This window comes from Manihot esculenta, chromosome 7, assembly GCF_001659605.2.
Source record: "Manihot esculenta cultivar AM560-2 chromosome 7, M.esculenta_v8, whole genome shotgun sequence".
NCBI lineage: Eukaryota > Viridiplantae > Streptophyta > Magnoliopsida > Malpighiales > Euphorbiaceae > Manihot > Manihot esculenta.
Window position 1 is genome coordinate 11,630,684 of NC_035167.2, and position 72,089 is coordinate 11,702,772.

Below are 72,089 nucleotides of genomic sequence, written 5' to 3' on the forward strand. Positions count from 1 at the left end.
CAGAGTGTGATCAGCATTGCTTTGTTGGTAACCAAAGGACATCATGGCTCTGTTAAACTTGTCAAACCAAGTTCTGGGAGATTATTTTGGCCCATACAAAGCCTTTTTTAACTTGCACACTTTTCCCTGTGTCTTCTCATCAGCGAACCTAGGGGGAATTTTCATGAACACTTCTTCCTTTAAATCTCCATGGAGGAAAGCATTTTTCACATCAAACTGTTGCAAGTCCCAGTCCAAGTTGGTTGCGCAAGATAACAGAACTATTATTGAGTTTATTTTTACAACTAGGGCAAATGTCTCTTGGTAATCCACTCTATAGGTTTGGGTGAATCCTTTAGCAATCAATCTGGCCTTAAACTGTTCAATTGTACCATCAGTTTTGTGTTTCACTATGAACACCCACTTACATTCAATGAGTTTCTTCCCAGATGGGAGAGTGACAAGCTCCCAAGTCTCATTTTTAGCCAATGCTTTCATCTCTTCAACCATTGCTTCCTTCCATTTAAGATCTACAAGAGCTTTCTTTCAATATTGTAGAATAGACAGAGGAAATAGACAAGACAAAGGCTCTATAGGAAGGAGACAAGGATTCATAAGAAACAAAGTTAGAAATATGATGTTTAGTACAAGATTTGACCCATTTTCTTTGTGCAATAGGTTTATCTAAGTCATTGGAGTATTCAAGAGTTGTGGGTAACTCACTAGAAGAAGATTCTTAACTAGGTAACTCACCAGAAGAAGATTCTTGACTCTGATTAGACTGCATAATGGCTTCTTCTGCCTTGTCTCTCCTTGATTACCTTTTCAAATCTGGCTTGTTTAAACGACCAATTCTTTCTCCCTGATTGGACATCTCCCCGTTTACTAGAACTCAAACTCTCTAGTTGAACCATATTATCCAGAATCATATAATTCGGGATCACCTCTTCTTACTTATTATTCTCTCTCTGAAGAGGTGAGTAGGTGGTACTAAAGTAGGGTTCAGTTTCTCGGAAGGTAACATCCATACTAACCAAGTATTTTCTAGAGGGAGGGTGATAACACCTATATCCCTTCTGTATCGGAGAGTACCCAACAAACACATATTTAAGGGTCTTAGGGTCTAATTTCCCTGTCGTCCTAGTATGGACAAAATAAACACAACTAAATACTTTTGGTGGAACAACGTATGAATTCTTCCCTTGTAGAACCGCCAAAGGACTCATAAAGTCAAGGGTCTCGAGAGGCATTCTATTTATAAGGTAAGTAGATACAAGGATTGTATCTCCCCAATATGCTTTGGGTAGATTCATGGTGAGCATAAGAGATCGAGCTACCTCCAATAGATGTCTATTTTTCCTCTCAGCAACGCCATTTTGGGCACTAGTATAAGGGCAACTAGTCTGGTGTACTATCCCATTACTCTCCAAATAAGCAGAAAAGCTACTATCCATATATTCTCTTTCATTGGCAGTCCTCAAAATTTTCACCTTAGTATCAAATTGAGTACAAACCATCTTATGAAAGGATTGAAAATAAGAAAAGATATCACTTTTAGCTTTAATTAGATAGACCCAAGTCATTCGAGTGCAACAATCAATAAAGGTGACAAACCATCGATTACCAGATAAAGAGACAGTTTAAGTAGGCCCCCAAACATCAGAATAAATAGTCGCAAAAGGAATTTGACTTTTATTATGACTCAAAGGATAGGATGTTCTAGTGTGTTTAGCATACTCACAAGTATCACAAAATAAAAAGACAAACTGAGTTTTAGTAAACAAATTAGGATAAAGTTTTTCTAAGACAAAAAATGATAGATGCCCTAACCGCTTGTGCCACTTTATTATTTCCCGATTGACATCCTTATTTTCTCCAAAACAGGCTTAAGATATCAAAAAACCTGGATCATCCTCCAACATGTATAAGCCATCATGTAGCCTACCATTGCCAATCCTCTTCCTTGTGCGAAGATCCTGAATAACACAATGATTAGGAAAGAATTCAATTTTACAGTTAAGGGCAATGATGATAGCACTGACAGATAAAAGGTTGATAAGAAAGTGAAGAACATGAAGGATATATGATAATTTAATGTTAGATGTGCAAATAACAGAACCTGTTCCGGATATAGAAGTAAAAGAGCCATCAGCAATTCTGACACTATCTTTAGTTGGAGAAGGAGAATAATTGAGAAAGTCTTTAGAAGAGCCTGTCATATATCTATTCGCACTAGAATCGATAATCTATAGAATATTATTAAAAGAGCAAGCATTACCTGACTTTACAAAGTTAGATGTGGCATCAGAGGATGAAGATGTGTCAATATGAGACAGAAGGCGCTTGAGACTCTAAAGTTCATTAGGGGAAAGGAACTCAGTCATTGTTGTCTCCTTAAAGGGCTCCTCCACAGTTTTTGCTAAATTAGCTTGATTTCTGGAGGTACCTCGTTTTCCTCCACGGCCTCTGGTGGGACGACCATATAAGTTTCAACAAGTCTCTTTGGTATGCCTCGGTTTTCCATAATAGTCATAGTGTAAGTGATCTTTCCCAGAAGTAGGAGGTTGTGGTGTGCTCAAACTAGTAGTTAACCTAGCCTTTTCAACTGGTGCAGTATAGAGCATAGCATATCGACGACTTTCCTCTTATTAAACATGAGCATGGGCCTCTTCTAGAGAAGGAAAATGATTTATTTCCAATACTTGGATCCGAATTGGATCATATTCGTTATTCAACCCTGCAAGAAAATCATAGACCCGCTCTTTTTCAATTATTCTCCGAAATTTGATTGCATCTCCAGTGCAGTCTGCCTAGAAGTCTTGATAGTAATCAAGTTCCTGCCATAAGCCACATAACTCAAAATAAAATTGGAAGATAGTCATTTCTCCTTACTTAGTACCATGAATCTTATTCTGAATATCATAAATTTGGGCATCATTCCCAATTTTGGAATAAGTTAAGGACAAAACCTTCCATATTTTTGCAACAGTATCAATTAACAAATATGATTTAGAGATATGAGGTTGCATAGAGTTAAGTAACCATATCATAACAAGACAATTATTCGAGTCTCATTGAGAAAAATCTGGATCACTCTCATCCAGTTGCTTTTTATTACCAGTGACATAGCCCTGCAGTCCTTTAGCCTTGATAAACAACAAACAAGACCTTAACATCAAGTTTTATGAGACTAATTTGCAAGGAAGGATTATCAAAGTTGGGAATCGAGACCCTTTTATCTTCTGCCATGGTAAATATTTATGAACCGTGAAAGAATAGGAGGTACCCAAGGTTTACATACAAGAGAGCCCAGAGGCTTTTAGATGGGTTAGTACCAAAAAAGGTAGATCTAGAGTTTTGAAACCCTAAAGAGGAAAAATTGAATTTGGATCCAAAAATCAGGAAAAGGCTCTGATACCATGAAGAATTTCGAAAAAATTTTGAGTATTCTTATATTTCACTTTTAATCTTTACAATTGGTCTACATGACTATTTGTACACAAAGAATCATATTTAAATAGGAAACGAATAATCAAATAATAATTATAGAAATAATTAAGGATCCTAATCAGATCAAATCATATCTCTAGAATCAGTTAGGATCAACAAATAAGTCAACAGTTTACTATACTGAGAAAGAGAATTTGTTGGTTTGAAAGAAGAATTCTTGCTATAAACTCTAGGGGAAGGCTTGGATCTTTTAGTATGGTCAATTAATTTCTCTTGAAGGAGGGCTATTTCAAAAGCTTGAGCAAGAGAGTTTGGTTTCATCATCCTCATCAGCAATTTTATTTCATCCTTTAATCCTCCCATGGAAGCTGAGAGAAAGTAAGATTCCTCTACTGATGTAAAAACAACTAACAATACAAAAAATAATGAGCTAGCATTGCTTTACAAGATTGAGATCCAAGAGGTTGAAGGAAGCGCTTCAAGGATTCATGAAGGGATATGTTAAAGTTTTGCAAGTTCATTTTGAAGTTGAAGAATAATCTGGCCATTCCAAGTCAATTAGGCCGAATGTGTCCTTATTGACGATTCAAATTTTGTATTTGCATTTAGAAAGATATTGGTTCTTGACATTGCATCATGAATAAGGTTTGATACTGACTTATATAGTTCTTGTTCTTGCTGCCATTAAAATCAATCAGTTATAAGTGTTTTTAATTGCATGATAATTAAGGATGCTTTAGATTAATGAATTATTTTCTGAACTAAATTCTTGAGTTCCGCATCAATTGGTATCAGAGTTGGCTATCCTTTGTGTCTTTGTATTCAATTTTGTGTTCATTATTGGCTGTATATCACTTTGGTTATTTGGTGTATGTTCTTCAATTTTTTTTCATGATCTTTCCGTTTAGGATATCTGGTAGATATTTATTAGAGTCGAATTCATTATTTAGTTGTTGTTCAAATCAAATTTTACCATAAATTCTTGTTTAGGCCGAATTACTATCTTTAGTGATTTGGTTTGTGATTTCTGTCCTAATTCGTATGCTGCTATTTTAATACTCTTAGAATAGTATTTCTAGTGTTTTACTTCTGTCCATCTATAAAAAAAAAATACTAGAAAGAAAAAAAAAAGAAAAAATTTCCGCAACTTTGAGTCAATTGTTGAAGTTTCGTTCTAATATTGATACCTACTGATATAAATCATATTTTATATACCTTGAACATATATCTGGGTTTGAGATTCAAAATACATGTTTTGGATAGGTTTAGGGCCAATTTGATAGTATTTTCACAAAATGGTTGTACGTAATACTTGCTGTTTTAAGTATCTATTTTGTTTGCTTACTTTGAATTATTTTTGTTGAGTCAATTAACATCAGTTAACTTAGGATTGCATGCTTAGGGACAACTTTGTGTTAAGCACATCCGTCTCGTCAATTTTGATTTTTAGTTTGTCAATTTGATGTATTTCTGTCTATTGGTTTCTTACCCTTAGTTTGACAAATTGTACATTATGGAATATCTAATTACACTTAGTACACGAAATTTTACTTTTGTGTAATAAATCAATCCGTTTGTTCATTTTAGTCAGCTTGCACCTAGTGTTGTTTGCTACTTTTTCTTGTTAGGTCTTTCTTTGATTGTTTTGTTATTTGAATTATACAAGCTTGGCTAATTGAGTTTATATTTTGAAGTGCAATTTTGAGATACCAAGTGAGTGCTTGAAAGTTAAACACGTAATTGAGAGAATTATGAATTTTTATAAAATGTCTGGGTATAATACTGGTGATACTTCTGATCCTACGTCTGATTTTAAAGTTATGTGTAAAGTTTTCATGGATAGCTTTTGAAAGCTAAATTTGAGAATGGATAATCTTGATGACAACCTTAGATCTTCAAAAGATTAGTCCAATCAGGGAATGATGATATACACGATCCATCTTATGAAGAGGAAAATGAGGCACAATCAGCTCCTTTTCAAGCTAGAAGGTTCAATGATCGTGTACCCTATGTGGATAATAATATGAACTCCATAAAGGTGAAGATTCCAAGCTTCAATGGTAAGGCTGATGTTGATGCCAATTTAGAGTGGGAGCGTAAAGTGAATATGAATTTTAACTGTCAAAGCTATTCCGATGATAAAAAGGTAAAACTTGCTGCCCTTGAGTTTTTAGATTATGCACTAATATGGTGGGATGAGCTTGTGAAATCTAGGAGAAGGAATGGAGAGTTGTCCATTGCTACGTGGGAAGAGATGAAGCGAATCATGAGAAAGAAATATGTGCCTATTTATTGCCATAGAGATCTTCATTATCAGTTGCAAAGACTGATCCATGGATCAAAATCGGTTGATGAGTACCATGAGGGGATGGAGTTGCTTCTGATCAAAACAAATATAGTGGAGGAGGAAGACTAGACTATGACTCTTTTTTTAGTGGTCTAAACAAGGAGATTGCTGATGTGGTTGATTTGCAACCATATGTTGATTTAGAAGATTTGGTGAACATTGCCATTAAGGTGGAAAGACAAAGTGGCTGAAGTAGATGGGGGAGTAACAGGCTACTCAAAACTCCAACAATAAATGAGGTTCTAAATTGAACACTAAGGCTGATCCTAAAAGGTTTGATAGGACTTTAACTAAAAAAGGCACGTTAACTTCCAAAGTGTAGAAAGGTAATATTTGTTATCTATTACTATAGAGATTGCAACATATTTATGCATAAGAGACTGTATCTAGAAAGGAAAGGAAATCAAGCTTATGATCATGCAATCTCTAAGATTAAGTAACTAACACATTCATCAATATTTACTTCCTATATTAACATATTTACTTCCTATACCCTATAACACTCCCCTCAAGTTGGAGCATAGATATTAATCATGCCCAACTTGTTACATATATAATCAACTTGAGTCCCATTTAGAGCCTTAGTGAAGATATCTTCTAGTTGTTCTTCAGTTCGAATATGTCCAGATGAGATTATCTTTTGCTGGACCTTCTCACAAACAAAGTGACAATCAATCTCAATGTGTTTTGTCCTCTTATGAAATACTGGATTAAAGGCAATGTGGATAACTGCTTGATTATCACACCACAACTTAGCAGGCAGCGAATTTGTGAATCTAACCTCTTCCAACAGTTGAAGTATCCATAAGATTTCACATATGGCTTGTGCCATGGCTCGATATTCAAATTCAGCACTAGAATGAGAGACCACATTTTGCTTCTTACTTTTCTATAAAACCAGGTTACCTCCTACAAAAACACAATATACAGTAGTTGACCTCTTATTAACCTTCAAGCCTGCTCAATCAGTATTAGAAAAACATTCAATATTTGAGTGCCCACGGTTACCATAGAAGAGGCCTCATCCTGGAGCCCCTTTCAAGTAGCAAAGAATCTATTCCAGAGCATTCCACTGAGCAACAGTAGGAGATGACATAAACTGACTTACCACACTCACTGAATATGCAATATCAGGACGAGTCACCATCAAATAATTCAGCTTGCTAACTAATCTTCTATACATTTCAAGATCTGCAAATGTCTCACTGTCTTCTTTGGTAAGTTGAAGGTTAGACGTCATTGGAGCACTACAAGGCTTAGCACCCACTTTTTCTGTTTCTGCCAACAAATCAAGAATTTCGGATCTGCAAAAATAATCGAGCATCATCCCTCATCCAATCTCTCCTAGTTTCATCAATTTGAGGATCCTTGGTAAGATGACCATCCATTCCAATACTTCGTAAATAAATACAAATAGCCTTACTCCAATTCCAAAAATTAGATCGATTCAATTTGTGTTTCGTGATTTTAGTCATAACATGAATTACATCAGCAACAGTGGTTTTAACTTCAGCCATGAGAACAACTAACCCAAAATGATACCAATAAAAGAAACATAGAATTAGAAAACAGTATCTGGCATGAATAGTACCTGCGTGAACAGTACCAAAAATGCCTCCACTCAACACTCAAATGGCAAACGAACCACAGATCTGACAAGAGAGCTGCAAGACGACTCCGGCGTCCTCCCTAGGTGAGCAGTGAGAAACAAATATTACCCTAGATGGATAACCTAAAAGAATAGGAGTCCTAAGTCTCCAAAAAAGAATTTGAAACTCGACGGGAGAGAAAAAAAAATCTCTACAGGAATGGCTCTGATACCATGTAGAAAGGTAATCTTTGTTATCTATTATAATAGAGATTAAAACATATTTATACATGAGAAATTATATCTAGAAAGGAAAGGAAAGAAAATCAAGTCTATAATCATGTAATCCCTAAAATTAAACAACTAACACATCTATCAATATTTACTTCCTATATTAAGATATTTACTTCCTATAACCTATAACACAAAAAAACATCCAACTCATGGTAAAAATGTACCAACCCCTAAATCTAATAGGACTAGAGATATTCAGTGCTTTAAATATAAAAGGCATGGGCATTATACCAACGAGTGTGTTAATAATCATGTTATAATAGTGAGGGGAGATGAGATAATCTTCGAAACTGATTCTGATTCTGATGAAAAGCCACTTTTAGAAGATTGTTCTGATGTAGAGATAGAAGAGTATCATATTCAGGGAGTGTCCTTAGTGATATTGCGTACTTTAAATATTTCTATTAAAGAAGAAGGACTTGAACAGAGTGAAAACATCTTTCACGCCCGTTGTTTGATAGGTGGTAAAGTCTGTTGCATGATAATAGATTCAGTTAGTCAGGTTAATTGTGCTAGTACTATTTCAGTTGATAAATTAAGACTAGAAACTATTAAATACCTTTATCCTTACAGACTTTAGTGGTTGAATGGTAGTAGTGAGGCAAAGGTAACCAAGTAATGTAAAGTGCTATTTTCCATTGGTAAGTATGTAGATGAGGTTACTTGTGATATTGTACCTATACAGGCTGGATATATTTTGTTAGGTAGACCATGGCAATTTAATAGGCGTGTCATTCATGATGTGTATAATAATAGGTTTTCTTTTACTTTCGTTAGTATAAAACATATATTTGTACTATTATTTCCTATAGATATATATGCAGATTAATTAAAATTATAACAATCTGCTAAATTGCGTAAGGAAGGTGAGACAAGTAAAAAGAATAAAGAAAAAGAGACCAGTAGTAAAAATAAGATTTTGAATGGTCTAAAGGAGAGTGGCTGTACGGATAAGGGTAAAAATGAGGGATGTGCAGGAGAGAAAAAGTTAGTGAGTGTGGAGGTAAAACGAGAGTTGAGTGTGAAGAGTAAAAAATTTAGCAAGTCTTCCTTATATTGTAAAGAGAGAGAGTTGAAGAAAGCATACTTAGGGAAGAGAGTTTTGATTATGTTGCGTTTTAGTTCTAATTTTGTGATTGAGACCAACCCTATTGATGAATTGTCTAGTTCTTTTTTTAAGTTGTTGCTGGATTTTGCGGATGTATTTCTTGAGGAGGTGCCATATGGGTTGCCGCCCATTAGGGGAATAGAACATCAGATCGATTTTGTTTCTGGAGCTCAGATTTTAAACCATCCAGCTTACCAGAGTAATCCTAAGGAGGAGATGAAGGAATTGCAAATGCAAGTTGATGAGTTGATAGTGACATATTAGGGAGAGCCTCAGTCCATACACAGTACTTATTTTGTTGATTCTAAAGAAAGATGGAACAACGTGCATATGTGTTAGTTGTCATGCAATTAACAAAATTACTGTAAAGTATTGCACCCTATTTCTAGATTTGATGATATGCTTGAAGAAGTGTTGTTTTCTTTATCAAAATTGATTTGAAAAATGGTTATCATCAATTTAGGATGAAGTTAGGGCTTTTTGCAAAATAAAGTTAAAAAAAAAAAATATTTCCTAAATCCTAGTTTGCGGAAAAAATTTTCTCAAACCAGGGTAAATCAGGCCTTTACCGCATTTTATAAGTGCGGCAGTCTTTACCGCACTTATAAAATGCGGTAGAGAGTAAAATTATTATTTTTTTTAAATAAAAAATTTCTACCGCACTTTTAAAGTGCGGTAGAATTTTTAAAAATTTTTTAAAAAAATCTACCGCACTTTTAAAAGTGCGGTAGAGCTAGCAGAGAGGGCAGAGACGAGACTCGTCTCTGCCCCGTCAGTGATTAATAAAAAAAATATAATTAATATAATATATATTAAATAATTAATATAATATATATTAAATAAATAAATATAATTAAATAAACTTTACACATTACCGCACTTCAAAAGTGCGGTAATGTGTAAAGTGATTTACGTATTACCGCACTTTTACGTAAATCAAATTCTCATTTTCTATAATTTTAATTATTTATATATTTTTTTAAATTTTTATTATTCTTAAATATTTAAATATTATTTATAAATATAATTTTAATAAAAATAATAAATTCTATGAATAAATAAAATATATGATATTATTTATAAAATAAATATAATTATGATATTATATTTAAATAAATATAATTATAATGTTATATATAATTTTAATTATTAAAATAAATTTATATATGATTATTATTATATTAAATAATATTTAAATAAATATAATTATAATATTATATATATAATTTTAATTATTAAAATAAATTTATATATGATTATTATTATATTAAATTTTAATTATATTAAATAATTAATATTAATATAATTTTTATAATTATCTATAAATTTTATAAATAAAAAAATATAATTAATATAATATATATTAAATAATTAATATAATATATATTAAATAAATAAATATAATTAAATAAACTTTACACATTACCGCACTTCAAAAGTGCGGTAATGTGTAAAGTGATTTACGTATTACCGCACTTTACGTAAATCAAATTCTCCTTTTCTATAATTTTAATTATTTATATATTTTTTAAAATTTTTATTATTCTTAAATATTTAAATATTATTTATAAATATAATTTTAATAAAAATAATAAATTCTATGAATAAATAAAATATATGATATTATTTATAAATTAAATATAATTATGATATTATATTTAAATAAATATAATTATAATGTTATATATATAATTTTAATTATTAAATAAATTTATATATGATTATTATTATATTAAATTTTAATTATATTAAATAATATTTAAATAAATATAATTATAATATTATATATATAATTTTAATTATTAAAATAAATTTATATATGATTATTATTATATTAAATTTTAATTATATTAATTAATATTAATATAATTTTTATAATTATCTATAAATTTTATAAATAAAAAAATATAATTAATATAATATATATTAAATAATTAATATAATATATATTAAATAAATAAATATAATTAAATAAACTTTACACATTACCGCACTTCAAAAGTGCGGTAATGTGTAAAGTGAATACGTAAATCAAATTCCAACCTAATATTTTAATTATTAAAAATAAATTTAAATAAAATTCTACCGCACTTCAAAAGTGCGGTAGAATTTTATTTTTTTTAAAAAAATTATTTTTATATCACTCACCCCTTTACCGCACTTTAAAAGTGCGGTAGATTTTTTTAAAAAATTATTAAAAATTCTACCGCACATTAAAAGTGCGGTAGAAATTTTTTATTTAAAAAAATAATAATTTTACTCTCTACCGCATTTTATAAGTGCGGTAAAGACTACCGCACTTATAAAATGCGGTAAAGCCCTGATTTACCCTGGTTTGGGAAAATTTTTTCCACAAACCAGGATTTAGGAAATATATTTTTTTTTAACTTTATTTGACAAAAAGCCCATGAAGTTAGGTAATGAGTGAAAAACTGCCTTTAATAATAAATATGATTTATATGAATGGTTAGTGATGCCTTTGGGCTTAACTAATGCATTTAGCACATTTATGAGATTAATGAACCATGTTTTGCATGATTACCAAGGTAAGTTGGTGGTTATGTATTTTGATGATATATTGATTTATAGCCTTAACTTGGATGATCATATTAGGCATATTGAACTTGTTCTATAAAAGTAGCATGAATATGAATTGTATACTAATATTAAGAAATGCACATTTTGTACTGATAATTTCATATTTATAGGATTTGTTAATATTAGTTCATGTGAAGTTGAGGTAGATTCTGAAAATGTTAAGACTATCCAAGAATGACCTACACCTAAGAATGCTAATAAGGTGAGATCTTTCATAGATTATCAAGCTTGTATAGGAGGTTTGTTAGGTTTGTTAGAGATTTTAATACTATTGCTACACCTCTAAATGAGATCATTGAAAAGACTGTTGAGTTTAAATGGAGTAAAGAATAGGAATTTGTATGTAACGACCCGAAAATCGGACCGCTACCGGCGCTAGGATCCGGGTCGACTTAAGGCCGCCGGGACCCGTAGCAAGCCTGACATAGAACCTGTAAACCTGTATAATCCCATACATGATCAACAATATGCATAAAAATTTAAAACTTTCCTTTCCTTTGAACATCAACCAAACTCAACCTGTGCATAACATTAACATAACTTTGATCCCTCTGTGGGATCTCATCTGTGCCCTCAATGGGTAACATACATCTGTTGAGTTGGTTTGCATAAACATTAACAAAATCTCTAAGATCATGCATAAAAGGGATACAACAATCTATGGTCAAGCACATACTAACATCCATAAAACTCGTTACATAATTACACTGTACTTTTACATTACAATTTGATCATGTCCATTGCTAGCTATTACATAAGCATGACTTCTTTACTCTATCCGGACTCCCGCACTATATCCTGTACCTGTAAGCCTGGGGGAAAAGGGAGAGGGGTGAGCTAAAAGCCCAGTGAGTAGAGCTAGTAAAACACATTAACACTATGCTCAAATGGAATGCATCATAACACAGACAGTTCACATAAGGGTTGGGTGAACTTGTCACCAAATAGTCCAAGTTAACTCTGTGCCAGGCCGTAGCATGGGGTCCTGGTCTTCCTGTCATACATACATTACTTACCATTTTCCAGGGCCTCCTCTGGGCTCCTGGTCTTCGAGTCCCATAACCGTGCCTTACTCTGTGCCAGGCCTGTAGACTGGGGCCTGGTCTTTCTTACTCTGTGCCAGGCCGTAGCATGGGGTCCTGGTCTTCCTGTCTTGGACTAATTGGGTCATCCAACATTCACCCACATCAACAACAATTTATGCAATGCGGCATATTCGTGAAAACTAATGCAATCATCCTATTGCATAATCATGATGCATGAAACATGATAAAACATTTAGTTTAAAAGATTAAGTTTAGTTCCACTCACCTCTGGCTGACTCTGACAACACCGCAGCTGAACTCACTGCTGGGGTCCTCGGTTCCTCGGGTCCGAACCTACACAGGTGGACTCAAATGAGGGACCAAAAATACCTGAACATAACTATAAACTACTCCCCAAAAACCCCCTAAAACATCTTGAAAACATCACAGAAAATATGCATGAAATGGCTGAACAGGGCACTTTCGGCGGCACCTTCGGCGGCCGAAAGTCCTGGACAGAGACGAAACTCAGGCAGGTTCGGCGGCACCTTCGGCGGCCGAAAGTCCCAGACAGAGACGAAAGTCTCTTTTCGGGGGCAACTTCGGCAGCCGAAAGGCCTGCCTCCCCAGCCATGTTCGGCGGCCGAAAGTACCTTCGGCTGCCGAACCTGGTTTCTGCCAAAGGGCAGAAACTTGGCTCCCTTAGCACATTTCGCCTCCAAACCTTCCAAACATGCATATTTTTCAACCAAAGCATGCATACAAGTTCCTAGGGGCCTCAAACAAACATATACCCCATCTACAACACTTCAAACATACTCAAACAACACACATTGTTCAAAACATCAATATATATACCCATAACTCAACATATACCCTAGCATGCATTTCTACCCTTAGATCTTGCATAAAACTTATTTAGAACACATAATAAGGGTGGATCCGAGCTTACCTCTTGAAGAAATGAGAGGGAAGACGATCCTAGCTTGGAGATGAAGAGATTGAGCTCCTTGAACCTCCAAGCACCCAAAACTTGCTCTTTGCTCACAAATCTTCAAAATAGAAGTTAAAACTCGTGAAAACCATGAAAGATCTAGGGAAAACACTCAAGATTGAGGGAGGAGCGGCGGAGACTCACCTTGGCCGACAATGGGAGAGAAAAAGCTCGCCCGTGCGGACCAAAGGGACCCTTTTATATGTGGCTGGCCAGGCCACGTTCGGGGGCCGAATGTGCCTCCGTATCCATGCAATGTTCGGCGGCCGAACATGAGGTTCGGCGGCCGAACCTGCACTTTCCTCACTCAGGCTTTCGGGGGCCTAACGTGCCTCCAAAACGCATGCATGTTCGGCGGCCGAACTTGACTTTCGGCGGCCGAACCTGGGTTTTCCTCCAAAGCTATTTTCATGTAAAAACTCATTTAATTCACACTTAAAATCATTTAAAACATAAAAACATTTCATAAAAACATGACTCTACCCTTCTAGAGGTCTCCGACATCCGAGATTCCACCGGACGGTAGGAATTCCGATACCGGAGTCTAGCCGGGTATTACATTCTCCCCCCCTTAAGAACATTCGTCCCCGAATGTTCCTCAACTAACACATGCAAGGCATACAACATCTCGTACACATAAAACACGTAGAGACTAACCTTAAAAGAGATGAGGATATTGCCGGAGCATAGACTCCCGTGTCTCCCAAGTACACTCCTCAATATTGTGGTGGTTCCAAAGGACTTTCACCATCGGGATTTCCTTGTTCCTTAGCTTTCTGATCTGGGTGTCTAGGATCCGTACTGGCTGCTCAACATAGGTGAGATCCTCTTGGATCTCCACATCAGGCTCACTAAGAACCTTGCCCGGATCTGACACGAACTTTCTTAACATAGAAACATGGAAAACCGGATGGATTCTCTCCATTGAAGCAGGTAAATCCAGCTTGTACGATACATTCCCAATCTTTTGCAAGACTTCGAAGGGTCCGATGTACCGCGGAGCCAGCTTACCCTTTTTCCCGAACCGAACCACTCCTTTCATTGGAGACACCCTGAGCAATACCAGATCCCCCTCCTGAAACTCTACTAGTCTTCTGCGGATGTCTGCATAACTCTTCTGTCTGCTTGCAGCTGTCTTGATTCTTTCTCTGATCATGGGCACCACCCTGCTGGTGATCTCTACTAGCTCGGGTCCTGCTAAGGACCTCTCTCCTACCTCTTCCCAGCAAACAGGTGATCTGCACTTCCTTCCATATAAAGCTTCATATGGAGCCATCCCGATGCTAGCATGATGGCTGTTATTGTAGGCAAACTCCACCAAAGGTAGATGCTGCCTCCAAGAACCGCCAAAGTCTAGCACACACATTCTTAGCATATCTTCTATGGTCTGGATGGTCCTCTCTGACTGTCCGTCCGTCTGTGGATGGAAGGCAGTGCTGAAATCCAACCTAGTACCCATGGCATCCTGCAGACTCCGCCAAAACCTGGAGGTGAACTGGGGCCCTCTATCTGACACTATAGAAACAGGAACCCCATGCAGTCTGACTATCTCGTCAACGTACACCTGCGCCAACTTGTCCACAGAATAGCCACTCCTGACAGGGATGAAGTGAGCAGATTTGGTGAGTCTGTCCACAATCACCCATATGGAGTCCAATCTGTTGGACGTCGCCGGTAACCCCACTACGAAGTCCATAGCTATATTCTCCCATTTCCACTCTGGAATAGGTAGCGGGTTAAGCATTCCAGCCGGCTTCTGATGTTCCAGCTTCACCCTCTGACATACTTCGCAGGCTGACACAAACTGTGCCACTTCTCTCTTCATAGCTGGCCACCAATAAACTTTCTTCAGATCTTGATACATCTTGGTGGCTCCGGGGTGAATGCTGTATCTTGCATTATGAGCCTCTCTCATAATGTCTCCTTTTAGCCCTATGTCATCTGGTACACACAATCGACTCCCATAGCGGAGGATCCCCTTATTGTCGAATCTGAACTCACTGTCCTTGCCTGACTGAACCGTCCTGGCAATCTTTACTAACTCAGGGTCCTCATGCTGTTTCTGAGCCACCTGCTCCAGAAACACGGGTGTCACTTTCATCTGAGCAACCAAGGCACCTGTACCAGACAACTCCAACTGTAGACCTTCCTCAATGAGCTTGTAAAACTCCTTCACCACCGGTCTCCTCTCTGCCGTGATGTGGGATAGACTGCCTAGTGACTTCCGGCTTAGGGCGTCTGCCACGACATTCGCCTTACCCGGATGGTACTGAATCTTGCAATCATAGTCACTCAGCAACTCTACCCATCTCCTCTGTCTCAAGTTCAAATCTCTTTGACTCAGGATGTACTGCAAGCTTTTATGATCTGTGAAGATCTCACATTTTACCCCATAGAGGTAATGCCTCCACATCTTGAGTGCAAAGATTACTGCTGCCATCTCAAGGTCATGTGTGGGGTAATTCAACTCATGCTTCTTTAGCTGCCTAGAAGCATAAGCAATTACCCTCTCATTTTGCATCAGTACACAACCCAGTCCCACACGGGACGCATCACAAAAGACTGTGAAGTCCTCTCCACTAGATGGCAGAGCTAAAACTGGTGCTGAAGTCAACCTCTTCTTAAGCTCTTCAAAACTCTCTTCGCACTGGTCGGTCCACAGAAACTTCTGATTCTTCCTGGTTAGTCTGGTCAGAGGAGCTGCTATCTTTGAGAAGTCCTGTACGAACCTCCTGTAGTAACCTGCCAAACCCAAGAAACTCCTGATCTCTGTCACTGAAGTGGGTCTAGGCCAGTTAGCCACAGTTTCTGTCTTCTTGGGGTCTACCTCTATTCCATTCTCTGATACTACATGCCCCAAGAATGAAATGCTCCTCAGCCAGAACTCACACTTGGAGAACTTGGCATACAAGCCATGTTCCCTCAAGGTCTGTAGAACCATCCTCAGATGATGGGCATGCTCCTCTGCATTCCTGGAATACACTAAGATATCATCTATGAAGACAATAACAAAGTGATCCAGGTATTGGCTAAACACTCTATTCATGAGGTCCATGAATGCTGCAGGGGCGTTAGTTAACCCGAACGGCATCACAAGGAACTCAAAGTGCCCATATCTGGTCCTGAAAGCTGTCTTTGGCACGTCTTCTTCCCTGATCCTCAACTGATGGTACCCCGATCTCAGATCTATTTTGGAGAAACAACCCGCTCCTGCTAGCTGGTCAAATAGATCGTCGATCCTTGGCAATGGGTACTTGTTCTTGGTAGTGACTTTGTTCAACTGCCTGTAGTCGATACAAAGTCTAAGGGATCCATCCTTCTTTCTCACAAACAAAACTGGAGCGCCCCAAGGTGAGGTACTCGGTCGGATGAAGCCCTTGTCTACCAGTTCCTGTAACTGTTCCTTCAATTCTTTCAATTCTGCTGGCGCCATCCTGTAGGGAGGGATAGAGATCGGTCGGGTTCCAGGCATCAGTTCTATCTCGAACTCTATCTCCCTAGCAGGTGGTAAACCTGGCAGCTCGTCTGGGAACACATCTAAGAACTCTCTAACCACTGGCACCGAGGCGGGCTCTCTAACCTGACTATTTAGCTCTCTCACATGAGCCAAATACCCCTGACATCCCCTCCTGAGCAACCTACGAGCCTGAAGAGCTGAGATCATACCTCTAGGTGTACCCCTCCTGTCTCCTCTGAAGACAACCTCTGATCCATCCTGACCTCTGAACCTGACTACCTTGTCCCTGCAGTCCAAGGTAGCACCATGGGTAGATAACCAGTCCATCCCTAGAATGACGTCAAAGTCTGTCAAATCTAGAACCACAAGGTCGGCGGACATGCATCTCCCCTCAACAAAAACAGGACTACACTGACAGACTGACTCTGCCACTGATGGATCACACTTGGGTCCACTGACCCAGAGAGGACACTCTAACTCAGAGATCATCAACCCCAACCTCTGGACGGCTCTCGGAGCAATAAATGAATGAGATGCACCAGGGTCCATCAAGGCATATACATCTGAACAACCAATAATTAAGTTACCTGCCACCACGGTGTTAGATGCATCTGCCTCTTGCTGTGTCATTGTGAAGATCCGTGCTGGGGCTGATGGACCTTCACCTCTGAAACCCGCTGAAGAAGAGGCTGCTCCTCTCCCTCTGCCTCTGCCACTGGCCTGAGTCATGGCTGGAGCTGCTGGCTGCGCTACACTGCCTGAAGCTGTCTGCTGGGACTGAGCCATCGGGGCCGCTCTTGGACAATCTCGAGCTATATGCCCCTCCTGACCACATCTGAAGCAGGTGTTTGTCCCAAACCGACATACTCCCTTGTGTGGCCTACCACACCTCGCACATACTGCATTATCCGCACCAGAGCTTGAGCCACTCCCAAATCCCAGACTAGATTTGACCTTGTTCCAGAACTTATTCTTCTTACCCTTGGGTTTACTCCATCTCTTACTGCCTGAAGTTGCTGCACTCAAGGTAGAGGGATCTAGCTTTCCCCCACCCGGAGTTTTAGAACCAGAAGCTTGTGCCACTGTCTGCTTAACTGTCCCCTGAATGATGGCACTAGCCTCCATTCTCCTAGCCATGTCTACTATGGCATGAAAACTCTCTCTATCTGCTGACTGTACCAAGGAGGAATACCTGGGATGGAGCTTCATGATATACCTCCTCGACTTCTTCTGGTCTGTGCTAAGGTCTTGCCCTGCAAATGGCAGCAACTCCATAAACCTGTCAGTATATTCGTCTACACTCATGTCATCAGTTTGCCTCAACTGTTCGAATTCTATCATCTTCAATTCCCTTGAACTATCAGGGAAAGCCCATCCTGCAAACTCGTTTGCAAACTCTTCCCAAGTCATGCTGTCCACTCTCGGGTTCACATAATTCTTGAACCACTCCCGTGCCTTCTTGCACTTAAGCGTGAACCCAGCCATCTGAATGGCTCTACTGTCATCCGCCCCTATTTCATCTGTAATTGCCTTGACCCGCTCCAAGTACACGAACGGATCATCACCGGTCTCAAACTGGGGAGCACCCAGCTTCATATAGTCTGTCATCTTAACCTTGCTCCCACTGGCTGAGCTAGGTCTAGGAGGTTGAGTAACTGGGGCTGCTGGTTCTGTAGGTGGTGGAGGTGGTGCAACATTTTCTGAGGTAGGGTTTGCTGGATTTGGATAGTAGGGTGGAGGTGGATACATTGGATACTGAGAGTATGGTGGGTAGTATGGTGGGTATGGCATATGTGAAGGATAAGGGCTAAAACTAGGGTTATCCGATGTACCTCCCATCGAATACCCTGGATGGTGTGAATAGGGTGGGTAATGATGTGGCTGGACATAACTCGAGGCCTGAATGCCTCCTTCTGATTCTCCCATGCCCTCTTCCGGCATGCTCACACCGAGACTGCCATCCCTCCTCTGATCTACTTCCATATCCTCAGACACTCCTCCCTGCACTGTTCCCCTTACTGATCTGCTTCTACCCAGATCCAAAGACCTTCTAGGGTCTCTTACTGCTCTGTCCCTGTTGGACCTGCTTGACATTGCCCTAGGCAATGTAGGAGGACGGGCGCTCATGCCCTCATCCTCGGGTGGTACTCCAGTCAATCTTGCTGATCGACGGGTTCCTCTCATCCTGTTTTCTGAAAAACAGTACACAACACATAAACATTAGCATTATATGGTTCATGTGGGCACACATGAACCCTCATCACATACATCACATATCATAGCATATCATTAATGCACATGCATAAAGTCATGGCATTTCACATCATCATGCAAGACAGGACTCCACATCCTATCCTAGTGGACATGATCTTTTCCTATTGTGCTTGACCTTCTATAACCTCTATGAGCCCGACACTCTAGGTCCGACCATATGAACCTAGGGCTCTGATACCATTCTGTAACGACCCGAAAATCGGACCGCTACCGGCGCTAGGATCCGGGTCGACTTAAGGCCGCCGGGACCCGTAGCAAGCCTGACATAAAACCTGTAAACCTGTATAATCCCATACATGATCAACAATATGCATAAAAATTTAAAACTTTCCTTTCCTTTGAACATCAACCAAACTCAACCTGTGCATAACATTAACATAACTTTGATCCCTCTGTGGGATCTCATCTGTGCCCTCAATGGGTAACATACATCTGTTGAGTTGGTTTGCATAAACATTAACAAAATCTCTAAGATCATGCATAAAAGGGATACAACAATCTATGGTCAAGCACATACTAACATCCATAAAACTCGTTACATAATTACACTGTACTTTTACATTACAATTTGATCATGTCCATTGCTAGCTATTACATAAGCATGACTTCTTTACTCTATCCGGACTCCCGCACTATATCCTGTACCTGTAAGCCTGGGGGAAAAGGGAGAGGGGTGAGCTAAAAGCCCAGTGAGTAGAGCTAGTAAAACACATTAACACTATGCTCAAATGGAATGCATCATAACACAGACAGTTCACATAAGGGTTGGGTGAACTTGTCACCAAATAGTCCAAGTTAACTCTGTGCCAGGCCGTAGCATGGGGTCCTGGTCTTCCTGTCATACATACATTACTTACCATTTTCCAGGGCCTCCTCTGGGCTCCTGGTCTTCGAGTCCCATAACCGTGCCTTACTCTGTGCCAGGCCTGTAGACTGGGGCCTGGTCTTTCTTACTCTGTGCCAGGCCGTAGCATGGGGTCCTGGTCTTCCTGTCTTGGACTAATTGGGTCATCCAACATTCACCCACATCAACAACAATTTATGCAATGCGGCATATTCGTGAAAACTAATGCAATCATCCTATTGCATAATCATGATGCATGAAACATGATAAAACATTTAGTTTAAAAGATTAAGTTTAGTTCCACTCACCTCTGGCTGACTCTGACAACACCGCAGCTGAACTCACTGCTGGGGTCCTCGGTTCCTCGGGTCCGAACCTACACAGGTGGACTCAAATGAGGGACCAAAAATACCTGAACATAACTATAAACTACTCCCCAAAAACCCCCTAAAACATCCTGAAAACATCACAGAAAATATGCATGAAATGGCTGAACAGGGCACTTTCGGCGGCACCTTCGGCGGCCGAAAGTCCTGGACAGAGACGAAACTCAGGCAGGTTCGGCGGCACCTTCGGCGGCCGAAAGTCCCAGACAGAGACGAAAGTCTCTTTTCGGGGGCAACTTCGGCAGCCGAAAGGCCTGCCTCCCCAGCCATGTTCGGCGGCCGAAAGTACCTTCGGCTGCCGAACCTGGTTTCTGCCAAAGGGCAGAAACTTGGCTCCCTTAGCACATTTCGCCTCCAAACCTTCCAAACATGCATATTTTTCAACCAAAGCATGCATACAAGTTCCTAGGGGCCTCAAACAAACATATACCCCATCTACAACACTTCAAACATACTCAAACAACACACATTGTTCAAAACATCAATATATATACCCATAACTCAACATATACCCTAGCATGCATTTCTACCCTTAGATCTTGCATAAAACTTATTTAGAACACATAATAAGGGTGGATCCGAGCTTACCTCTTGAAGAAATGAGAGGGAAGACGATCCTAGCTTGGAGATGAAGAGATTGAGCTCCTTGAACCTCCAAGCACCCAAAACTTGCTCTTTGCTCACAAATCTTCAAAATAGAAGTTAAAACTCGTGAAAACCATGAAAGATCTAGGGAAAACACTCAAGATTGAGGGAGGAGCGGCGAAGACTCACCTTGGCCGACAATGGGAGAGAAAAAGCTCGCCCGTGCGGACCAAAGGGACCCTTTTATATGTGGCTGGCCAGGCCACGTTCGGGGGCCGAATGTGCCTCCGTATCCATGCAATGTTCGGCGGCCGAACATGAGGTTCGGCGGCCGAACCTGCACTTTCCTCACTCAGGCTTTCGGGGGCCTAACGTGCCTCCAAAACGCATGCATGTTCGGCGGCCGAACTTGACTTTCGGCGGCCGAACCTGGGTTTTCCTCCAAAGCTATTTTCATGTAAAAACTCATTTAATTCACACTTAAAATCATTTAAAACATAAAAACATTTCATAAAAACATGACTCTACCCTTCTAGAGGTCTCCGACATCCGAGATTTCCACCGGACGGTAGGAATTCCGATACCGGAGTCTAGCCGGGTATTACATTGTATTTAACACATTAAAAGAAAAACCTACTACTGCTCCTTTTTAAGGTTACCTGATTCTTCTAAAACCTTTGAAATTGAATGTGGTGCTTCTGGGATTGGTACTGGTGCTGTTCTTATACAGGAAGGCTGACACATAGCAAATTTCAGTGAGAAGCTAGGTGAGACACATTTGAATTATTCCACCTATGACAAAGAGTTCTATGCACTGATTAGGACTCTTGAAGTTTGGGAACACTACTTGCTGCCTAATGAGTTCGTAATTCATATTGACTATTAGTCTCTCAAACACTTGAAGGGACAAATAAGTTGCACAAGCGGCATGGTAAGTGAGTTGAATATCTTGAAATCTTTTTTTATGTGATTAAAAACAAGCAAGGTAAGGAGAATATGGTTTCTTATGCATTATCTAAATGTTATGTATTGATTTCCATGCTTAGATCTAAGTTATTAAGGTTTGAGCATTTAAAAGATATATATGAGAATGATACTGATTTTTTTGATGTATTTAAGGCATGTGAACATTGGGCGTTTAATAAGTTTTATTTGCATGATGAGTTTCTTTTTAGGGGAAAATAAATATGCATACCAAATTATTCGATGTGTGAGTTGCTTGTTAGAGAATCGCATTCAAGAGAGTTAATGAGACATTTTGGTATGCAAAAGACTTGACATGTTGAATGAATACTTTTATTGGCCTAATATGCGAAAATATATAGAGAAAATTTATGTTCAATGCTTTGTATATAAATAGGCTAAATCTAAGTCCTTGTCACATAGGTTGTATACTTCTTTGCCTGTACCTACTGAACTTTGGACTTATATATCTATAGATTTTGTGATAGGTTTACTTAGGACAAAAAAGGTAGAGATTTTGTGTTTGTTATTGTAGATCGCTTTAGTAAGATGACACATTTTATTCCATATCATAAAACTGATGATGTAACGAACATAGCTAATTTGTTTTTAGGAAAGTAGTTAGTTTGCATGGTATACCTAGAACTATTGTTTTTTTATAGAGATTCTAAGTTTCTCAATCATTTTTGGCGTATTTTATAGGGGAAATTGGGTACTAAACTTTTATTTCCTACTACTTGTCATCCACAAATGGATGGCCAAACTGAAGTTGTTAATAGGACTTTAGGAACGATGCTTTGTTTTATTGTGGGTAGAAACTTAAAAACTTGGAAAGAATGTTTGCCACATGTTGAATTTGCTTATAATTACGCTATCCATTCTTCTACTGGTTATTTACCTTTGGAGGTTGTGTATGGTTTTTATCCATTAACTGTATTAGATTTAATGCCTTTACCTTTGAATGAGTTGTCTAATTTAGATGGAAAAGCAAAGGGCGAAATGGTTAAATCAATACACATAAAAGCGCGTGAGCATATTGAGAAGCATAATAGGATGTATGAAAAACAGATTAATAAGGGTCACAAGAAAGTTGTATTCAGACTAGGTGAGTGTGTTTGGATCCATATGCGAAAGGAGAGGTTTCCTACTCAAAGAAAATCAAAACTGGATGTACGGGGGGATGAACCATATCAAGTATTGGAATGGATCAATGACAACGCATACATAATTGATCTGCCAGGTAAGTTTGGTGTAAATACTACATTTAACATTTCTAATTTGTCTCTTTTTGATTTTAGTACAGATTCGAGGACGAATTATTTTCAAGAGGGAGGGGATAATGTAAGCACAACCAACAATGCCAAAAATGATGAGCTAATATTACCTCAAGGAAGCATATTAAGAGGTTGAAGGAAGCATATTAAGAATTCATGAAGAAATATGTTGAAGTTTTGCAAGTTCATTTTGAATTAAAGAACAATTTGGCCATTCCAAGTTAATTAGGTCGAATGTGTTCTTATTGACAATTCAAATTTTGTATTTATATTAACAGATTTCTCATCACTAATTCTAGTTAACCAGTAGTGGGTAGTTAACCAGCAGTAGGTAGTGGAATAGATTATGAGTCCCTGTATAGTAGTAGGTAGTGATAAAAATCACGAGTTTTTATTTATTTTCTTTTTTTAATTAGTCTAAACTGCACTAAAATATATAAAGCATCTTTTTTTTTTTTATATTGTGGACAAATTATCAATTATTCAATACAATTGTTTTACCCAAATTCTTCTTTGAGAGTTTTAGAGAGATCTTAATTCTTCACATTGCATCACGAATAATGTTTGATATTAACTTATATAGTCCTTATTCTTATTGTTCTTAAAATCAATAAGTTATAAGTATTTTTAATTGCATGTTAATTAAGTGTGCTTTAAATTGGAAAATTATTTTTGAATTAAGTTTTTTTTATTAGGGTATATGTCGTTTCAATCTCTAAAAGGCTGGAGTTGTTCATCACTTAGGTTAAATATAAGTTTCTAAATTCTGTTTCTAAGGTCCTCAAATTCATCTCGAAGATTCCCCTAGATTAGGCATAAGTTTTTCTATTTTATTTCTAAGCTCCTAAAATTCATCTTGATACTCTATAACTCTCCCTTCTTGTCTCAACTTCAGTAACTCTCTACAACATCCTCTAACCCCTCAACCCCAAATCTACTACACAATTCTCTTTCAAATTCCTCCCATGAATGATTCCCTCCTCTATTCCAATTATGGAACCATGAATCTGCCTTGTCTAATAAAAATAGGCTAGCAATTTCAATTCTCTGATTCATAGAAACTTTACAGATTTCAAAATATTTGACACACTTCCTAATCCACGCTCTAGATTCCTTTCCATCAAATGTTACCAGCTCAATCTTAGGCATATCAGTATTGATAGAGAAAGTACTTGCACTATTTTAATCTCTGCTCAGTGAAGGTGTCGTTAACAACCTTTTTTTCATGTTGATTACTTTGCCCAGATTTCTCACTGCCACTGGTACTAACTTCTTTGCCCTTAACTTCCTTCATCATCGTCTTCATAAATGCCTTTAAATCATCTCTTAAGGATTCATTGTCCCTTGAAAACTGTTCGAGGCATTTCTTCAAAAGCATCAACTCTCCATCTACCTTCTTGGCATTCCTCTTACCATCTCTTGGAAATTTCTTAGTTGTTCTTCTAATTTTGCAATCTTCACCATTTTGGAACTTACTATAACAGATCGAGTCATGCTAGCAGTTTTAACACGGTACAAAGTAACTCAGGTCTTCAATTGTTAGATAAATCCTACCGATAAATGCGAGAAATAAATGAATAGAGAAAGGATGTTTAGAAGAAGAAGAATAAAAAGAATAGATGTAGATCAGAAAAAGAGAGAGATCGAGCGAGAGAATATTATTTCATAAAAGATCTTCAGCGAGAGAATATTATTTCATAAAAGATCTTCCATGCCTTACAATACTGCTCAGTTCATACTATATACACTCAGCCAGTTGATAGTAACACTGCTCAGCTCATATTATATACACTCAGCCAGTTGACAGTAATAGCTGTCACAATAGAGTAACTGCAATAGTTGGCAGTAACAAATTAACTGTTTACTTTCTTTCTCTAATTCCAATTCTAATTCTCTCTATTCTTATATTTCTTCTCCAATACATAATAAATTATTTCATTCCAAATAAAAAAATTAATAAAAAATAAATTAATTGAATCAAATTCTAGCGAAATTTTTTATTCCAAACCGGGGGTTAATTTCTATTATTCTTTGTTCATCCTCAATACGGATAAGCAGTATTCGGTTCAAATCGAAAAAATCGACCGAACCGAAATAATTCGAAAATTCAGTTTGATTTTTTATTTATTTTAGTTCGATTCAGTTTTTAATTTTAAAAATTTCGGTTATTTCAGTTCGGTTCAGTTTTGAGTAGAAAAAAATCGAAAAAACCAAACTGAACTGATTAGTGATAATAATATATTATTTTCAATAATATAGAAAGATTAGATCATATTACGGTTAAAAATATTCTAATTAAATTTTAAAATATTAAAAATAAAGTGTAAAAAATAAAAAAAATTAAAAATTCAAACCGATTAAATCAAACCGAATCAGACCGATTCGATTCGATTTTTATAAATAATAAAATTTTTATTTTTATTTATTCAGTTCAGTTTGATTTTGAACCAAACCAACCAAATGTTCACCCCTGATCTTCAATAGATGTGAGCACTGTGAAATTTCATAGTACTTTTGTTTTTCAAATACATCTTTTTTAAGCTTCTTGCTCTTTTGTACACCTTCTTTTTCAGGCAAACTTGAAGTTGGAACACATAAAGATTACTAAACAAGTGCCTTTATGAGAAAATGCATTATTTGGAAGACAAAATAAAGCAATTACAACCTTCATCTTTAATTAATACTAAATGTTTATCCAACAAATATATTATTTACTTTGAAGTCACATTGGAATATCCCAAATTCTTAATTCATCATTTTCAAACTTAGCATTCACTTCTAAATTGATATCATCATCTCTTATCATACTTGATAATGAAATAAAATTCAATTTATTCTAAAATCTGCTTGCAAATATTGGATTTGAGTATTCTAATGAAGAAAAATGGCAACAATATAAAAAAAAAATAAAACTATATTTATTTCTAAGTGATCTATTAATAAAGAAATTTAACCAAAAAAGAAAAATGGAAATCAATGTATACAAGATTTTTCTATGATTTCATGGTTTTAAGCATACAATATTCACATATGGACTATGTACTTGTTGTTGTTTGGTGTTTAGCTTGTATAAAATTCAACTATAATCTTAATAAAAATCAAGCTCCCGTGGTTTAAACAGCTTAGGCATTTTCAAGGTGGTGTCATCATCAATGACTCCTTTATTAACCATTCCTCTTCTTGTATTTGCAGCAAATTTTGATGCAAGAATTGTAGCTCCAAGATGTTGTGCATTATTTGCACTTTCTGGTGATGATCCTTCACCATCATAATCACCTTCACCTTCACCTTCCATAACTTGAGCATAATACAAGCTCTCTTGCCTTGCCAACTCCATCTGCAACTTCCTTCTCCTGCATCTCCTCCATCCAGCTTGTATATAGCAAGCTCCCCAAGTCCTCCATTGATGAGAATAATATCTAAATGCATGCTGCAGCTTCTTGCTGTGCAAGTGTTTGAATTGTTTAGCGACGAATGTGAGGTCTTCTGCTCGGAGAGCAAAGGCTTCTACTTCGGTTAATGCCTTGACTGTTCTAGTTGATGATGGTAAGTTTAGGCAAGATGTTGGCATTAATGCCCATGTTAATAATTCTTCTCCACAGAAGTCACCAGCCCTTAATATGATTAAGTTGAAAAAACCTGATCTTCCACCGTTGGTGGTGGAGCTCTCTAGCTGTCCTCTGATGATGAAAAGCATCTCGTTCACTGGATCTCCTTCCCTCACAATGTATGTGTCTTTGGTGTTTAGTGAAGAGACTAAACGTTCACATATTGCATCTAATAGTTGATCATCCATTTGTGCAAAGAAAGGTACCTGAACAACAACATTAACAAGAAATTTCATGTCTATTAGTTAATAAACTCTTGACTTTTACATTAGGGAAAATTACGTTTTTGATCAACATAGCATTAGAAAATTTATTAGTTAACCGTTCAATTTTTAAAAAATACTAAAATATTTTTTACAGTTTTTAGATATCTAAAAAAAAAAATAATTAGTCAGCCTGTTAATTTTAAAATATTATTATTATAAAAAAAAATTAAAACACTCTTAATACTAAGAACTAATTATTTAATTATTTATAAAATTGAAATACCAATTAATAATTTTTTTTCAAATTACATGAACTAAATAATAAAATTTTAATACCTAAAATGATGTAACTACTAATTAATAGGTTTTTAAAATATGAGAGATGTCTAATTTTTTTTAAATAAAAAAATTAATTAATGAATTTTATTATAATATTGAGAATAATTATTATTAAACTATATGGATTAAATAGTAAATTTCTTTTTATTATGGAAACTTACACGTCGAACAAGAGCAAGACAGAGATGCCTTTGAATTTGACGTCGCAGGTCCAAAGGCAAGGACTTCAAGATGGATTCTTCATCAACACCTCTTGTGGCTCGCCATTTGTATTGGACAAAACGTCGAACACGTTCTTGCAATTCTGGAGGTAATTGACGGTGACTCATCCACTCTTCTGTATCTTTCCGTCGAATCCTCCACTCTTCCAATCTGGCTGATGTGGATTGCATATAGGTCTTAAAAGACAACAAAAAAAAATTCAATAAAATCAAATTTATTTTTCATTAACAAAACATAACACTGGAAAATTATTAGAAAACAATTAATACCTGCATGTTGCCAATGAGATGTGCAAACAGAACTAGACCCATAATGCATATGCCAATGCTGAATAATAATTCACCTTCGTAAGTACTTGCCATCAAATTTTGGCCGTATGAACTGCGAGTCACAATATTAATATAATTAATTATGCATCAGAATCACAATAGAAATATTGGAATGATCTTCGTAGTGAAGTCTTAATCGTACCTTAGATTTCGTAAACCCCACCAAAGGCAATAGAAATATTTATCAATGAAATTAACGTCAGCAACATTATTGGTGAAGGCTTCAGCAAACAGTCCAAACTGAAAATTTTGATCATGTTTGGCATCACATTCGGTGAGAAGTAGAGTCATTTTAAGCCAAGCATTACGTGCAGGAGTATTCCTTGTAGCACAATCTAGAAAAGAACGATTGCAAGAAGGTGAATGTGTACGGTTTCTCTCTCTAGCACATTGTCTTTCCCAGCACTCTCTTTGCCTTTGGAGAGATGCCCCATACCATGATGCTCCCAAAACCTGCACGAACCATTCAAAACGCACCGTAAATACCTAAACATGAATAATAAAAAGGTTAAATTTAAACCGTGATTAGTTAAGTAGTTCAACTATAAGCTATATGCAACCACTCAATTCTATAGGTTCCAAATTTTGTTTTGGACTTTGGAAACGAATCAAACGAAAAGAAGAAAGAATTGGGGAGTTAATAAGCTCACATGGCTTGCAAGAACATAGAGGAGAAGATTGTAGGCTGCCCCCGACCATGCAGTCTTGGCGACAACACCGGTGCTTTTAACAATCCGGCGATTCAAAGGAAACATCACATAGATTCGAGGAACGTATTGAATGAGAACTGCTAGAGAAACTGAGTGGTTTGCATGGTCAGTTGATCGGTTTTTTGCTCTTGAAATTGTGAACCAAATTATAATCTGCCAAAACAAAAACGCATTTGATATTTCATCACACAATTGATTAATGTCCACCAATACAATCTTATTAAATCAATGGCAAACCTGAGGGAGGGGAAGAGCAGCGGCAAGATCAACAATGAACTCAGTTCTCAAGTATCTCATAGCAATCTCTCTAGGGTCCATAACAAGATCTCCTCTTCCAAAAACACGGGAACTAGGGGCGACGAAGGCTGTCCTGAACTTGATAATAACATGCATGAAAAAGAACATGTCAGTAACCGTGCGAGCCAAGGTGACCCAGATGCCGAGGCCATAGTCGATGGCCATGCAGGCGTCGCCGCCGATAACTGGGAGGAAGAAATATAAAGGGTCTAGAAAGAGGGCGATCATGCAAGTGACGAGGAAAATGTGGTTCCATTTGTTGACAAAGTGGCTTCGCGGGTCAAGGACTTCGTCCCATAAAGGGATGCTTGGCGGGAGAGAAAAGGTTGTCGGAAAGTGGGAGAAACGGGAGGAGCCGTAATATCGGAGATTATTCATTTTTGGTTTGTAGAGAGGAGAGGAAAGTGGAAGGAAGGAAGCATGAGAAACAGAGAGAAAGAAAGAAATTGTGGAGATATGGAGAAAAAAAAAGGGTAATGTTAATGGTTTTGATAGACTTAAGGGAAGCCAACCATGAGATGCGGCAAAGATTGCGAGCTCACATTTTTAATTATTTTTGTTAAGAAAATGCTTTTGGTCTAAATGATTTTTAAATGAAAGAAAATCTTTTGACTATTGTACTACTGACTTTATACAAACAATCTTATTACTACAGCCATGTCATGAAATCTTTTAGTATTAACATTCTTGCTTTGTTTTCAAAAATTAGTATTACAGTTATTTCGAGTTTAAATCTTAACAGAAAATTTACCGGTTAATTCATTAATTTTTAAAAAATATATTAAAATATTTTTAAAATTTAAAAAAACTTATTAGTTGATTATAGTTATTAAATATTTTATTATTTAATTTTTATAATTTAAAAAAACTTATTAGTTGATTCATTAATTTTATAAAAATATTTACTAATTAGGTAATATTTTGTATTTTTTTCAACACATAATTCTTATTGGGTATGCATTTCTTAAAAAAAAAAGAATTGAAACTATTCATAAAAAAAATTCATTTATTTAAAATCAATTTAAATGTAATATAAATCACTTCAAGTCTTTTATATTAGATAAATTTGTAATAAATTTAAATTAATTTAATTTATTCATATTTTTATTATTTTTACACTAAAAATAAATATTTATTTTTATAAATAATAATAATTTTTATCACTTCATTATTAATATTTTTATAACATTTAAAATCTAAATTTTATATATTTTTTACTATTAAAAATATAAAAATTATTATTTTTAAATTAATAAAATAATATAATAAATTTCTTAATATTAATTATAAATATATTAAGTATTAATGGTTAATATTAAATTAAAATAATTTTTGTAAAGAGTAATTATTAATTAAAAATAAAAAATAAATTTAAAATTAAAATAAAAATAAAACAAAAAGAGTTGCCAATAGCTAATTAAATAAATTTGATGCAAGTAGTTTTAAATGAAATCATTACTTGTAAAATTTTAATAATTTTGATAAAATTTATTTTTTAATTTAAATTTTATTCCCACAAGAATTTAAAGGAATTCAATTCTTATACTATTGATTTTGTTAAATATAAAATTTTAAAAAATAAAATTTATTTATTTTGAATTTTTTTAAAAATTAGATATTTCGAACAAAAATTTAACAATTAAAATTAATGAAAAAATTAATTAATATATTTTTAAACTTTTAGAAATATTTAATACATTTTTCAAAATAACTATTAATAAATAAATTTCTATATATCATAAAAATCAAATAATAATTTTTTTTCAAACAATTGCATGAGAGTAAATTTTTTCCAACAAAGTGGAAGGACCGTCCAGATATAACTTCAAATTAATAATTGGGATATGACCAAACTAATTAAATTATCTTGTGTTTTACAAATTAAATTAAAATATTATTATAATTTATGTCCGCATGAAGTACAATCGTTCAATTTAGTCGTTAATTAATATATTAAAATTTTTTAATTTCAGAATTATCTTTCCCTCTTTCATTCTACTTGATTTGGTTAGTTTTATAGTTGAATTCGATTTGCCTTCTTTAAAAATGCATTTTGGTATTTCAATTTGTTTGATTTAATTATTTATTATTTTTATATTTTAAATAAAAATTAGTAAATGAAAAACAATTAAATTTTTCATTTTAAACATAAAAATAATTAATTAAAATTATGTAAAATTATGATGTATGATTTCAAGTAGGAAGTAATCAAATGGCATCAAGCGTCAAATTTAAGCTCCATCCAATGGTTTTGGTAGCACACTTCTCCTTCTGATCCTTGCTTTAAATGCTAATTCAAAGATTATAAGCTCCAACTCTGTGTCCAAGAAAGATTAAAGGATAGAACTTGATAAACATATAAAATATAAGCTCCTCTAAGATCACGACACATCTATAAGGTTTTTAAGGTGTTGGGTTCTCAACTGTCTGATCAATCTTGACCAAACTCTATTCATATACGATCTTCTGTGACCTCAACTTGATATATTCTCGTGGAATAAGTGTCTGACCTATTTTTGATCTCTAATATTTAAATGAGATTGTGACAGTTTTGACACAATATATACATTAAGAGAGTCATAACTTAGCTCATTAAGTATTAATGAGCTAACTCTATGCCATTAATGAGCCGTTTGAAAAGTCAACTAAAACTGTAATTGTCCTTTCAAAATGGACACGCGATAGACATACTATATATCACAATAGATATATATACTCCCATTAGATGAAAATAAGAATCATTGTTTTTGTATCTTTTGAAAATGCCTCTTACTCACCTACAACCTTAGCCTCCCTAAAGATATCACTAATGGACTAAAGATATCACCAAGTTTCATTACTCTCATTTACTACCCTCTTTGCAAAACCCATTTCATTTACTCACTCCGAATCGAGCTGCCCAATCCAGGTGTTACGATCTCCTAGCTCCTTGAATCTCATAATCATTAGAGCTCAATATTAGCATCTATGGCCTTTGAAGGTCACAAACCAGTAGACGTAGTTCAATTTAATTAGAGGCTTCTAAGAAATTCGTCGCAGCACATGTTCCTCTGGAAGGCAGAAGCAAGAGACATGCAAACACTAAGAAGTCATGCAAGAGCTTCCCACCATGTACAAAAAATAAGCAAGAAGATTCAAAATACACGCCTCTCTTCATGAGCTTCTATTTGTATAAAGAAAGAGAGAAAAAAAGAATCTATTAATTTATGATCATCTGAGAAAGACGAGGCTCAACCTAGGACAATAAGCTTATGAACTTGTCTTACTTCACCGTCAAAAAAGTACTAGATGATGTTAAGAGAGTTAGGGATGAGCCTTAGAGAAACTGAACAAAAAGATATTAGAAAAGTCTTCCTAAAAAAAAAATTAAAGAGAGACCTAAATTCCCTAGTGATGAGAAGCTTTGGCCAAGCTCCAGACTTCGCAAACTGATGGCAGCAATGCTACTAATTAGCGAGGATGAGAGCTGCTCAAAGAAGAAGAGAATTGCAGTGCACAAAGGAGACAATGGTGATGAAATTTGTGGAAGGAGGAAACTGAGTTCTCATTATGAGATGAAGTACACAAGCTCAGCATATATAAATACACACACAAGTTGAGCTAAAGAGAGAAAGAAAATAATTTATAATCTGTAATATATGTAAATACGTGAAGAAGGAGTAACACCACTAGTTTTATTGATGGGATTATTTGAATTTTATTGATTATTTTAAAATAATATTTGAAAAAAATGTTTTAATTATAAAAAAGTATCATAATTTTTAACTAATTTTATTATTTAAATACTTAAAAATAAAAAAAAATAAATATAATTATTATACCATCCTTCTTAAATATTCTTGTAATTTTATTAATGAGATTGTTTTAATGGATAATTTTAGTAAAATTATATGGATTAGATTTAATAAAATTAATAATTTATTAGATAGATAATTTAAAATTTTAAAAAAATTAATTTAATTTAATTTAAATTTTATTAATTAAATTAATTGTAGAGTTTATATAAATTTTAAATTTTCAAAAAAAAAAAAACGTAATTCTAACTCGATTAAAACGATAATAGTTTCATGAAGAAAAATCTTAATTTTCTTTTAATTAAGTGAATTTTGTAAAAGTTATTAAAATATTTATAAAAATATTAATAAAAAGTAACGTGATATAATATAGTAAGAAATGGTAAAGTTTTATAATATATTACATTTAAAAAAAATAAAAATTATTTAATCAAATATTAATTAATTGAAATTATTATCTATAATAAATTCATACAGGTTTTTATTATTTTTTAGTTTACATATAACATATACTATATGTCAAAGAGATAGGAGTAGGAAATAATAAAAATGTCTAAAATACTCATATTTTTACGTTTATTATAAACTATCTTTATTTTGAATGATTAAAAAATAATAAATAAATTACTATTATTTAAAATTTTTAATTTAAAATTAATTATAAAATATAATAAAATTTATTAATAGTAATTTTTATAATCTCTATATATTATATTAATTTCATCTTAAAATTAAATAGTTATATTATTATCCTTATATAGATCAGCCTTTATCTTTATATATTTACGTAAATACCACTAAAAAAATGAATTATTTTCAATGAATATATCATAGCAATTTCAGAAACAATGAATTTGGAAAGATAATTTTCACTATCGAAAATAAATTTAGTAAAAAGAAAATGACTATATATTGCCTTAAAAAATTTAAATAAAGATTTTAATTTTGAGATAAATTAAATTCAAATTAAATTATGGACTAATTTAAATAAAACATTTAAAATGCACTAAATTAAAATTTTTCAATAAATACAAGAGTGAAATTAAGTGTTTAGCTAATAGAGAAAACACGAACTTTTTTTTCTTATGATTTATTTTTTTATTTAATTAGGAGAAAAAAAGAAAATGGTAGATTTTTTATTTAATTATTTTTCAAATATAAAATATTGAAATATAATAAACACAATGATTAAAATTTATAAAATAAGTAGTCACAATATTTAGGATATTAGTAGTCACAATATTTAGGACCAATTTATAAAATATAAAATTTATTTTTAATTAAAAATACAAAGGTTTAATTGAGGAGTTTATTAATTAAATAAAATTTGAAAGATTAAATTTAAAAGAATACATTACTAGTAAGATTTTGCAAAATATCAATAAATAATTAGTAATTTACTAGAGACAATCTCTCATTTTTCTTTTGGTTTCTTCCTTAAGGGCTAAGTCTCCCTGTGCTCTACCACGTTAGCTTTCTTTTGCCCTAACCCCTTTTTTGACTGTTTGGACGGTGGTTCTCCTCCCCTACTTTTAGGTGATTTCTTTCTTTTGTCTTCTTCTTTTTTATTTTTCAATAAATTCGATGGAAATTTTGAGTATTTGGCTAGATTTATTATTTTTTTGTTTGCTCTATTTTCTTCTTAGTTTTAACCTTTTGCATTCCAATTATGTCGTTCAAAGATAATCAGACATTTCGAATAATGGTTTGCAGATCAGTGAAGGGGGCTTTTTTAAAGATGAGTATCCCTTAAGGTTTTGTACCAGACTTTTACTCCACTAATGGTTGACTTTTAAAGCTTAAATTTACTGAAGAGCTCTGCTCATCACCCTTTCTCAGCTCTTACTAATATTGCTGGTTTATTCTCTTGGCCGTGATGATCTCTCGTATTTAAATTTCGGCTTTATATATTCAGATGCTTAAACTTAGTGCCTCAGTTCTAAAATGGTTTCCATGTGATGAATTTCTTATGAACTTATTTGATTTATTTACATGTATCAAAAGAGGTATTGAGATATTTTGAATATAGGTTTTTGAGGTTCGCACATTATTGAGGTTTGGAGTTGTTAATGTTTTTTTCCTCTGCTTTCTTTGAACTCTTTGGTTGTTGTTTTAACTGAAATATAGAGATAATTTTGATCTCTTTTTAAAAGATACAGCGGCGGTGATGTAGGTGGCGAGAACCCTTATTTCAACTAACTCTAGGTTTTCTGCGAATGAGCTATGGGGGTTGATGTTAGGAGCTTGAATTTCAAAAGTTTCTTTAAATGTAATTTTACATTTATATGCCTGTGAGTTTGAACTTTTTTTAATAGATATCTTTATTTTTTTTAAAAAATATAATTATGAGATTACCATAAATTTTAAATAGCTTATTTAGCCCATAGATATAGTTGAGGAATATATTTAAATTTATTTCTTTTTTCAATCATATCAATTAGAATTTAAAGCTCAATTAAGAGTAATGGGAGTAGGAATGGAACTTGTAATTTCCATATCGAATGAAATGTTTTTAATGACGTGGCATTTATTTGAATAAAATCATGTATAATGAGCTGCAGATGGTAAATTTGGTCATATATATACTTAACTAATTAAAATAAAAGATTTTTTTATAATCATTCCATTTAAAATTTCTCACTCTAAACCTCCATTGGTTCTGTAAAATATATTTTGCAAGAAAATATTTTCTTTATTTTTTTTACGTTTAGATTACTCATAATAATGGTCAAGAGAAATATTTTCCTAAAATTAAAGAAAAAATTAAATTATTTTTTAAATTAAATGACTCCCTATTTAAAAAAAAGTCATTTTTTATATTAACTTATTACTATTATTTTATATAAATTTATTAATATATTTTATTTTTTAAATTATAATGGAAGAATGAAAAATAAGCTATTTTTCTTTAAAAAGATTTTTTTTTAAAAGAGAGTTGCTTTTACATTTTAAAAATTTTTGTTAATTAATACTACTATATGTAAATTTATTAATAATTTTTTTTTAAAAAGATTATTAATAAATTTACATAATAGGGATTAAAAAGTAAAAGATTATTAATAAATTTACATATAATAGGAATTAAGGTCATAATTTAAAAAAATAAAGATGTTTTATTAGTTAATTATCTTTAGTATTTTTATTTTTTTTAGCTTTATCAAAGATAAAAGTTTTTTTATTAAGATGTTTTACACATTGGACAGCCCCTGCCCAAATTCAAAACCCATAAAATTTTAAATAGCAAGAGGATTCTGGATACTTTCCTCCACTGTCTACGCAGTGCCACCCATCAAAGACCAATCTCAGTAGGCCTTTAGCAGCCGACCAACTCTACCTCAGAGACACAACCAAGGAAATACACATATAGAAGCTCAAAACTCCAGCCGATTGAACCACTAAATCCAAAAGAGAAGGAGAACCTCACCAACAAAGCCCCAAAAGTCTGAAAAACAAACTGAAGACCCAGGGGCTCCCCCCCATAAACACCCCTCCGGATTATTGTCGAAGTGATCGAGCCAAAAAAGACAGAGTAATCAAGTCTTTTCTTCCAACACCATGACCCTCAGTCAAGGAAAGTTGAAAACCAACACCAATTAAAAGAAAAAATACTAATGAGTCACACCCAGGAGAGGGTGGCGGCTAGAGCTCCTATCACTGGTCATTCTTGAGAGTCATTGTTCACAATTACCTTTGATATCAACCCTACGATATAGCCACCGTAAAAACAAAGCATTCTCACAGTAATCCTCTCTCCAATAGAACCACACAGGAGCTAGAGATCCATCACTATACAGCCTAACTTGGAAAAAAAAAAAAAACAGTTAAAACCAAAGAAAACAAATATTTACACCTCCCTCGTGGAGGAAGAGAGAAACAATCCACAAACCAAGCGAGAAGAAGAAGCTATCCTCTATCTCTAGAAGTAGTGAAAGTTGAAGAAAATAAGCTCGTTCGTGCTAGCTGTTACGCCAGCTGTTATGATGATATTTTGTTAATAAACATGGTTTTTGAATTATTCAGTGTTTGTTTCCTTTAACCCGAGTCTTGCGCAATGTGGCTTCAAACTCGGATTAAGTTTTGATTTTCAGTTTTTAATGACGGTTATATTGATTCAAGTATAAATAAGGACAAAAAGCCGATCAATATCATCGGCTTGATCAACTAAGTTTTGAAAAATCTGAGCTAAAAATCTTAACTCAAAAACTTTGCAGAAACTCTAGGTACTCTACTTCACTCGCATTCGAGTTCATTTTTAGAGTCTATACTTGGTATCAGAGCCCGGGACCTCGTTTATACCCAAATACATGTCTCTGCAAGAATCATCATTGAGTGCTGTCCGTAGTGGTAACGGCATCAATGGTGATCAGATGGCAAAAACCGTAAGGAGAGCGCCCATGAGAAAAGGTGGCGTTTCTCTACAGTATCTACTCCTATCAAAGGCAAATTATGCATCTTGGGCAATCAAGATGCAAGTCTACATGCAAGCTTAAGTTGTTTGGGAGGTTGTTGAATCAAAAGGTCTAGTTGATCCTCATTCGGACCGAATTGCATTGGCTGCAATCTTCCAAGGGATCACCGAAGACACCTTACTATAGTTGGGGGCAAAGAAATCAGCTAAAGAGGCATGGGACGCTCTCAAGGTTATGAAACTCGATGTAGAGAGGGTCAAAGAAGTATGGGCACAAGCTCTCAGATGGGAGCTCGAAAGCATGAAGATGGAGGATGGTGAATCTGTAGATGAATTCACCGAAAAGATTTCGACAGTTGTCAACAAGCTCCAAGCTCTTGGTGAACAAGTTGATGAAATTTATGTAGTGAAGAAAATGTTGCATTTAGTGTCCCTTAAGTACCTTCAGATTGCCTCAACCATAGAAGAATTCAAGAACTTGTCTATTAAGACAATTGAAGAAGTAACTGGTTCTCTCAAAGCTCACGAGTAGAGGTTGCGGAGCTACAACTCCAGAGGAGACGAATACGTGCTACTCACTAAAGGAGAGTGGAAAGCACAGGCTGAGTCCTTCAGATCCAATGAGAAGCGTCCACAGGGCGTGAGGAGAGGCCGGGGGCACAGACGTGGACGTGGTAGAGGACACGGTAGAGGAAAAGGAGGAGGATGCGGCAAAGGTCGTGGCCCTCCTGGAACAGGTCAAGAACAAGATGAAGAAGGACAACATCATCAGAAGTTTGATATTAAAAAGGTCAAGTGTTACAATTGCAACAACTATAGCCATTTTCAATCCGATTGCAAAGCTGAAAGGAAGAAACAAAACGAAGCACATTTAGTGGAGCAAGTTGAAGAGGAGTCGACATTGTTGATGCTAGAAACTAGTGAGTTGATCCATATCGACGAAGAGAAGAAAGAGGAGTTAATGTTGAACGAAGAACAGACACATGATTTTGATGGAGGAGAAACGAGAGGAACCATGTGGTACTATGATACGAGGGCAAGCAACCATATGACAAGTAACAAGCTAACCTTAATCAATCTCGATGAAACAATCAAAAGGAATATCATGTTCGGTGATGGTTCAGTCGTCAAGGTAGAAGGCCGAGGCACTTCAGTGTTTCAGTGCAAGAACAGAGATCATTTCAAACTAATGAACGTATACTGCATTCCTCGATTAAGATCCAATATTATAAGCCTTGGTCAACTCGATGAATCAGGAGCAAAAGTGGTGGTGAAAGGAGGAATTCTGAGAGTATATGACGCAAAGGACAGGTTGATAGCCAAGGTGCAGAGAGAAAAAAATCGCCTTTACACGATGAGAATGACACAAGCAAAATCGGAGTGCCACCTGACAAGGCTGTCTGAAAAGTCTTGCTTATGGCACGCACGCTACGGGCACCTCAACTATCAAGCTTTACGCAAGCTCACACAAGAAAGCATGGTGGAAGATTTATTGGAAATAGAAACAGTGAAGCACATCTGTGAACAATGTGTGATCAGTAAGCAGCATCGCACAAGTTTCCCAAAAGCAGGAGAGTATCAAGCAACCAAACCTCTGGAACTCGTGCACGGTGACTTGTGCGGGCTTGTGTAAAGCTTGATAATTGAGGTGCCCATAGCGTGCGTGCCATAAGCAAGAATTTTTAGACAGCCTTATCAGGTTGCACTCCGATTTTGCTTATGTCATTCTCATCGTGTAAAGTCAATTTTTCGCTCTTTGCACCTTGGCTATCAACCTGTCCTTTGCTTCATATACTCTCAGAATCCCTTCTTTCACCACCACTTTTGCTCCTGATTCGTCGAGTTGACCAAAGCTTATAATATTGGATCTTAATCAAGGAATGTAGTATACTTTCTTTAGTTTGAAATGATTTCCGTTCTTGCACTGAAACACCGAAGTGTCTCGGCCTTCTACCTTGATGATTGAACCATCACCGAACCTGACATTCCCTTTGATTGATTCATCGAGATTGGTTAAGGCTAGCTTGTTACCTGTCATATGGTTGCTTGCCCCCGTATCATAGTACCACATGGTTCCTTGCGAGCCGATATCACCTACCACATGTGGCGAAAACAGGTATTTTCTCTTGCTCGTGGATGATTATAGTCGTTATATATGGATTGAGATGCTCAAAATAAAAGATGAGGTTTTTAGTGCTTTCAAGAAAGTGAAAGCTCATATCGAAGTCCAGTCCGAATGTAAGCTCAAAACATTTAGAACAGACAGAGGAGGCGAGTTTACATCAAATAAGTTGCACGGCATCAAACACCAACTCACTGCTCCTTACTCCCCATAGCAAAACAGAGTAGTAGAGCGGAGAAACCAAACCATGGTGGAGATGATGAGGTGCCTCTTGAATATCTCCGGAGTGCCAACTACATATTAAGGAGAAGCTGCACGTACTGCAGTATACATTTTGAACAGATCGTCAATCAAGCTTGGCATGAAAGACTTCCGAGTGTTCATCATATGCGTGTCTTTGGTTGCATTGCATATGCGAAGAACACAGCTCCTCACTTGTGAAAGTTGGATGATAGGAGTACAAAGATGATTCTATTGGGATATGAACCAAGATCCAAAGCTTACCGGTTACTGAATTCAAGTACTAATCGAATTGTGGTGAGTCGGGATGTTGTGTTTCAGGAAGAAGAAAAGTGGGAATGGCGAAACCTGAAGACAACATCAAACTCCTCAACAGGCGGATCACTTGTCATCACATACAAAGAAGCACAAAGAGATGAAGACATACACCTTCGAAGCCAGGAACTGTCACCAGCATCTTTATACCCATAGCCGGGATACTTGACTCCGTGTCAAGTTCAGAACATGTAGAAACAGGAGAAAGTAGCTCCGAGGGACTAAGAAGGTTCAGGACGCTTCAAGAGATTTATGACAACACAGTGGAAGTCGAGGAAGACTACGGTCTTTACTTCATGTCGATTGAAGAACCAACATCTTACAAGAAGCTGCCTACAGTGAACATTGGCGACAAGCAATGGTAGAAGAAATGGAGGCTATTCGAAGAAATGGAACATGAGAACTAGCAGAACTTCCAAAGGACCAAAGAGCCATTGGTCTGAAATGGATCTTCAAGGTTAAGAAGAATCCGAAAGGGGAGATCATCAAACACAAAACGAGGCTCATAGCAAAAGGGTAGGTGCAGAAATAAGGCATAGACTTTAAAGAAGTCCTTGCCCCTGTAGCCAGACTAGAGACAGTGAGAGTGTTGCTTGCTGTAGCCGCACAAGAAGGATGGATAGTGCATCATATGGATGTCAAATCCGCGTTCTTGAATGGTGAGACAGAAGAAGAAGTTTACGTGTCACAATTAGACAGATTAATTGAACAAGGAGAGGAAGGAAAGGTTCTGAAACTATGAAAGGCCCTCTATAGTCTTAAGAAGGCACCTCAGGCATAGAATATAAAGCTAGACAAATGTTTCCGGGAGTTAGGGTTTCAAAGATGTATGATCGAACATGCAGTATACAAGAACATGCAGTATACAAGAAACACAAGGGAGATGAAGTACAAATTGTGAGAGTGTACGTAGATGATCTGATAATCATGGACTCAAAGCCGAGAGGAGTGGAGAATTTCAAAGCCAAAATGAGAAAGATCTTCAAGATGAGTGATCATGGAATGCTAAGCTACTACTTGGGAATAGAAGTCAACCAAAGGTCATATAGCATCACCCTTAACCAGGCAGGGTATGCAGAGAAGATGCTTGAGAAGCTCAGCCTGGCTGAATGCAAGCCATGTCGGGTTCCAATGGATACACGGGTGAAGCTGAGCAAGTCAGATGGAAGTCCTCTAGTAGATACAGTAGTGCAATCAGAAGTCTGAGGTATTTGGTGAACACTCGACCCAATCTTGCATATTCAGTTGGAATTATAAGTGGCTTCATGGAAGCTCCAACAATGAAACATCTAGCATTCGTAAAATAGATATTGCATTATGTGAAAGGCACCTTACATCATGGTTGCAGATACAACAAGGTGGAAGAGGAGGAGTTCAAGCTAGTAGGATACAGCGACAGTGACTTAGCCGGAGATGTGGATGATCGAAAAAGCACGACAGGGGTAATCTACTTCCTCGGCCAAAGCCCTATCACCTGGATTTCTCAAAAGCAGAAAGTCATAGCCTTATCTTCGTGTGAAGCCGAGTACATTACTGCAGCAGCAGGAGGTTGTCAAGGCATATGGATTGGTAGGTTGTTACTTGAATTGATCGGTTGGAAGACAAACAAGTTCATGTCAAGAGTTGACAACAAATCTGCAATCGCTCTCACAAAGAATCCCATTCATCATAACAGAAGTAAGCACATAGACTTTAAGTTTCATTTCATTCGGGAGTGTGTTCAAAGAGGAGAAGTCAAAGTCGAGCATGTCAAGACTGAATCACAACTGGCTGATTTGATGAAGCCACTATCTCGGGACAAGATCGATGAGTTAAGCATGATGATTGGGATTGGAGATCTAAAGAACAAGCTTACGGGAGAGAAATGAAGAAAATAAGCTCGTTCGCACCAACTGTTATGACAATAGTTTGCTAATAAGCACGTACCCACGTCCTTTGCATGGTTTTTGAATTCTTCAGTATTTATTTCCTTCAACTCGAGTCTTGCACAATGTGGCTTCAAGCTCAGATTAAGTTTTGATTTTTCAGTTTTTAATGGCTATTACATTGATTCAAGTATAAATAAGGACAAAAAGCTGATCAATATCATCAGTTAAGTTTTGAAAAATCTGAGCTAAAATCTTAACTCAAAAACTCTGTAGAAACTCCAGGTAATCTGCTTCGCTCGCATTATCAGGAGTTTATTTTTAGAGTCTACAAAAGTGATAAAGTAGTCTAGATTTTATCACAACTAAAGAAGAACGAGAAGAAGACGAAGCATAAGCTGTGCTCCTCATACAAGAAAAGCAAATAAACAACTAGTAGAAAAAAAAAATATCTCTAGGAAAATAAGAAAGAGAATGATTAAATTAGCAACAGAGTTTGATAAAACACAACATCAACATGAATTGTGATGAAAGTGGAGTGAAATTGTGTGATCCTGTATTTCGTATAAAGTTATAAAGTATTAATGTAATCTCACTACATACAATTCTCCCTTATTAGTAAAATAATAATTGATGGAGATTAATGAAGAAGTGGGTGTCCATGAATGATCATCAACACAATCGCACGAGCTCTTTCCTTGGATTCTCTCCTACCTATGCGCTAAGACGCTGTCTGCTCCTCTGACATTATAATTTTAAGAAATTATGGAGATTAAATTACAAATGGATCACTTTGATCAGCATTAGTAAGTTGGGGTGAAAGTGCAAAAGAAGAATCTTCGAGTAATCATAAAAATTACACCAAAAAGTAGCTTTCTATTCTTGTTATATATATATATATATATCTTTTGCTTTCTCTGCAAGTTGACTCAAACAAGGCATAGAAAGTAACTTTAACTAAAAAAAGGAAAAAGAAACAATTCAAATCAGGAAATGAAGTATGAATTTCAAAAAATAAATAAATAAAGTTGTTAACAAAGAAGTTAAGGTCTAGTCCAATCCACCCAGTCTCTCTGCAACTATCTCAAATCTTCAACACTAAGGCACTATAATAATAATATAACTAATTTTTTTCTACAACCATATATCCTAGTTCTATTGGGCTGAAGCTAAATCTTGTACATGTCGAATCGGTTCGCTAAGGATAAAATACTCTGAACGAGTATTTGTTTTATTTATAAAAATCGAATCATCAATCTCACTAAAGAGAAGAGAGCCAAACTCATTCTAATGCTTGTTGGTAAGTAATAAAAGTATTTAGCATATAATTAAGAGAAAATTATTATTTAGTTCATATATATGGTATGAAAACACTCATTAGCTGATTACTCGATCTTGAAAAATATATTAACGTTTCTAACGTCTTAAAAAGTTTAATAATTAGTCCCTCCATTAATTTTAACCGTTAAGTATTTCACTATTTAGTCCCTATAGTTTGAAAAAACTCATTAGCTAATCTTTCAATTTTATAAAAAGTCTACTAATTAGTCTCTTCATACAATAGTATTTTTAAATTTTTTTTTGTAATACTTAATAGTTAAAACTAACAGAAGGACTAATTAGTAGATTTTTCAAAATATTAGGAATTTTTTAATATATTTTTCAAAATTAAGTAACCGACTAATAACTTCTTTCATAATGTAAGAACTAAATAGTAAATTTCTCTATAATTTATCGATACACAACAAAAACCCTAACAAGATTAACTATAACAAGATCAAGCTGCTACTAGGATTGATTATTTGATCAAAATCCTAGCTGGCTAACTTGTGATCAGTCCTCACACCACGTACTATACATATGTATAGAAGTCATCACCTACTGAAACTATTAGTTTTGAAGAGTATGCAAAGTTGTGATTTTCCTAAATGAAAAGAAGAAGAATATCTCTATATCAAGAGGAGCAAAAAAGGTGATAGGAGATTCCTTTGAAGACCATGTAGGAGCTACCCTTCTCTTCATTGGAATTGGTGGACATGATAATCTCTCAGGTATTCTGAATCTTTGGGCCTTTGGTATAGAATAAGAAGAAGAAGAAATAGTCTTATCATTGTCATGATAAGGCAGATCAAATGATGTCCTTTGCTTGTGGAAACAATTTGTTCTTGTTGTTGAAGTAGCTTGATTCTTCTTGTTCTTGGATTGGATGGTGCCATTGTTTTGAGATGCTAGATAACCAATCTTGTCCGAAATTTATCCGAAGAAAAAGAATTTAAAATTTTACAGAATAAGCACTTTTGTTGATGTGGGTAATTTAGAAATGAAAACAACTTTTCGACTTTTTGGTAGAACCGAGTAAGAATAAATTAACTAAAGTTTGAATATCTTCATGGAAGAAGCAACAGGAACATTCCAAGCTAAGCCATTTAATAATTATTTGAAATGTTGAAAAGTTTTTAGCAAGTATTTAGAAATTTTAAAATTATATTACACCAGCCTTTGCAACTGCTACCCGTATAAGAGGAATTTTATTCAAAACTCTACCAAATCCTAACACTGTTAGTCCTTTTTTGGGAGAGAAATAATGCAAATCTTTGTGCAAATTATTTTAGGGTATTCTAACCGTTAATCAACCAAATTCACTGTGGCTTGACTTCACTCATGTTGCTAAATTACCAAAATTTAAGCCTGATTCTTAGGTTTCTTAACGAGTTAAAAACTCAACCTTATAAATATTTAGCTTATTAAGAGTCAAAGACTTGTATCTTTATAGATTCATAAACTCGATCATGGATGTATTAAAAATTATTTTGTCTAATTAATGGCTCTACTCGATGCGAATATAGATTAGTCAAATCAATAGATTTCAGATATCGAATGATTTATACTAAAATAAATTATTTTGTTTAAAATTTATTGTTTTTAAACAAAAATAACGCAGCATAAAAATGTTTAAGAAATAAACTCTAAATAGGTTTAGAGAAAAGTCTATAATTATCAATAGAAAATAAGCTGCCTAACAAAATATCACGTTTACCTTAAGTGAGCATCCATAAAAATCCAAAAAAATTGAAAAATACTGACAAAAAAACTCCAGAAGCAATTTTGAGGCCCTAAACAGCGTTTTTAGGCCTTGTGATGGGTCATTTCGTAATTGAAGGTAAGCAAAAGGTGTAGATCTTTGGATGAACTTTCCAAATTGGGGGTCTTAATAGTGATTCTGACACCTATAGTAAAAGTTATGACCAAACCGCTTTTTGCCGCTCAGTGGTCGCATTTGGACCAAACCACCTGTTCTAAATATTATGGCTCATTTTGTCCGCATCAGTCTCCTCCACTGGAAAATAACTCGTCCTTGAGTGGAGCAAAAGATTTGGATATAAAGGAGCATCAGAGTCATGATACATGGATATGTCCGCTACATTAAATGTCTTGAAAATACCCATAGTGTCTGAGAGATCTATCACATAAGCATTGTCATTGATGCGCCTGAGTACTGAATAGAGTCCATACTTCTTGGGCTGTAGCTTACTCTATGTACCAACTGAGAACCTCTCCTTACGCAAGAGCACTATCACTGCATCTCCAATCTAGAAGACTTTTTATTGCCTATGCTTATCTGCAACTTGCTTGTACTTTGAGTTTTCTTGCTCCAATTTATGCTTGACTTCCTTATGCACATCCATAATCTGCTTGGCCATGTGCTTTGTTGGAACACTAGCATCTGCACCTTTTGACAGCTTGATCAAATCTAAAGTATGTTGTGACACCTTGGTGTAGATAACAAAAAATGATGAACGGCCAATGGCACTATGGATTGCACTGTTGTAAGCAAATTCAGCTTGAATAAGAATAAGATCCCACTGCTTCGGTTTATCCTCACAAAGACTACGAATCAAGTTGTCCAGGGTCCGGTTGACTACTTCCGTTTGCCCATCAGTCTGCGAGTGAGCGGTATTGCTAAACTGTAAGGAAAAATCAAATAGTTTCCACAGTGTCCTCTAGAAATAGCTAAGGAACTTACTATCACAGTTTGAGAAAATAGATTTTGGAATCCCATGAAGACGAACGACCTCTTTGAAGAACAACCTAGCAACAACATCTACATATGAGGTTTTCTTGTAAGGATTAAAGTGTGACATCTTGGAAAACCTATCAACCACAACAAAAACAGAATCAACGCCTCTTTGTGTACGAGGCAGTCCTAACACAAAGTCCATAGACAGATCTTCCCAAATGTTATCTAGAACTGGCAGAGGCAAGTATAACCCAATGTTTTTGGGCTGGCCCTTGAATCTCTGACAAGTGTAATACTTCTCTACAAATCTGCAGACATCCCTTCTTAGGTGTGGCCAGTAAAACCTTTCCTTGACAGCTGCAAGAGTCTTGTCCCTCCCAAGGTGACCTGCTAATCCGCCTCCATGCAAGTCACTAATCACCTTCTCCTTTAAAGATGTCTTCGGAACACAGATGGTTTTCTTGCATCAAGTAACAATCAGATAAATAAAATGAAGAAAATGGGTGATTAGTGGATACCTGGGACCATAGCTCTGCAAAATCATCATCCTGTACATATTTCGCTTTCAACTGCTCAAACCCAATTATATCTTAACTCAAAGTTAGTAGCAGTGTCACTCTCTGACTCAAAGCATCAGCTACCAGATTTTGTATACCCGATTTATGCTTCAAAACAAAAGGAAACTTCTGCAGGTATTGACACCACCATACATGCATATCAATAGTAATTTGTTTCTGACTATTCAAGTACTTTATGGCCTCATGGTCTGAATAAAGCACGAACTCCTTTGCAAACAGGTAATGTTCCCATGTTTTAAGAGCGCGAATTACATAATAGAATTCCTTGTCACAAGTGCTCCATTTGCGCTTTACATCACTGAGCTTCTCATTGAAAAATGCAACTGGCCTCTTCTATTGAGACAAAATAGCTCCTGTTCCCGCTCCACTAGTATCACAATCTACTTCAAACAACTTGTCAACATCTGAAAGTGCAAGTACCGGTGCTGTACATAGCTTCTCTTTAAGGATGACAAAGCTATTGGTTGCCACTTCTCCTCACTGAGACTTCGCTTTCTTCAAACACTCTGTCATTGGGGCAGCAATACTACTGAAATTTCTTATGAATCTCCTATAAAATATAGCTAACTCATGGAAGCTATGTAATTTAAAAACATTTTTAGGCATAGACCCGTCTCTAATTGCTGTAATCTTTAGAATACTACAATTCTTAAGATTAATATACAAAAGATTATCTTTCAACGCAACTAATATAACTCTCAAGTGGGCATGTGTTCCTCTTCACTACTACTATATATGAGAATATCATTAAAATAAACCAAAATAAATTTGCCAATAAATGGTTTAAGTATCTGGTTTATCAGCCTCATGAATGTACCAAGAGCATTTGACAACCCAAAAGGCATAACTAGCCACTCATAAAGTCTCTTTGATTTTGAACATTGTCTTTCATTCATCACCGAGTTTAATTCGAATTTGATAATACCTATTCTTCAAATCCAGCTTCGAAAACTGCTTCAGCCCATGCAATCTATCCAGCATATCATCCAACCTCAGAATTAGAAACTTATAATCCACCGTAATTCAGTTGATTGCCCGACTGTCAACACACATTATCCAGCTTCCATCATTCTTTGATGTCAACAAAACTGGCACCTCCCACGCACTCAAACTCTCTCGAATCAACCCCTTTCGCAGCAATTCTTCTACATTTCCCTTCAGAATGTCACTCTCCTAGGATTCATCCTATAATGAGGTGAATTAATAAGGCTAGCACCAAGAATAAGATCGATTTGGTGCTAAATGTCTCTCACGGGTGGTAACCCATCTGGTGTGTCCTTACCCAGTAATTCTTTGAACTCCTGTAATAGAGGACAAATTAATTCTAGTTGTTCCTCCACTTTCTTTTCAGGTTCATTCATCAAAATCTGATTTACTATCAAAACATATATCTGTCCTATTTCGTTAACTTCAGCATCAAAATTTTCTATCAAAGTCAAGAACATGCTCTTATCTAGGATGTCAGGTTTGCTTTTCAAAGGAAGCAACAAAAACTTCACTCCATCTTTCTCTAGTTTGTGCACATTACTCCTTTTCAGAATGCTATGCATCAACATCATACTGCCAAGGCCTACCAAACAAAAGTTGACACACATCCATATCTATCACATCACAGTATACAATATCTTGGTATTTGCCTATAGAGAAAGGCACTTTACAGCGTTCTCTCATGTTTATTTTCTCAATTTCAAATTTAATCTACCCCAAAGAATAAGGCTCAAGGTGCTTCTCAACAGGCAATTTCAATTTCTTCACAGTCTCCCTCCTGATAATATTCTTACAGCTTTCGTTGTAAACTATAACACCAAACACTCTGTCACCAATTGTGTAACAAGTTTTGAATAACTGATGTTGTTGCGTTTCCTCTACACGCTTAGGGACCAACATTATCCTCCGTACAATATAAGTCTATCTCTCATCTAATTCATATTCCTCCCTTTCGTTAGACTCATCTGATTCACAGTTTATCTTTTCATCTTCTTCCTCTCGATCCAACATGTTAACTATCTTTCAGGTAGGACATTCATTTGATTTATGATCTTATTGATTACACCGAAAACACTTTCCAACATATGGTCTTGCATAGGGATTATCTACCTTCGCTTCTTTATGTCGACCCATATTTAAAGGTTGCTTGCTTGCTTGCTGCCTTATTGTGCACAAGTTGTCTGTTAAAGTTTCTAAAAGTACTACACTCTAGCTAGTTTGTAGTAGTCTTATCCACACTCTCAGATCTCGCACTGTCTCTAAATCCATCAAAATTCCTCTTGCCTCTATCCTACTGTATTAATTCAGCCTTCAAGGCTAAATTATTTGCTTCACTCAGAAATCGAATTACCTGCACTCCAATTCTGTCCTTCAAATTTACCTGCAACCCTTCTAAATATCGAGCTACTTGCTGCCATTCAGATTCTAGCAAATTATTTCGCTCCACCAGTCTCATAAATTTAGCTATATACTCATGAACTGTCCTACCTACTGACATCTCTGATATCGTTGGAATAGGATATGTTCATAATCGGGTGGTAAAAATTCTAAATTCAGTAGATGTTTCATACTATACCAGGTTCGGATGGAAAATTTCCCAACTCTCTCCCTCCTAGATTATACTTGCTCCTACCAAACGAAAGTCATCCCTTTCAAACGACAAGAAACTTTGCGGAGTCTCCGCATATTCGAAGCACCTTTCTATCTCAGAAATTCAATCTAAAAACTCCTCAATTCCCAAACTACCATTAAAGTAAGGGATATCTACTTTTAATCGGAAATCTCTACCATCTCGAGCTTCGTACCACCTCTGCTCATGGCCGAACCTTCATTGATTTTGATCGAACCGAGGTGATTCTGGATCGAATTCTTCTTCCAACTCATCCTCCTCATAAGCAGATTGCCTACGTGCTGGGTCTGGTCTATTGATAGGTTCACCACGAGTAGCATATCCTGACTATCTCATATCATTATTTCTTCCCTTATTTGGTCCGACTCTCTAAGCATCCAGACGATCTGCAAACTCCTCAAAACGTTCCTCGAAACGCCAGGACAAGTGCTCTATCTATTGCTCAAAGTGTTGCTCCAATCCTTGCAACACCATGTCCCACTGTGGGGATCTACCCTCCTGATCACCGTCATAGAAAGCACCGCCATTGCCGCTAGTCGCTATGCTCTGATACCACTTGACACAGCATAAAAGCGTTTAAGAAGTAAACCCTAGATAAGTTTAGAGAAAAATTTGTAATTATTAATAGAAAATAAGTTGTCTAACAAAATATCATATTTGCCTTAAATAGGCGTACACAAAAATCCAAAACAACTAAAAAATATTGGCAAAAAAACTTCAGAAGTCATTTTGAGACCCTAAACAACGTTTTTAGATCTCATGACGGACCGTTAATAGTGATTCTAACACCCGTAGTAAAAGTTATAACCAAAACACTTTTTATCGCTCAGTGGTCGCATTTGGACCGGATTGTCCATTCTAAATATTAGACTCATCTCATTCGCATCAAAAAATTCATTAGGGCTATAAATGGATTAAACTACTTATAACCTATTCAAAAATAAAATCAATAAAAGCCATTGATTTGGCTCATTAACTGAACTAACAAAGTTTAAATTTATTTACTCGATTTAGATTCAAAATGGGTCAAATTTAAATTTTGCTCGAATTAGAAAATTTTTTTTCTTCAAATATCAAGTTAGGGAAATTTATAAATCTATGGAGTGCAATTTACTATCCAATTCTGGAGCAATAATTCAGCATGTAGACGCTTCAACGATTTGTTTTTTTTTTTTTTCTCTTGGTCTAACTTTTCAAGTTATTAAGTGGGAAATTTAAAAAGATATTTTCTAAATAAAAGTGAAGAATTTTTTTTTCTTTTCAAAATCAAAGTGGGGTGAATTCTACTAGAGGCAATGCTATTCGGTTTAAATCCACATAATAAATCAAATTTATTTAATTAATTGAAAAAAGAAATCAAAATTGAATTGAACCTAATAATGAATCTCATAATATATATTTTTATATTATAATAGACTGATTGATGGACAGTGGCATATAACAAGTTTTATGTTATGATGATAGATATTTTAAATTTTTTGGATAAAAGAGAATGTGAACTACAAATTTTTTTTTTAAAGTTTTCAAATCAACGTGCATTACTTTTTTTTATGTTATTTGGTGATTATTGTTAAAAAAAATTTAAGATTGAAATATTTAAATTAAATTTTAAAACATTAGAAAAAAAAAAAAGCCTCAATGTTAAAAAGTCTGACATATCAAACTGGATTACCTTAATTCGGCCTCTTTAATTTTAGCAAATTCTTAAAATTAATTTTTAATTTATTTAATTTAATTTAATTTTAAATTAAATCAACTAAATATTGACCATTAAGTCTACCTATACTACTGAGCGCATCCGTGGTAAGGCCTGCTGCTGACATAACCAGGCAGGCCTTAAGAAAAAGTTTAAAGGTAACATAGGCCCCATAAATTTTGTACCTTGCCGCAGATATAAATTTATATTATTTTTATTTTTAAAATAATATGTATATATAATAAAAATATATTTTATAATAATAAAATAAAATAATCTATACTTATTATAAAATATATTTTTATAATTATTATTTATAATTTAATAAAATTTATGTAATGGTATTTTTATAATATAATTTTTTATAATAAATTATTATTATTGTGATAAAATGTATTTAAAAATTTTTATAGGATTTATATAATATAATATTGGTAATAATTTTTTATATAGTATTATTAAAAAATCTTATATAGTGTTGTCAATAAATTAGCGATGAGACTTTGAGAAATTTAATTTATAATTTATTAACAACACTATATAATTTAAGAAATTTAATTTATAATTCATACCATATCTTAATATTTTGAGAAATTTATAATTTAATCCCTAATTTTTTACTATATTAATAGATGAGTCCCTTAGTTTTAGAAATTAAATTTTTTAGTCCTTAAATTTTAGGGGTGAGCAGTATTCGGTTCAAACCGAAAAAATCGATCGAACCGAATCGATTTAAAAATTTAGTTCGGTTTTTTATATATTTCGATTTGATTTGATTTTTAATTTCAAAAATTTCAATTATTTCGGTTCGGTTCGGTTCGATTTTGATCAGAAAAAAATGAAAAAACCGAACCGAACCGATTAGTGATAATAATATTTTTTTCAATAATATAGAGAAATTAAATTATATTAAGATTAAAATATTTTAATTAAATTTTAAAATATTAAAAATAAAGTGTAAAAAATAAAAAAAATTATTAAATATCGAAACCGATCAAACCGAACTGAATCGAATCGAATCAGACCGGTTCGATTCGATTTCTGATCAAAATCGGTTCGATTTGATTTTTATAAACACTAAAATTTCGGTTTTTAGTTTATTCGGTTCAGTTCGATTTTGAACCGAACCGACGGAATGCTCACCCCTATTGAATTTTAATTTTGTCATAATTTTAAGTCTTTCTATTTATTTTTTAACAAAATTCTGTTGATCTCATAGATCTAAAGGGAGATAAAATTTTTAAATAACCCTCTTCCTCTCCTTGTCATTCCTCTTTCTCATACAAGTCTTTAGACCACTTATTTGCCATGATTAATCTTGTTCTTTGATTGAATGGATTCTCTGATTTTTCAAACCTTTTACTCTATTTACAAAACTCATATTCAAGTTTTTCACTCTGTTTACACAACTCAGATCTTTCACTTGTCCTACTTTAAGAAGATGCAAGGTGAAGTTGCCTCTCTCCTCATCTCAGAAATCCCACACCATATGCCTTACTGGCTTTCTTTTCTAAACTCAATATTGCAGCAATAACTTTTTCATAGACAAACACCTACAAAATCGCCACCTCAACCTTCTAATTGGTGTCTCCCATTGCTTCCAATGGACATTCAGGCCTTTTTTGCTAATTTAAGGTAAAGAAATTTTTTTTATTTACCGTTACAGTGAAAATATTTATAAATTTAAAAATATTTGTAGATTTAAAATTTGATTAGACACGATATATTTTATCGATTTTTAAAAAATTAATAATTTTTTTTAAAAAAAATAGATAGGTTGATATTGGCTGCCGATATTATAAATTATGGCCTAGCGCTATCATAGTTTATATTTTTCTATTTTATTATTATTAATATATTATAATAATATATTTATATTATATTAATTTAATAATATTATTTATATTATATTTTTTTACGATAATAAATTTTTTTTATAATTTTAATATATAATATTTAATATATTTTATTATTAATATTTAAATAAAAAAATTGAAACTATATAATTTTAATATTATAAAATTAATATTATATTGTGGTTATATGTATAAAAACAATTCAGTGATGTTATACTTATCTGTCTAGTGATAAAAAAAAATTTTAATTATTTTTTATAATATATTTTATTATTTTTAATATATTAATATAATAATACTATAATTAAATAATATAAATAATTTGGTACACATTTAATATATGAAGTATTATAAAATTGATAGCAAAGAAAGTGTGCAAAAACTATTTAGAATTATGATATTATTTTATTATTAGATATTGTACGAGATTATTAAATTTGTTTATAATTTATCAAAAAGAAATAAATTAATTAATTAATTTAATTATTGAATAAATTAATTATTTAATTTATTTTTTTGCTTAAAGAATTATAAACAATCCAATGATCTAGTAGGGTATTTAATTATAGTATAATTTTATTTTATAACTCTAAATATATTAATATTTAAATATATTTATCTCACAATATAAAATATTAAATATTTTATTATTAATATTTAAATTAAAAATATTACTGATATTATATAATTTCAGTATTATAAAATTAATATTATTTTATGATTAGATATGTACATTTACATGAAAGTAATATAAAATTAATATTATTCTGTAATTAGACATGTACAATAATATAAAAGCCATACATATGTAAATTTAATTTTTATAATTTTAAATATTCATATTAATTAATTTATTCATCTATTTTTTATTAATGATTTAATTCACTGATTTTATATATATTTAATAACCGAATAATATCATAATTCTAAATATTTATATTTTATTATCAATTTTTATACACTTATATATTAAAAATAATAAAATATAATAACAATGGTACTAGTAGAATGTTTTGTACCGTTAATCTCTTTGTTGTTATTGCATTTACTTTGACTAGATGAATTTTTTTTCGGTGAACAAAGGAAGAGCACAAAGCTTAGTGTAGAACTAATCTAGGCACACTACCACCCACAAAATCACATTTCAACCAATAAAGTAAATCATACGGAGGATGCAGGAGAATATGGACTCCTTGCGGCTAACTTGCTACCATTCTTGCAAGTTTTTCAGCCGAGTAATTGGCTTCTCTGACAGTATGAGCAACTATGATACTCCAGCTCAGCCGCATGAGGACATGAATTGCTATCAAGATGTGGGCCACCTGAGATGGACATGGTTTTCTCTCATGGACCATACCAATAGTTTCCTTACAATCACTCTACTATCAGATCCTTAATCTTCATTTGTGGTGCCAGCTTGATACCTTCCAAGATAACTCCTAATTCCACCTCAAGGATAATTGAACCCCCTAGATTGACCTTGAAGCCCTTGATCTAGTCTACTCTACTATCTAGCATTAAGCCACCCCTGTGAAAGAGGTTATTGCTTCCAGACCCATCCAGTTAAGCTTGATGACCTCGCCCTCTGACTTAAGCCATTTAATTCCAACCATCTTACACATCCAGTTAAGCTTGATGACCCATCCACTTGAGTACTATAGAGTCACCAAGAGTCTAATGACTCCACGAACCATTTAAGCATGTACCTCCCATATCTACACTTGGCCATCACTTCTCTTGTCTAAACAAGTGTCTTAACAAGAGATAAGTGTCTTAACAAGAGACTTCTTTCTCTTCACTTGTTTTAGTTATAAGGTGTAGAAGCATATAAACCACAAAGGATTAAATAAAATAGTATGTAATATTGATTCATTCTCTCAACATAGAAATATATCCATAAATATGTTTTCTTCCATTATTATTAAAATAATAAATAATTACAAATTTAATGCCATCCACCCATCATTTCAATTTTACTCAAAACATCTATTATAATAAACGGTTCAGATTAAATAAATTAATCAATTCTTCTTATTTTTCTTTAAAAATAACTCAATGAAATTGCTATTTTAATCATATTAGATAGAATAAATGGTGTTTAACTACATAGGTAATAGTTCTCTTCACCACGAGATAAAATTTCATTATTCATAAATTATATATCTCTCTTTTACTTTAAGTTGAAACCTCTCTCCTTCCGTATTAAAAGTCAAATCCAAATAAATTTAATAATTAATAAAAAAAATTAAAGTTAATAACTTAATTTTTTAATAGGTTAAGTTAAATTAAATTTAAATTATTTTAATAAATGAGCTTAAAGTATTTGAGATATCTATTTTAATATTAAAATGTCACTATAAAATTCCAATCAAGAACTTGGAAAGATGACCGAGTGGCTTAAGGCATTGATTTGCTAAATCAACGTACAATCTTTTTGTTTTATGGGTTTGATATTGATTCAAAATGATGGAAATCGTAATTAGCCCCTTAATATTCTATTTCAATTCGATTTAACAATCGAATTTCAAATTTGATTAATCTAATTCACATTTCAAACTCGACCTTGGGCAGGACTAAAATAAAAGAATGAGAGCTAGCGTGGCCGGCATGATTAGAATATAGTTATGATACAATGATATGAAAACAGATGAAAACCCCTAAAGTCAGCTTTGGGATTTAAACTAAAGAAAAAATATTAAATTAATAGTCCAACAACAGCGACAGGACGAAGCTGGTAGGTTATAATTCCTTATTGCAAGATATGATGCTCAAACTAACTTGTCTCTCCCTTTTACTCTACGCTTCTTATTACCATTCCTCTATCCCTTTGAGCTTTTCCCAATCTATATATATACTTTAAGAAAAATGTAAACTGTTAATATTTTAACTTATATTAATATATAAGAAAATATTATGCGCAAACTCATTTTTCAATTTTAAAAAATATATTAATTAATTATTTTATTAATTTTAATCATTAAATATGAACTATTTAATTATTGTGGTATAAAAAAATTCACTATTTAGTGTCTTATTTTTGTAAAAATATTTATTCATTAGTTTTTTTTATATATTAAAAGTATTTTAAATTTTTTTTATAATACTTAATAGCTAAAATTAATAGATAGATTAATTAGTAAATATTTTAAAATTTTTGGGATATTTTAAAATATTTTTTAAAATTAAATAATTAATTAATAATTTTTTTTTATATTTCACAGATCATATAATAATTTTTTAGTATAAATAAGAAGGATATCTATAATTCTAAATGTAGACACTTTGCTTAGATAAGCAGTCTGGTTATATTGTAGACATTTTACTTGTACAATCTTAAGAACCACTCAATGTAGAAATCTACATTTATAAGTATGATTAGATTTTTTAATTCTTCTAAAAGGTAAGACATTCATCTAGAACATTAGTTATGCAGTTTCACACATGGGCTTTTAATTTTTTTTTTTTCCCTCGTGTGAAAAAGTGTTGAGTATATGTTATTCATCTCTCATATGGTTGGAAATAGAAATTTGGGTTTTAATGAAACTTTTTCTTCGCCTTATATTAAACACTACTTTTTAAAATTATTGCAGACTTAGTCACGACCTAACGCTCACTGACATTTTTTATTATCCTTTAATTTTCAATGAAAGATGGGTCGTCTAGCCTACCTTATACAAGGGTTAATTGCATAATGATGAACTAAAATTTAGTGGTCACCACCAAATGCGGACATTTGACTATAATTTGATTTAATACACAGATCAATGAATTGTTATTTGTTTGATGGGTGGAGAATGCTTTTAAAATTTTATATAGGTCACTCCATATTCAATTTTGAGAAAAAGAACTGTAAAATATTGAAGAAAAAAAGGTCAAAGATCTACCAGGAATGCCATAATAGAGACTCTCCGACGTTCAAAGTTAAATCCAGAATTTCTAGTGTGATGCATTAACACAAAGACAAAATAAGAATAGAGTATTAAAGAGAAGGTGAAAGTTCCAGATGGTCTTTCATATACATGTGAGAGTGTGACGAGAGTCTAAAAGAGAGCGCACCCTTTCGGGTTAGATTAGTGATATATATATTGATTGATCATTCTGCCACCCTTGTATCGTATCCCATCGGACTGGATGGGAATGTTCTCTTGCAGGCATGTCAGGCAGCTAATTAATAGCAGGCAATCGACTAATAAATGCAGAGCCGATTAACTCATACTTTGTCTGTCGTAGACATCATGTCAATCTGTTTTACTGCATGCACATTCATGACTCCGGTGATGTACCGAGGAGACGACAAGTGTGTTGGAGGTCGGCACCTTACCCTGATTTTATCAGGTCGTGTTCGGCTCACCCAATCTATATAGAGGTGAATTTCTTTCAGTCACTGCATTCAATGCCTCATTGTAGTACAAGCTTTGAAGAGATTTGCCTATCCACTCCGAGCTTTGGCAGGGTCAAGCGTGTTGGTGGTCTGATCCTCGTACCTTATAGATCGGGCTTTCTACTGCCCAATCAAACTAGATGGAAAGGTTCGTATGACCCTTTTGAATTTCTCGTACACGTGCCATGATCTTAAGGGCCCTATTTTTTATACATTATTAGATGCTCTTTTGCTTCTCTAAGGGTTATTTATGACGATTGGAGAAGGAAATCCAATCTGTTGATTCAACACTAACTGTTTATTTGGTAGATGCTTATGAATTTCGAAGGGACATACAATCATTTGAATTGATCGACTTAACAAAGATCGAACTAAAGGATTAAATTTTATATTTATAAAAGCGAGAAAATTCTTAATGAATTATTTTTCCAATGTAATGTGAAGTAGTTTTACCCTTACTTTTGAAGGTCTTTTTATTAGAGGTTTTATATTGATAGTCTTCCCTTTGAGAGATCTGATCTTGGCGATCTTCTTCATGGAAGATCTGACCTTAGTAGTTTTTCTTTTGGAAGGTCTGACCTTGGTGGTATGCCCTTCTAGCCTTTCCCTTCCGATCTGACTTTAGTGGTCTGCCCTTCCGAGTTTGACCTTAATGGTCTACCCTTTCAGGTCTTGTTATTTCGAACTTGCCCTTCTTACCTAACCTTAGTTGTATGCCTCTCTGAGTCTTGCCTTTTGAGCCTTGTTCTTTTGACTTAACCTTAGTGGTCTGCCCTTTTGGATCTTCTTTATGGAAGGTTTGACTTTAATGGTCTGACTTTAATAGTCTTCCTTTTAGGAGGTCTGACCTTAGTGGTCTGCCCTTCCAGTCTTGTCCTTTTGACCTGACCTTATTGGTCTATCCTTCTAGGTCTTGCCCTTCCAGGTCTTCCTTTTGGAAGGTCTACCTTGATGGTATGCCCTTTCAGCCTAATCTTAGTGGTCTACCCTTTCGGGTCTTCTTTATGGAAGGTTTAACCTTGGTTGTCTGGTGAACTTACTTCATCTGAGGAAGTTCAAGAGTAATTTATTTGTAAATATGTGACAGGCTTGTGTTTTCCTTGCCCTTGTTGGTAAAAGGTTTTTAATTTCTTGTAATGCACATCTTTTTATTGAATGAAATTTCTTTTGTTTCTTGATTGGTATTCAATGTTTGATATTTTTTGCTCTTTTGTTGGACTTTTTCTTATTGGACATACCCAGCCATGTCGTTTATATGAGATCTTAATGTCTCATTAGGTCGGCAGGTCATTCATAACTTGTTTTAGCTCTGATGGTATGTTGAAATAACGATACTTTAAGATTCATGTAAATGAAAGGAGTATTAGACAAACTATTTGACAAAGATCATAACAAAACTATCGCAAGTTGTTGTATGAAATCTTTGATATATTTATTTTCCTTGATCCTTCATCCGAGATCTTAAGCTCTTTATCTGAGCACTTTTTCTCTTGTCGTTTTCTAGGCTCTGAGCTCTAGGTCTCATCCGAGCACTTTTGCTCTTTGTCCTCTTCCGGACTCTTAGCCCTGAGTCTTTGTCCGAGCGCTTTTGGTATTTTTTTATCTTCCGAGCTCTCAGCACTGGTTATCCGTCCGAGCACTTTTTTTCTTTTTCATCTTCCGGGCTCTTTGGCCCTGATTCTTCATCCAAGCTCTTAGGCTTCTTGAGGTCTTCTAGGCTAGTTAGCCCTGATTCTTCATTTGAGCTCTTTGGCTCTCTGTATTCTTCCGGGCTCTTTAGCTTTGATTTTTCATTTGAGATCTTTGGCTTTCTGGTTGGCTTCCATGCTGTTTAACCTTGATTCTTCGTTCGAGCTCTTTGCCCTTAAGCGTCTTCTAAGCTCTTAGCCCTGAGCCTTTTTTGGAGCATTTTTTTCTTTTAAGTGTCTTCTAGGCTCTTAGCCCTAGTTCTTCTTCCAAGTATTTTCGGTCTTATGAATCTTCTGGGCTTTTAGCCTTGAGTCTCCATCCAAGCACTTTTGCTCTGTTATCTTTCGGGCTTTTAACCTTAGGTTTCATCTGAGCTCTTTAGCTCTATGGTCGGCTTCTGGGCTCCTTAGCCCTGATTCTTTGTCCGAGCACTTTGTCCTTAAACGTCTTATGAGCTCTTAGCCCTAATTCTTTTTCCGAGCATTTTTGCTCTTAAGTGTCTTTTAGGCTTTTAACCTTGATTTTTCTTCTGAGCATTTTCGCTCTTGTGCATCTTTTAGGCACCTAACCCTGAGTCTACATTCGAACACTTTTGCTTTGTTATCTTTAGGGCTTTTAGTCCTGGGTTTTCATTCGAGCACTTTGGCTCTTAGGCATCTTCTGAGCTCTCAGCCCTGGGTCTTCGTCCGAGTTTTTTGCCTTGGGTGTCTTCTGGGCTCTTAGCCTTGAGTCTTCTTCCGAGCATTTTGCTCTAAAGCATTTTCTGGGGTCTAAGCCTTGGGTCTTCGTCCAAGATCTCATGCTTCATATGCTCTTCCGGACTCTTTAGCCCTGATTCTTCATCCGAGCTTTTTTGGCTCTTGGTCGGCTTTTAGGCTTCTTTAGTCTTGATTCTTTATCCAAACTCTTTGCCCTTAAGCTTATTCTGGGCTCTTAGCCTGATTCCTTTTCTGAGCATTTTTTTCTCTTAAGTATCTTTTGGCCTCTTAGCATGATTCCTTTTTTCAAGCATTTTTGCTCTTATGGTCTTTTAGCCCTGATTTTTTTCTAAGGATTCAAACTCGTGGCTTTACTGGCGATTTTGGGATTCAGGCTCGTTTCCAAGATTCAAGCTTGTGGCTTTACTGGCGATTCTGAGATTCAGGTTCGTGGCCTTACTAGCAATTTTGAGATTCAGGCTCGTTGCCTTATTAATGATTCCGAGATTCAGGCTTGTGGCCTTACTAGCAATTCTGAGATTCAAGCTCATGACCTTCCTGGCAATTTCAAGGTTTTCGATATTCAAGCTCGTGGCCTTATTGGCGATTCTGAGATTCAGGCTTGTTGCTTTATCGGTGATTTCGAGATTCAGACTTATGGCTTTACTGGTGATTCCAGGCTTTTACTCTTGCTGTTTGGGTATGTTGACTCGCATTTTGCTTTAAAAATTTATCTGCAAAATAAAAGTTTGCATAATATATATGTAACAAGAATACTCGTTGTAAATTCAATAATATTTACTAATAAATGATATGTCGTATATGACATTTAGCCTTATATTTCAGATGAATGTAAACATTAAATTTGACTAATAATATAAGGAGTCCAATAAATAATATTTTTCATGTGTGAATTTCTCCAAAACATTCATGTTGATTTCAACTAACAATAAAATTTTTATACTAGGCTGAAATACTATAATACTTGTGTTTGTGTAATCATGAATTTCATCTAAACTTTAACTTACCTAAATAGTTATGATAACAAAACGCCTTGATCTAGAGAAGAATCTTTACAGCTTAGTTAAATCGCGCGCATCACTTTTCTCCCACGATTGATAGATCGCTCTTATGTTACACTTTCTTCTTACATTAGCATCTTCCTCTATCTGATTTTCACCATGTGGCTTTTAGATGTAGCTGGTGATTCTCAAGTCTTTCCACCATCTCTCTTCCCTATGGTCTTTCCTGTTGCTGGTTATTAGCCTTTCTTAGCTTGCCATGTAATTCTCAATGGATTTTATTTGGAAACTCCGGCGACAGAATAGTCTCTTTCGTTCCCACAAACGATGCCAATTGATGAACTGAGATCTAATGGGGTCACCAGATACTGATACCTGGATTGTAGTTTGATTTGATGGGTAGATCAATGAACTGTGATTAGTTCAATGAATGGAAATTGTCTTTCAGATTTTATATGGGTCCCTTCATATTTAATCTTGAGGAAAAGGCCTGCAAAATATTAGAAAAAGGTCAAAGGTCTATTAGGGATGTCCCGGTGGAGACCCTTCGACATTCAAGTCAGATCTAGAATTTTTAGTGTGATGCATTAATGCAAAGAGAAAATAAGTTAGAGTATTGAAGAGAAGGAGGAAGTTCCACAGGGTATGTGTGAGAGTGAGGAGAGTCTGAGAGAGAAAGCCCCCTTTTTGGGTTAGATTAGTGATATATATATTAGTTGATCATTCTGACACCCTTTGTGTCATGTCTCATCGGACTGGAGAAGGATGTCCTCTTACAGGCGTGTCAGGGGGCTCATTAACGATGAGCAATTGGCTAATAAATGCGAAGCCGGTTAACCCATACTCTATCTATTTTGTAGGTCACATTAGTCTGTTTTGTTGTATGTGCATTCATGATTTCGGTGATGTACCAAGGAGACAACCAACATGTTGGAGGTCAGCACTTTACCCTGATTTCATCAGGTGGTATTCGGCTCACCCAATCTATATAGAGATGGGTTCCTTTTAGTCACTGAGGTCGGTCGCACCTACATTCAATGTTTTGTTGTAGTACGAGTTTTGAAGAGATTTGCTTGTCCGCATCGGGTTTTGGCAGGGGCAGAGGTATTGGTGGTCTGATCCTCGTACCTTACAAGTCGGGTTTTCTACTGTCCGGTCGGATTAAATGGAAAGGTTCGCATGACCCTTTTGAATTCTACGTACACGTATCATGATCTTTAACAGATTCTATTTTTTATATATTATCACATAACTATACTAGATTTAGATTTGAGTCTTTCTACCCTTGATTTCCTAATTAAATTATGGAAAAGTTCGCACGACCCTTCTAAATTCTACGTATACGTATTATGATCTTTAACGGATCCTATTTTTTATATGTTATCACATAACTATGCTAGATTTAGATTTGAATCTTTCTACCCTTGATTCCCTAATTAAATTTAAGAAAAAAGTAAAATTTATTATATAGTTCATATAGTATAAAAAAACTCATTAGTTAATCTCTCGATTTTAAAAATATATTAAAACATTCTTAAAATTTTAAAAAATTTATTAATTAATATTACCGTTAATTTTAATCGTTAAATAATTTACTATTTAGCTTACATAATATAAAAAAAATCATCAGTTGATTTTTTAATTTTGTAATACCCGGCAAGACTCCGATATCGGAATTCCTACCGTCCGGTGGAATCTCGGGTGTCGGAGACCTCTAGAAGGGTAAAACCATGTTTCTATAAAATGTTTTAATGTATTTTATGTTTTTAAGTTAGAAGGAAAATGAGTTTTTGCATGAAAATAGCCTTGGAGGAAAACTCAGGTTCGGCCGCCGAACCTCAAGTTCAGCCGCCGAACATGCATGCGCTTTGAGTGTGCCTTAGGCTCCCGAAAACATAAGTGAGGGAAGTCCAGGTTCGGCCGCCGAACCTTATGTTCGGCCGCCGAACATGGCATGCATGCGGAGGCACGTTCGGCCCCCGAATGTGGCCTGGCCAGCCACCTATAAAGGGGTCCCTTAGCCGAAATGGGCGAGCTTTTCTCCCCATTGTCGGCCAAGGTGAGCTCTCCGCCATCCCTCACCGATTTTGAGTTCCTTCCTTCAGATCTTTCACGATTTTCACAAGTTTTCACTTTGTTTTGAAGATTTTCGAGTATAAAGCAAGTTTTGGAGCTTTGAGGTTCAAGAAACTCAATCTCTCCCATCTCCGAGCTAAGGTCATTTTCCTCTCGATCTTCAAGAGGTAAGGGCCGATCTTGAGCTCACTATATGTTTTAAACAAGTTTTAAGTTGATTCATGGGGTAGAAATGTATGTTTATGTTAGTTGAGCATTGTTAGGTTTTATGTGTTTTATGGGCAATGTATGTTGGATATGCATGTTTGATGTGTTGTAGATGGGGTTTAGGATAGTTTGAAGCCCCTAGGAGCTTATGTATGTGTTTATGCATGTTTTGGTTGAGTGGTATGCATGATGAAAGGTTTTGGGAGGCAAATGTGCATGAGGAGCCGAGTTTCTGCCCTTTTGGCAGAAACCAGGTTCGGCAGCCGAAGGACTTTCGGCCACCGAACCTGTCTGGGAGGCAGGCCTTTCGGCTGCCGAAGCTTGCCCCCGGAAAGAGACTTTCGTCTCTGGAGGGCACTTTCGGCCGCCGAAGGTACCGTCGAACCTGCCTGACTTTCGGCTCTGGAGGGACTTTCGGCCGCCGAACCTGCCGCCGAAAGTGCCCTGTTCAGCCTTCCTTTGCATGTTTTGCATGATTGTTTTGAGGTGTTTTAGGGGATTTTTGGAGGATGTTTTAGAGTCATGTTCTAGTATGTTTGGTCCCTCATTTGAGTCCACCTGTGTAGGTTCGGGCCCGAGGAACCGAGGACCCCAGCAGTAAGTCAGCTGCTTCAGTCATTGTCAGAGCTAGCTGAGGTGAGTAGAATAAACCTTTACATTTTAAAGCGAATAAATTATAAAGTTTTGAGCATGTTCATGCATCATGAATGCCATGTGATGATTTAGGTTGTTTGCATTAGGATTCACTAATATGTTGCATTACATTTTATGATGTTGATGTGGATTGGTTATTGAATGATCCTTTAGTCCTCATATGATATGATATGATGATGATACGGCATGATATGGTATGGAAGTCCGGTTGACCCATTCTACGTCCCGGCACTATGTTAAGAGAAAGACCGGTTGACCCATTCTACGTCCCGGCACATTGGAATATTATGATATGTTATGTTAAGAGAAAGACCGGTTGACCCATTCTACGTCCCGTCACTTTGGAATGTAGAGGACTATTGGTGACAATACCATCCGTGATGTGATTTGTCTGTGATGTGTTGCATTCCATTATGGCATATGATTTAAATGTTTTTATTATTCTGCTCACTGGGCTCTAGTAGCTCACCCCTTTTCCTAATTCCCCAGGGTTGCAGGTATGGGCTAGACAGTGAAGTCAAGATGGATGAAGTCATGTGTATGTAATAGATAGAATGTGGACATGATAAATTGTAAAATGATGTAAAGTTATGAATAGTTATGTTATGAAAAAAAATGATATTGAGGATTAGAGGTTGTGCTTGACCCTATGTGTATGGTGATCCCTTTTGTATACATGATCTATGTTTTATGATGTTTATGTTCCACCAAGCTTGTGTATGATGAGATACCCCATTGGAGCATTTGGTTAGAGCTCCAGTGTGAGGTTTATGTTTATGTTTATGTATATGCTTATGTGCATACACAGGTTGAGCTTGGTGAAAGAAAAGAAAAGTTCAAATTTTTATGTATGTTGTTGATCATGTATGGGATTAATCAGGTTTACAGGATGCATGTCAGGCTTGCTACGGGTCCCGGCGGCCTTATGCCGATCTGGATCCTAGCGCCGGTAGCGGTCCGATTTTCGGATCGTTACAAAATGGTATCAGAGCCCTAGGTTCATATAGTCGGACCTAGAGTGTCGGGCTCATAGATGTTATAGAAGGTCAAGCACAATAGGAAAGATCATGTCCACTAGGATAGGATGTGGAGTCCTATCTTGTATGATGATGTGAAATGCCATGATTATATACATGTGCATTAATGCTATGATATGAATGATATGTATGTGATGCGGGTTCATGTGTGCTCACGTGAACCATATGATGCTAATGTTTATGTGATGTGTGCTGTTTTTCAGAAACAGGATGAGAGGAACTCGTCGATCTGCACGATTGACTGGAGTACCACCTGAGGATGAGGGCACGAGCGCCCGTCCTCCTGCATTGCCTAGGGCAATGTCAAGTAGGTCCAGCAGAGAAAGAACAGTAAGAGACCCTAGAAGGTCTTTGGATCTGGGTAGAAGCAGATCAGTGAGGGGAACAGTTCAGGGAGGAATGTCAGAGGACATGGGGGATGATATGGATGTAGAGCAAAGGAGGGATGGCAGTCTGGGAGTTAGCATGTCAGAAGAAGGTATGGGAGAGTCCCAAGGAGGCACTCAGGCCTCGGGATTTGTTCAGCCACCTTACTACCCACCCTTCTCACAAAACCCCGGGTATTCGATGGGAGGCACATCGGATTACCATAGCTTTAACCCTTATCCCACACAGATGCCATACCCACCTTACTACCTACCATACCCATAGTACCCAATGTATCCACCCCCGTCCTACTATCCAAATCCAGCAAACCTACCCCAGGGGATGCTGCACCTCCTCCACCTCCAGCAGAACCCACAGTTCCAGAAACCCCAGTACCTAAGCCTAGCTCATCTGGTGGGAGCAAGGTCAAGATGACCGACTACATGAAGCTAGGTGCTCCTCAGTATGAAAAAGGGGATGACCCGTTTGTGTATCTTGAGAGGGTCAAGGTGATCACAGATGAGATTGGGGCTGATGACAGTAGAGCCATTCAGATGGCTGGGTTCACGCTTAAGTGCAAGAAGGCACGAGAGTGGTTTAAGAATTATGTGAACCCGAGGGTGGACAGCATGTCTTGGGAAGAGTTTGCAAACGAGTTTGCAGGATGGGCTTTCCCTGATAGCTCAAGGGAATTGAAAATGATAGAGTTTGAACAGTTGAGGCAGACTGATGATATGAGTGTAGATGAGTTCACAGACAGATTCTTGGAGCTGTTGCCATTTGCAGGGCAAAATCTTGACTCAGACCAGAAGAAGTCAAGGAGGTATATCATGAAACTCCATTCCAGGTATTCCTCCTTGATCCATTCAGCAGATAGGGAGAGCTTCCATGCCATAGTGGATATGGCCCGGAAAATGGAGGCCAGTGCCATCATTCAGGGGACGGTTAAACAGTCAGTGGCACAGCCCTCTGGTTCTAAGACCCCAGGCTCTTCTTCTCTGAGTGCAGCAGCTTCAGGTAGCAAAAGGTGGGGTAACACCACTAGGAAGCCCAAGAAGAACAAGTTCTGGAACAAGATCAAGTCCAGTCTGGGACTAAGGAGTGGCTCAAGCTCTGGTGCGGATAATGCAGTTTGTGCAAAGTGTGGTAAGCCACACAAGGGAGTTTGCCGGGCTGGGACAGCAGCCTGCTTCAGATGCGGGCAAGAGGGACACATGGCTCGGGAGTGTCCTAGAACAGTACCTATGGCTCAGTCCCAGCAGACAGCTTCAGGTAGTGTAGCACAGCCAGCAGCTCCAGCCACGACTCAGGCCAGTGGCAGAGGCAGAGGGAGAGGGTCAGCCTCTTCTTCAGCAGGTTTCAGAGGTGAAGGTCCATCAGCTCCAGCACGGATCTTCATGATGACTCAGCAGGAGGCAGATGCATCTAACACCGTGGTGGCAGGTAACTTAGTCATTGGTTGTTCAGATGTGTATGCCTTGATGGACCCTGGTGCATCTCATTCTTTTATTGCTCCGAGAGCCGTAGAGAGGTTGGGTCTGATGATCTCTGGGTTAGAGTGTCCTCTCTGGGTCAGTGGACCCAAGTGTGATCCATCAGTAGCAGAGTTAGTCTGCTAGTGCAGTCCAGTTTTTGTTGATGGGAGATGCCTTCCGCAGACCTTGTGGTTCTAGACTTGACAGATTTTGACTTCATTCTAGGGATGGACTGGTTATCTACCCATGGCGCTACCTTGGACTGTAGGGACAAAGTAGTCAGGCTCAGAGGTCAGGATGGGTCAGAGGTTGTCTTCAGGGGAGACAGGAGGGGTACACCTAGAGGTCTGATATCAGCTCTTCAGGCTCGTAGGTTGCTTAGGTAGGGATGTCAGGGGTATCTGGCTCATGTAAGAGAGCTTAGCAGTCAGGTGAGAGAACCCGCCTCGGTGCTAGTGGTTAGAGAGTTTCTAGACGTCTTCCCAGACGAACTGCCAGGTTTACCACCTGCTAGGGAGATAGAGTTCGAGATAGAATTGATGCCTGGAACCAAACCGATCTCTATCCCTCCCTACAGGATGGCTCCAGCTGAGTTGAAGGAATTGAAAGAGCAGTTACAAGAGCTGGTAGAAAAGGGCTTCATCCGACCGAGTACCTCACCTTGGGGTGCTCCAGTCTTGTTTGTGAGAAAGAAGGATGGATCCCTTAGACTTTGTATCGACTACAGGCAGTTGAACAAAGTCACTACCAAGAACAAATACCCATTGTCAAGGATCGATGATCTATTCGACCAGCTAGCAGGAGCGGTTTGTTTCTCCAAAATAGATCTGAGGTCTGGATATCATCAGCTGAGGATCAGAGAAGAAGATGTGCCAAAGACAGCTTTCAGGACCAGATATGGACATTTTGAGTTCCTTGTAATGCCGTTCGGGTTAACCAACGCCCCTGCAGCATTCATGGATCTCATGAACAGAGTGTTTAGCCAGTACCTGGATCACTTTGTTATTGTCTTCATAGATGATATCTTAGTGTATTCCAGGAATGCAGAGGAGCATGCCCATCATCTGAGGTTGGTTCTACAGACCTTGGAGGAACATGGCTTGTATGCCAAGTTCTCCAAGTGTGAGTTCTGGCTGAGGAGCATCTCATTCTTGGGGCATGTTGTATCGAAAAATGGAATAGAGGTGGACCCCAAGAAGGTAGAAGCTGTGGCTAACTGGCCTAGACCCACTTCAGTGACAGAGATTAGAAGTTTCTTGGGTTTGACAGGTTATTACAGGAGGTTCGTTCAGGACTTCTCAAAAATTGCAGCCCCTCTGACCAGACTAACCAGGAAGAATCAAAAGTTTGTGTGGACTGACCAATGCGAAGAGAGTTTTGAAGAGCTTAAGAAGAGGTTAACGTCAGCACCAGTGTTAGTTTTGCCAGCTAGCAATGAGGATTTCACAGTTTTCTGTGATGCATCCCGAGTGGGATTGGGTTGTGTGTTAATGCAGAATGAAAGGGTGATTGCTTATGCTTCTAGACAGCTGAAGAAGCATGAGTTGAATTACCCCACACATGACCTGGAGATGGCAGCAGTAATCTTTGCACTCAAGATGTGGAGGCACTACCTCTATGGGGTTAAATGTGAGATCTTCACAGATCATAAGAGCCTGCAGTACATCCTGAGTCAAAGAGATCTGAACTTGAGACAGAGAAGATGGGTAGAGCTGCTGAGTAACTATGATTGCAAGATTCAGTACCATCCGGGTAAGGCGAATGTTGTGGCAGATGCCTTAAGCCGGAAATCACTCGGCAGTTTGTCCCATATATCGGCAGAGAGGAGACCGATGGTGAAGGAGTTTTACAAGCTCATTGATGAAGGTCTACAGTTGGAGTTGTCTGGTACAGGTGCATTGATTGCTCAGTTGAGGGCGACACCTGTGTTTCTGGAGCAGGTGGCTCAGAAACAGCACGAGGACCCAGAGTTAGTGAAGATTGCCAGTACTGTTCAGTCAGGCAAAGATAGTGAATTCAGATTTGACAGCAAGGGGATCCTCCGCTATGGGAGCAGATTATGTGTACCAGATGACATCAGTCTAAAGGGAGACATTATGAGGGAAGCTCATAATGCAAGATACAGCGTTCATCCCGGAGCCACCAAGATGTATCAAGATCTGAAGAAAGTTTATTGGTGGCCAGCTATGAAGAGAGAAGTGGCACAGTTTGTGTCAGCCTGCGAAGTGTGTCAGAGGGTGAAGCTGGAACATCAGAAGTCGGCTGGAATGCTTAACCCGCTACCTATTCCAGAGTGGAAATGGGAGAATATAGCTATGGACTTCGTAGTGGGGTTACCGGCAACGTCCAACAGATTGGACTCCATATGGGTGATTGTGGACAGACTCACCAAATCTGCTCACTTCATCCCTATCAGGAGTGGCTATTCTGTGGACAAGTTGGCGCAGGTGTATGTTGATGAAGTGGTAAGGCTGCATGGGGTTCCTGTTTCGATAGTGTCTGATAGAGGGCCCCAGTTCACCTCCAGGTTTTGGCGTTGTCTGCAGAACGCTATGGGTACCAGGTTGGATTTTAGCACTGCCTTCCACCCTCAGACTGACGAACAGTCAGAAAGGACCATCCAGACTATCGAAGATATGCTCAGAATGTGTGTGCTAGATTTTGGCGGTTCTTAGAGGCAGCATCTACTCTTGGTGGAGTTTGCCTACAATAACAGCTACCATGCTAGCATAGGGATGGCACCTTATGAAGCTTTGTATGGAAGGAAGTGCAGGTCACCTGTCTGTTGGGAAGAAGTTGGAGAGAGGTCCTTAGCAGGGCCAGAGTTAGTTGAGATCACCAGCAGGGTGGTGCCCATGATCAAAGAGAGGATCAAGACTACTGCAAGCAGGCAGAAGAGTTATGCAGACATCCGCAGAAGGCAGGTAGAGTTTCAGGAGGGGGATCTGGTATTGCTCAAGGTGTCTCCTATGAAAGGAGTGGTTCGCTTTGGGAAAAAAGGTAAACTAGCCCCACGATACATCGGACCCTTTGAAATCTTGCAAAAGATTGGGAATGTGTCGTACAAGCTGGATTTACCTGCTTCAATGGAAAGAATCCATCCGGTTTTCCATGTTTCCATGTTGAGGAAGTTTGTGTCAGATCCGGGCAAGGTTCTTAGTGAGCCTGATGTGGAGATCCAAGAAGATCTCACTTATGTTGAGCAGCCAGTACGGATCATAGACACTCAAATCAGGAAGCTGAGAAATAAGGAAATCCCGATGGTGAAAGTCCTGTGGAACCACCACAATATGGAAGAATGCACTTGGGAGACACGGGAGTCCATGCTCCAGCAATACCCTTATCTTTTCTAAGGTTAGTTTCTTGTGTGTTTCATGTGTTCTATGTGTATGATATGTGCTATGCCTTGCATGTGCTAGTTGAGGAACATTCCGGGACGAATGTTCTTAAGGGGGGGAGAATATAATACCCGGCTAGACTCCGGTATAGGAATTCCTACCGTCCGGTGGAATCTCGGGTGTCGGAGACCTCTAGAAGGGTAAAACCATGTTTCTATAAAATGTTTTAATGTATTTTATGTTTTTAAGCTAGAAGGAAAATGAGTTTTTGCATGAAAATAGCATTGGAGGAAAACTCAGGTTCAGCCGCCGAACCTCAAGTTCGGCCGCCGAACATGCATGGGCTTCGGGTGTGCCTTAGGCCCCCGAAAGCATAAGTGAGGGAAGTCCAGCAGGGTGGTGCCCATGATCAAAGAGAGGATCAAGACTACTGCAAGCAGGCAGAAGAGTTATGCAGACATCCGCAGAAGGCAGGTAGAGTTTCAGGAGGGGGATCTGGTATTGCTCAAGGTGTCTCCTATGAAAGGAGTGGTTCGCTTTGGGAAAAAAGGTAAACTAGCCCCACGATACATCGGACCCTTTGAAATCTTGCAAAAGATTGGGAATGTGTCGTACAAGCTGGATTTACCTGCTTCAATGGAAAGAATCCATCCGGTTTTCCATGTTTCCATGTTGAGGAAGTTTGTGTCAGATCCGGGCAAGGTTCTTAGTGAGCCTGATGTGGAGATCCAAGAAGATCTCACTTATGTTGAGCAGCCAGTACGGATCATAGACACTCAAATCAGGAAGCTGAGAAATAAGGAAATCCCGATGGTGAAAGTCCTGTGGAACCACCACAATATGGAAGAATGCACTTGGGAGACACGGGAGTCCATGCTCCAGCAATACCCTTATCTTTTCTAAGGTTAGTTTCTTGTGTGTTTCATGTGTTCTATGTGTATGATATGTGCTATGCCTTGCATGTGCTAGTTGAGGAACATTCCGGGACGAATGTTCTTAAGGGGGGGAGAATATAATACCCGGCTAGACTCCGGTATAGGAATTCCTACCGTCCGGTGGAATCTCGGGTGTCGGAGACCTCTAGAAGGGTAAAACCATGTTTCTATAAAATGTTTTAATGTATTTTATGTTTTTAAGCTAGAAGGAAAATGAGTTTTTGCATGAAAATAGCATTGGAGGAAAACTCAGGTTCAGCCGCCGAACCTCAAGTTCGGCCGCCGAACATGCATGGGCTTCGGGTGTGCCTTAGGCCCCCGAAAGCATAAGTGAGGGAAAGCCAACCAGGCATTGATTTTGATTTTAGGATATTGTTGACAAGTCTCTATTATTGTTCCATTAGAGAAGGGGACATGGAGCTTCTAGTGTTTACTACATACCTCTAGAATTAACATTAATTTCTGGAAAGATCGGTTGGAAATTGCCAACCTGATGTACATTTCTATAACCTCTTTCAAAATTCAATTTTGCATGAAAATAAACATTTCACCTAAATTAAATTAATATCTTCATCACCACAGCCACAGGAAGGAGAATGTCTTAAGGTATGCAAATGGGCTTTTGTCCTAATTAATTGCTAATTAAATTTCTTAATTAGCTTTTAATCACTCATTAATCCTTATTTATTTTAAGTTAAGTAAGTCAAAAATTACTTGGCAGAAAAACATTTTAATATTGTTGGAAAATAATTTGATAAAATTTATATTATTATTTTGTGATAAAAATTGTTAATTTTAATTTTAAATTAATTTTTTATTTATCTAATTATATATTTAGTAAAGTGTTTTCTTACTATAAATAATTTTAATTAAATAATTTTTAAGTTTTTGAAGATTTTAAATTTTGAGATTTTTTATTTTTTAAAATTTTTAATAAATATGAAAAATAATTGAGTTAGATTTAGTTAGTAAAGTATAATTTAATTTAATAAAATAAATTATTATTGTTTATTAATATTCAAATCGTATCGTAAAATTTCAAATTTAAATTGAAATTTAAGGATGTTTTTTAAAATTTTAAGAGAGAACTTAGCATTTTTTTTAATGATGATTAAGAAACTAGTGAAGAAAGGATGAATATAAAAAGAAATCATCTATGAATAGATTAATTAATAAGCAAACCCTAATTTTCCTTTTTCTAATTGAAACCAAAAGTGAATGTGACATCCCAACTTCTTTGTTAATGAATAATAATCATCTCTTCCACAATGCTAAAAATTAAAAGGGACTCCATTTCCTCTAGGGATGTAAACGGGTAGGGTACCCGCAAAATTGAGAGTACCCAAATCCGAACCCGATTATATATCCAATTCCCGAACCCGTCCCAAATCCGTTTAGTATTTTAATTATAAAACCCGTATCCGTTCCATATCCGTTTAACAATACCCTAAGGATACCCGAATCCGATTTTTTTAATTCAATTCAATGATAAAAACTATCAAATAATCTATCAAAAATTGTAAATCAAAGATTGTGCAGAATACATCCCAGCAAACCCAGCAAAAATTGTAAATCAAGGATTGTGCAGAATACAACCCAGCAAACCCAGCAAAAATTGTAAATCAAAGATTTTGCAGAATACAACCCAGCAAACCCAGCAAAAATTGTAAATCAAAGATTTTGCAGAATACATCCCAGCAAACCCAGCAAAAATTGTAAATCAAAGATTGTGCAGAATACAACCCAGCAAACCCAGCAAAAATTGTAAATCAAAGATTTTGCAGAATACAACCCAGCAAACCCAGCAGTCAGTGAAGTAGGGGAG

At 36.0% G+C, this 72,089-nt stretch overlaps 1 protein-coding gene across 1 annotated transcript; it reads right to left on the minus strand.

Annotated features, from left to right (window-relative positions):
• Positions 1 to 26,254: 26,254 nt before the first annotated feature.
• On the minus strand, positions 26,255 to 36,977 carry LOC110618960 (probable cyclic nucleotide-gated ion channel 16). Its single transcript, XM_021762225.1, has 9 exons — positions 36,968 to 36,977; positions 36,360 to 36,470; positions 31,141 to 31,194; positions 28,818 to 29,164; positions 28,521 to 28,733; positions 28,013 to 28,323; positions 27,811 to 27,922; positions 27,481 to 27,717; positions 26,255 to 26,980 (listed from the first exon to the last, which is right to left on the minus strand). The coding sequence occupies exons 1-9, from the start codon at positions 36,975 to 36,977 to the stop codon at positions 26,255 to 26,257; spliced, it is 2,121 nt and encodes a 706-aa protein (XP_021617917.1).
• Positions 36,978 to 72,089: the final 35,112 nt, after the last annotated feature.

What these genes read in the sequence shown, in the direction of transcription:
- LOC110618960 (XM_021762225.1), bottom strand. An exon ending in TCGTAGGGTTGATATCAAAG is followed by an intron (nt 31,195 to 36,359) that starts GTAATTGTGAAC and finishes TCTTGGACACAG; the next exon opens with AGTTGGAGCTTATAATCTTT. An exon ending in TGGGGTTTACGAAATCTAAG is followed by an intron (nt 27,923 to 28,012) that starts GTACGATTAAGA and finishes TGTGACTCGCAG; the next exon opens with TTCATACGGCCAAAATTTGA.